This window comes from Cucumis sativus, chromosome 2 (genome assembly GCF_000004075.3).
Source record: "Cucumis sativus cultivar 9930 chromosome 2, Cucumber_9930_V3, whole genome shotgun sequence".
NCBI classification, from domain to species: Eukaryota; Viridiplantae; Streptophyta; class Magnoliopsida; order Cucurbitales; family Cucurbitaceae; genus Cucumis; species Cucumis sativus.
Genome location: NC_026656.2, coordinates 2974617 through 3046705, shown reverse-complemented (window position 1 = coordinate 3046705; position 72089 = coordinate 2974617). Strand labels below are relative to the sequence as shown.

At 30.2% G+C, this 72089-nt stretch overlaps 5 protein-coding genes and 1 long non-coding RNA gene across 6 annotated transcripts in view; 2 read left to right on the top strand and 4 right to left on the bottom strand.

Annotated features, from left to right (window-relative positions):
- Positions 1-8140: 8140 nt before the first annotated feature.
- LOC116401978 lies at positions 8141-14992 on the bottom strand. The gene is made up of 5 exons (XR_004214315.1): positions 14599-14992; positions 14284-14375; positions 10632-13302; positions 8693-10537; positions 8141-8612 (listed from the first exon to the last, which is right to left on the bottom strand). It is a non-coding gene; the product is annotated as an uncharacterized LOC116401978 (long non-coding RNA).
- An 8807-nt stretch (positions 14993-23799) lies between these two features.
- Positions 23800-28299, top strand: LOX2 (linoleate 9S-lipoxygenase 6-like; the record flags this gene model as incomplete). Its single annotated transcript, NM_001305766.1, is given in 9 exon segments — positions 23800-24055; positions 24809-25101; positions 25255-25480; positions 25581-25928; positions 26057-26142; positions 26234-26341; positions 26434-26738; positions 26856-27119; positions 27331-28299. Coding segments are annotated over 9 exon segments (2640 nt in total).
- Positions 28300-33394: 5095 nt separating this feature from the next.
- On the top strand, positions 33395-37875 carry LOC101207163 (linoleate 9S-lipoxygenase 6). The gene is given in 10 exon segments (XM_031881516.1): positions 33395-33704; positions 34182-34474; positions 34687-34912; positions 35015-35362; positions 35517-35602; positions 35692-35799; positions 35887-36091; positions 36094-36190; positions 36298-36561; positions 36831-37875. Coding segments are annotated over 10 exon segments (2637 nt in total). The 5' UTR covers positions 33395-33448; the 3' UTR covers positions 37585-37875.
- A 4925-nt stretch (positions 37876-42800) lies between these two features.
- Positions 42801-47994, bottom strand: LOC101207406 (linoleate 9S-lipoxygenase 6-like). The gene is given in 9 exon segments (NM_001305730.1): positions 42801-43795; positions 44549-44812; positions 45015-45319; positions 45630-45737; positions 45832-45917; positions 46018-46356; positions 46618-46852; positions 47026-47315; positions 47692-47994. Coding segments are annotated over 9 exon segments (2637 nt in total). The 5' UTR covers positions 47948-47994; the 3' UTR covers positions 42801-43041.
- A 6631-nt stretch (positions 47995-54625) lies between these two features.
- Positions 54626-60864, bottom strand: LOC101211823 (probable linoleate 9S-lipoxygenase 5). Its single transcript, XM_004139308.3, has 9 exons — positions 60598-60864; positions 59426-59715; positions 58412-58652; positions 57385-57723; positions 57063-57148; positions 56871-56978; positions 56305-56609; positions 55930-56193; positions 54626-55600 (listed from the first exon to the last, which is right to left on the bottom strand). Exons 1-9 carry the CDS (start codon positions 60791-60793, stop codon positions 54847-54849), a joined length of 2583 nt encoding a protein of 860 aa, XP_004139356.1. The 5' UTR covers positions 60794-60864; the 3' UTR covers positions 54626-54846.
- A 6506-nt stretch (positions 60865-67370) lies between these two features.
- Positions 67371-72089, bottom strand: part of LOC116402244 — a 5529-nt gene continuing 810 nt past the window's right edge. Inside the window, exon 1 of the mRNA XM_031881512.1 lies at positions 67371-72089. This exon is cut by the window's right edge and continues 810 nt beyond it. Within this exon, the coding sequence (XP_031737372.1) occupies positions 67397-72089 (4693 nt within the window). The 3' untranslated portion in view covers positions 67371-67396.

The following is a 72089-nucleotide window of genomic DNA, read 5'->3' as shown; positions in this document are numbered from 1 at the left end:
GTATCCAATAATTGGTGGTTGGATCCATGACTCTTGCTCTCCAACTAGTTTTTTTCTAAAAGAAAAAATTGACTAAAATTAATTGTTTTCTTATGTGTAAGCAAATTCATTCAAGATTCTCGATCTGAAATAATACATATATATAAATATATATATATATGCATGTGATCTTATCATTAATATATAATTGAATGGTTTATTAATTATATACATACTTAGGTGTCCTTTTGAATTCATTTTAGAAAAATATGTCCTTTAGAATTTATGATATTAATGATATAATAAAACAATTTAAAGTTTAGAGCATTGGATAATTGAAGTTGGTGCGATAAAATTGATCGTCATGCTTGCAAATATGTAATCATTTGATATATAAATAATCTATCACTTAATTACCTATTGTTGATGGCTATATAGACCTTTTAATATATGTTAGATCAATGATGATCACCTTTTGTTTTTATTGATATATGAATCCATTTCGATTGTATTAAAAAATATTTTTTTAAAAAAATTATTTTTGTTTAAACTATTTTTCTAAAAATTGTTTAAGATATATTTAAAATTTATTTTGAGTGACTTTCTAACCCTTTAATTTTTTTTTAAATAACTTATTTTCTAAAGTAAACCGTTGAAAATGTAATCCAAAAACACTAATAGACTAATTTATTATGTTATTTGGCCACAATTTTATTGAATGATAGACTATTTTTATTTTCAACTTTATCATTGAAGGGCTATCACTATCATTACGATAGACCTACTAAGCATGTAAACAATCGCCAAAAGATGTAAAAATGGTAAAAATTGAAAAGAAAAGAAAAGAAAATCATTGACCGTGGATAGAAATGATGTGTTGATAGTATTTGTTTAAGTTTGATAGATATTTTATATGGGCGACTATTATATATGGAAGTTAAATTACTTCATTTGTGTGTCATTTGTGCATAGTCTCTTATTCCTTTTTATAGGCTTGCCATCGTTTTCGTGAGAAAAAGATATTATGTACTGATATCGTGAAAAGAATTTGGGTCTCTACGCATAGTGTGTAATTTATTAATCAGTGTTGTTGGGAGATATTCTTTTTTTTAAAAAAAGGATACTAGATAGGCCAGTAGACACACCCAAGCATCCCCACTAGAGAGATATTCTACAAACTGTTTATTGTATTTTGATCTGTGATTCAATCTTGAAAAAGAATTGTCAGACTTAGGGAGAGCTTAAGTTATACTGTTGAAGTAGTTTTGGCTCTAGAGAGAATGATAGAGCTTAAGTGAGAGGAGATCTCTCTGCCTTTTACAATTATGCACTTCAGGACTATGGGCTAGCAAATCTATGCTTTTACAAATAATTACCGTGCCTCCACTATTGCTATTAACCTTTCTGCTTTTTAAAATCTTTTGTATGTGGTTTATCTATAAGCGGAAATGATGAGGGTGTTAAGAAGGTATTCATCGAGTGTACCTGCTGATCTAATATATCTTTTTCAAAAAAACGTGAGAGGATCATATCTCATGACCTAAGGGGAAATGGTATATATCAAGGATAGAATTAATATAAAATGATATACATGGTAACTATAACAAAAGTTAAATGTCATTTCTTTTCCTCTTGGTAAGATGTACTAGTAATAGAAATAGTAAGATGTATAGGGAAAAAAAATTAAAGGTAATTTATATCAGATATATAGTATTTATACTTCATTGATAATATGCAACCACAAGAAACCCTAGAAAAACGAATAGGCAAGAATTCATCTAATTCTAAATGAAATAAAACAATATTCCTTTGTGTATACCATATGTATACTATCCATAAGATATATCAATACTAAATTGAATGACAGACGAGCATGCAAACAACTAATGATAGACTCGAATTGTCATTTATCATAATTAAGCCTGTTAAATAGATTCCATTATGATTGATATGCTTCCGTCGTTTTTGATAGGTCTATCACAATTAGATCTAAGGAAAGGGAAATAAAAATTGTTTCATGTTCTAAAAATATATATTTTTTAGATTTTACTATACTATACTTATTATTATTTTTTTTGTTAGTATTATGAAATTGACAAAATAAAGATGAGTGTACAGTAAATATTCCATCCAAAAGATTTATGTGATTTATTCAAATTGTATTATTTACATCTATAGATAAGAAAACAGTTTATTATTAGAAAGAATAATTCATATTATAAAGATTGGAGATAAGGTCAAAGAATGTATATAGCACACTTTTATTTTTATAAACCTCGAAGATAAAATCATAATTGATTTTAAAATGATAAATATGATCTCATACAACTTAGATTTAGAAAGTGTTTCCCTAACTCTTGACTCTTGGCTGGTTGATAAGACAGTGGGACTTCATACTTTGTGGTTGGGAAGTAAAAAATATTAAATTCAAGAAATTAGATGTTGATTTCCTCAACACTTAACCTTTAACAAAGGGTAGATAAATTTGATAGAAGAAAAAAACGTTTGTTTACCTAATATAGAATATAAAATTATCGATAGACTATAAAATCCAAATTGGTAGATTAGAGAAAAATTTGATATTCCAACTTGCAAGACACCTAAATTTATCACAATATCTTTCGTGCAGTGGGCTTGAATATTAAAATGCACAAATCTAGACGTGGACTATTAATGCAAACTTTAAAAAAGTAGATATTTATTAAACGAATATACATAGAATTATAAGGTACTTAAATCCATTTGCTTTAATTCTTATATGTATTAAACTAAAGTATATGATTGTAAGAAATTAATATGGTGTGGGTATGATCAAAGTTTTACATTGTTTGGGTATAAAGGGAAGATATTGTTTGTATCTTAATTGATAAAAATATTTTTTAATTGATATGAAATATTTCGAGTGAAATCGAAATCAAAAGTTATGAGAAATATCATACTAATGTAGAAAATATGTAAAAATTCATTACCTCTAATTCTCTTACTAGTAGTATTAAAGTCATTTTCGTGATTTTGAATATTGGTAAAATCGTCAAGTACTTAATCTAAGTTGTGAACTTTGAAAACGTGGTGGTCGATGTAATTGCGATGAAGTTCCACGGTGGGACTTTATAGGCTCGGTGGTGTGCCTCTAAAGAAGAAGAGTTGTCTTGAGTAGGAAGCACACCCTCGAGAAGATGAGTTGACCTATGTAAGAGCTAAACAAATAATATGACTATTTGATGGGAGGTCTAATAGTACTTTACGTAAAGGAATGATTGTTTGCGAAAGTATGATAAAAGGTTTTTCACGGGACAGATAAGAAAAAGATTATCAACTTTTAAATTAAGATAATAATTAAAATATATCTCTATCAATACGATGTACGAAAATGATAATAATTAATATTGTTTAACGTATACTCTCCAAAACTAGTAATTAATTAATATCCCACCTCTCATGTGTGAAAGTGTTAGGTTACCAAGAAGATTTAATTTGGTGGAGGATTCAATGTTTTTTTCATCCCAAGTTTATTGTGTTGAAACTACAAAGATCATTAGTCCTAACTTTTCGATTAAGTTTCTCACATGAGATTATTAGATGTAGATTTTGGTGGTAAGAAATAAAAAAATGGTGCTTTAGTTATGCTAACGCCGACAAATACAATGTCCAATAGTTAACTTAATTAACAAGCATATCATTGAATTTCAACTTGAATATGAAAGGACAACAGAAAAAAAATCGTAGAAACTTTTCATTTTACTTCTCAATCTACTAATAGGTGAGACTCTCTCCGATGATATAGAAATGATCTCATATTTATCGAGAGCTTAAATAAGTTTTGTTTAAAGGATCCTTCCAAACAAAGACTCGAAAAAAAGTAATTAAATAGGGATTCTTAAACTACTAATTTCGTCACTCAGGATAACCCCAAGGGGTTGCGGGTTTTTTTCTACCAATTGGGATCCTCCCTTCACCACCCCCATGGGGATGGTATACAGGGTTCATAACTACTCCTCTTACTACAGGACGCTTACCTAGCCAACATTTAGATCCAGCTCTACCCAAACTTTTCTGGTTTACCCTAGAATTCCCCACTTGTCCGACTGTTGCTGAGCAATTTTTGTATGTTGAATGAAGTACACTAATTTGAAAAACCAATTTATATATCTCTTTATATTTTTAAAAATATGTACAAAGGATACACATGGACACACGTGTCCATGTACATCTCTTTCTATTACTTTAATATACATATAAAAGAGAGAGAAGAAAAATTTGATGTCTTTAACAAGTGCAATTAATTATATATTGTAGAGACTTAATTATAATATTAAACTTAAAGAAAATAATATATATAGATATAGCCATAGATATATATGGCTATTGACCACATGGCCAAATATACTCGAATATTTTTGTTATTAATTTATTCATAACGTGCCAATGATGATTTTGATTAAATAATATAGTTTTATTGAGAGGACAATAATTAAATAAATGGGATAAGACAACAAATTATTTTAATAAAATTTTAAAATCATATGCGTTTTAAATTTCTTATATTTAATGTATAGTAATGTACGGACGTGGTCCATTATGTATAGTCTATATATATATATATAATTACTTGTAAGCTGTAATCATGGATAAGATGATCAAGATTTTCTTTCAATCTTCTTTTATGACAAATAATGAAGATACTTAAAACAACGTGACCCACATTAATAATTTTCAATAAATAAAAACAAATTGAGCCCAGTTTGATATGACTTTTTTTTTTTTTTGTATAATCTGAAAAATAGAGAAAATTTTCAATTTAAGAAGTAAAATTGATTTTTTAACTTGATTTATTTTTATTTTTTAATTTTAAAAAATATTGAAAAAGTGTTGAGTATTGAAATATTTTTAAAAATAATAAAATAAATTAAAATATTTACGAACTATAGCAAAATTTTGGATTCTATTCATCTATTAATATGAATTTGATATAGGTTGGAAAAAAAATATTCGGTTAATTTTACTATTTCGTTAAAACTATTTTATTAGATTCAATTTATTTTAATATATAATATTGTACTATAGTAGTTAGTAGCTTTTGTTGTTATTATTATTATTATTATTATTTAACGATTTAACAAATTCAAAATATTGGTTAAATTGATCTGATTTGAATGCCTTGATTATTTTATGAATTTATACGTATATGTACACACTAAATAATAATAATATTATGTCCATATTAGTTTCAGTATTTGATATAATGTATTGCATATGTTGCTGACAAAATTACATTATTTGTATTCTATGTTTTTAAAAAATATAAGAAAATTTTGATTTTTTTTATCAGATCATATATTCAAATATTAATATGTATTTGCTCATATATTCATATACCTTTATGTGTAATCTGTATACAGAAATTGGTAATTCATGTGCTTGGCGTATATACTTTTCCAATCTAAAAAGCTAACATTTGGATGTATTTGTTATTTACTAAACAATGTTATTGAACTGTAATCAAGATTGTTTAATTAACCAAACTTTATAATAACCAGAATTTTTCAAATGCGTGAATGATGTTGTAAACGACAGACTTGAGACGTGCACGGTAAGGTAAAAATTTTGATAATCAAAATATAGTATCATTCACAATTTTATAACATCAATCTGTCTACCAAGCTTATCTTTGTGCAAACATATATATTGTTCCAAAGTTAAACACGTGCAAAAGCTTCAAAGGCGTACGTAGAACCTTAACTTGATCAGCTCTTCCTTCAATTACCTTTTTTTTTCATATCTTTAATTATTCTTTATATTTAATATTTATTAGATTAAATATAATATTATGTTGGTGACTCTAATAAATAGGAAAATCTTATTTTAGTTCGGAAAATTGCAATTGATGACCATTTTAGGAATAATAATGAACGATATTGCAACATTTTAAAAAAATTACAAATATAGCAAAACTATCACTGATAGACTTCATATGGTATATGAGTGATAGATCAATATCTGTAACATGATCTATCAGTAATATAAAATTACTATCATTGATAGAATTTGACAAGTTTTGCTATATTTGTAAATTTTTTAAAATGATGTTATATACTTAATTGTTTTGAATATAATTGCTAAATTTGCAACTATCCCTTTTAGTTTTATAAACTATTGCAAATACTTTCTTTTTTCCATTTCACTTTATTTCTCTATCCAATTGCCCCAATTAGAGCCATTGCTTTAGAATGGAAAATTAATATAACCTTGTAGTTAATCTCGAACTAACTATAAACGAGTACATACGAACGTTGGACGGAACTTGGTGAAACCAACAGAATGTTGGATGGACGAACAAAGAAACGAAGGCAAATTGAAGGTAGAACAAAAGTTGGACGAAGGCGGACCGCAAACTGAACGAAGGAAGAACGTCAACGACTAAACAAAATATGAACGCGGACTGAACAAACTGTCACCAACTGCTATGATCGACCTTTGCTGGGAGGGACGAAGGAAACCAACGCAAACAGCTACTTGAGAGGACCAACAATAATGGAGAGATGTTTTTCTTTTGGTTCAAGTTTGGAAACAAGGGTTAAGAAGAATACCAAAGGTTTCACGCCTATAGATTGTATGTAATTAGATTGATTTTATTTTTCATTGTCTTAGTATTTGGTTTGATTATAGTATATTTGAAAGGTTTTTTAATTCTTGAACAAAATCTCAAACTTATAGAAATACCAAAAAAGAAAAGAAAACCTATATAAACATTAATGGACTTCTATATTAAGTACTTCTATCAATAGTCTATCTAGGCAATAAAAAATGTAGATAATTTTACTAAAACTTATAAGTCCATTTTTATATATTTAAAATCTTTTATACCATTCAAATATTTTCAAATATAGCAAAGTTAATCAAAATATTTACAAAATATAGTAAATTTCTTGATCTATCACTAATAGACATTGACAGACTTTTTCAAGTATTTACTAACATCTATCCTGAATAGATTTTGAAAATTTACCATATCGTCTTATAAATATTTTCAACACGATAACTGTTCGATATTATTTCCTAAAATCACTATAATCAACGGAAAAACAAACAAATAAATTATTGAAGCATATAAAGCTCACGTACGTCACATCACTTTTTATTCGAATATTAAAATATGATGATCAAAGTTGTAAAAATTAGCGAATACAAGACATTAAGTTATAATAAACTATATTTTGTTTCAACATTAAGGTCCAAATTAAACTTTTTAAGTCATCCATACTTTTAATAATAATATTATTCTGGTTTGTATATGGTTTTAAAAGTTTTAGTTTAGGATATTTAAAACTTAGTTGGCTAATTACTTTAATTAATTCTCCTTTCATTTATTTATGTTTGTTGATAAGATTGACTTATAGCAAGATGATTTGGTGATGATTTATTTATGCTTAATCTAAAATTGTAGGTCCTTCATAATATCTAAACACCTAATTAAGAACTTTTTTTTCTCTCTATATATATAAAGAATTTCCCACGTTTTATTTTTTTAGTGATAATCACTCATATAATTAGTTTTAACTTGTAGCTAGTTAATATATATAATAATTTAAAACTAATTTAAATTAACTCAGAACTTTCATGATTATGAATGGATGAATTTACAGTTTGAAAGAAAAAAGAAACACTTCAACAACATCTATAATGCATTCGAAAAAGATCAATTTTTCGTGGAAAATCTAAATTGGTCTGACTCATATCTAGAAATTTGCTGGATTTACCGTTGATTGAAAATGAGGTATTGAATTTCCTTAAATCCTTCGACAACAGCAAAGCCCCCAGCCCAAATGGTTTTACTATGGAATTCTTGAAGGAAAATTGGAAAATTATGAAAAATGAGATTCTGGAAATCTTTTAAAGATTTTCACTATACAATGCCATCATCAACAAAGACCTAATATTGCACTTATAGCTAAGAAAGAAAAATGTGACTGTGCTTCCGACTACGGGCCAATTAGTATTACCACTGTTGTTTACAAGCTAATTGTCAAAGTGTTCGCTCAAAGGCTAAAGACTACACTGCCTAATATTATTTTTAAATTTCAGATGGTTTTTGTAAAAGGAAGATAGATCACTGATAATGCAATTCTTATGGTAAATGAAGCTATGGATTACTGGAGGAATAAAATGGTCAAAGGATTTATTATAAAGCTTAGTAGTGAAAAAGCCTTCGACAAAATCAATTTGAAGTTTATCGACTATATGCTGCTGAATTTTTATTTTCTTTTGGCTAGAGAAAATGGATTCATAGGTGCATATCTAGTGTTCAGTACTCTATATTAATTAATGGAAAATCTCGTGGTAGAATTTATCCGAGCTAGCAGAGGCATTCGACAGGGAGATCCTATATCACCCTTCATTTTTGTACTAGCCATGGACTATCTCCATAGGCTACTTACTGATATGAAGCAAATGGGGAAAATTAGGGGAGTAAACATGGAGCATAATTTTAATTTATCCCACGTCCTTTTTGCGGAATGACATCTTACTTTTCACTGAAGATAATGATGAATCTCTAAACAACCTCAGGTACATTTTCCACCTATTTGAATCTGCCTCGGGTCTAAACATCAATTTAAATAAATCCACCATTTCCCCTGTCAATGTCGATTCAAAAAGGACAGATTATATTGCTGCAAATTGGGGCATTAAAAAACAATACCTGTGGATTACTTACCTTGGGATCCTACTTGGTGGCAAACCAACTTCAATAACATTATGGGATAACGTTACAGAGAAGATACAAAAGAAGCTTTGCAGTTGGAAATACTCCTTCATATCCAAAGGGAGTAAAATTACGCTCATCAATTCTAGTTTGGAAAAAGCCTGCCAACTTATCAGATGTCGATTTTCAAAACCCCGAAGGTGTTTGCAAGAGTACTGAAAAAAGTTTGAGAAACTTTCTTTGGAGAAGCTCTATGGATAGCAATAACACTCATCTCCTTAGATGGTAAAAGATATCTGTACCTAAAGAAAAGGGTGGTCTTGGCATTAACAAAGTCATGAATACAAACTTTGCCATTTTTTGCAAATGGCTTTGGAGGTTCCTCTCTGAAAAATAGTCACTTTGGAAAAGATTGGTTCTTGCAAAGTATAATCAGGCTTTCGATGGAGATGTCTACATCAAAGGCAGATGTAGCAGCTCCAAAGCTCTTTGGAATGCCATCATAAAAGGTATCGACCGGTTCTATACACAATACACCTGAAAAATTAATAGTGGTGATTCAGTTTCTTTCTAGAATAGGGTGTGGAATAATAATTTTTCTTTGGAAGGGTACGATGAACACTTCAAATAGATAATTACCAAATAAAATATTTAAGAGGAAAATCAAACTTTATTGGAAGACTTATTCTACTCACACTTGGATAATTTAGATTACAACATTTCAATTCTATTTATAGGATTGTCATGAGCATAACTCATACCACAAATTAAACACAACAATTTAAAACCTACGGTTAATTAATATGAAAACTCATACTAAATTAACTCTAAACATTTTAACTCATATCCTTTAACTTTTTCTAACTCTCATAAATCAATTCACATATAACTTATTTATTTAAAGCATGTTTAATTTTCAACATCCTCCCTTTAACATGATTTTTGAAAAACTTCAAGTGAACTTCTTAACTTGTTAGACACATTAACTTTGAGTGGCTTCGTGAAAATATTTACAACTTGATCTTCATAATTCACATATTCAACATGAACCTCCTTCCTTGAAATGCAATCTCTGATGAAATGAAATCTAGTATCAATGTGTTTGCTACGATCATGGAACACAGGATTCTTTGCCAGAGCAATTGTTGACTTATTGTCTACATGGATCACAGTTGGATCATCTTGCAAAATTTCAATTGTCTTTAACAAATTTCTTAACTAAACTGCATGACAAACACATGAAGCTGCAACAACATATTCGACCTCACAAGTGGATAATGTTACAATAGGTTGCTTCTTAGAACTCCAAGTAAATGTAGTATATATTACCAACGAAGAAAACAAATCCACTAGTGCTCTTCCAATCATTAGTATCTCCAGCCCAGTCACTATCCCAATAGCCTTCAAGCTTGAATTCTTTAGATGAAGAATAAAATAACCCATAGTCAAGCGTACCTTTGAGGTAACGAAGAATTCTCTATGCCACTTTCAAATGAGTAGTTGTAGGAGATTCCATAAATCGACTCATCAATCCAATGCTGAAAAGAATATTTGGTCGTGTGCAAGTTAAATATCTCAAACTCCCAACCAAACTTTTGAAATATGAAGGATCAACATCTCCTTCTTCATATTTGGACAATTTGGTCCCAGTTTCAATCGGAGTTGTAACAGACTTAGAATTAATCATATTGAACTTCTCTAGAATTTCTCTAGTATACCACTCTTGAGAGATGAAAATACCTTCCTCTGTTTGCTTCACCTCAATGCCAAGATAATATGATATCAACCCTATATCTGTCATTTCAAATTCTTGGGTCATCGCCTTCTTGAGATCTTCAAACATACTTGCACAATTTCCTGTAAAAATTAAGTCATCCACGCGTACAAACAAACCACCAAAATATCTCAATGAACATTAGTTTTAATATAAAGGGAATGTTCATAAAGGCACCTCAAATACTCATTATCAAGGAAATATTTGTTGATTATGCTATTCCACATTTTTTGTGCTTGTTTCAATCCGTGTAATGCCTTCTTCAATTTTAGAACTTTATCCTCTTGACCTTTCACAAAATAACCAAGAGGTTGTTCTAAGTAGACTTCTTCTTCTAGATATCCATTCAAAAATGCTGATTTGACATCCATCTGAGAGATCTTCCAATTATTTTGAGTAGCAAGCGCAATTAACAATCTTATGGTTTTCAAACGAGCAACTGGAGCAAACACTTCATTGTAATCGATGCCTTTTCTTTGAGAATATCCTTTTGGAACTAATCTTGCTTTGTATCTCTCCAGTTCTCATTTTTCATTTCTTTTTATCGACACTCATTTGACACCTACTCCTTTCTTTCCATTTGGAAGAGTAGAAAGTTCCCACCTATCGTTCTTTTTTATGGCTTTTATCTCTTCATCCATAGCAATCTTCCATTTGTCATTTTGCGAAGCTTTCTTCAAAATTCAAAGGTTCACTGCCACCAAATAAACAAAAGAGAGTAAGATTATTAAAACTTTGACTTAACTCTTCAGTTTCATATATATGTCTCGTAAACTTCTCATGCCACAAGGCCCTTCACTTGAACTTCTTGCAAATGATGAAGGTGTGTGCTTTGTTGTGGAGTGATTGGCGATGTTGGTGGTGTTGATGGGGAAGCAATGTCACTAGGCTCATCATGATCATCACGGAAAACAAAAAAATTGTAGTCTTCTGGTTCATCATTCCAATTTCATGATGCTTCTTCATCAAACACAACATCTACACGATAAACACCCTAAATAGATAATTACCAAATAGAATATTTAAGAGAAAAAATAAACTTTATTGGAAGACTCTAACTTTTTTATGTGTATTCTACTCACTTGGATAATTTAGATTACAACATTTCAATCCTATTTATAGAATTGTCATGAGCATAACTCATACCACAAATTAAACACAACAATCTAAAACCCACACTTAGTTAATATAAAAACTCATACTAAATTAACTCTAAATATTTTAACTCACATCCTTTAACTTTTTCTAACTCTCATAAATCAATTCACATATAACTTATTTATTTAAAGCATGTTCAATTTTCAACATCCTCCCTTAAACATGATTTTTGAAAAACTTCAAGTGAACTTCTTAACTTGTTAGACACATTAACTTTGAGTGGCTTCCTGAAAATATTTACAACTTGATCTTCAGAATTCACATATTCAACATGAACCTCCTTCCTTGAAATGCAATCTCTGATGAAATGAAATCTAGTATCAATGTGTTTGCTACGATCATGGAACACAGGATTCTTTGCCAGAGCAATTGTTGACTTATTGTCTACATGGATCACAGTTGGATCATCTTGCAAACTTTCAATTGTCTTTAACAAATTTCTTAACCAAACTGCATGACAAACACATGAAGCTGCAGCAACATATTCGACCTCACAAGTGGATAAAGTTACAATAGGTTGCTTCTTAGAACTCCAAGTAAATGTAGTATTACCAACGAAGAAAACAAATCCACTAGTGCTCTTTCGATCATTAGTATCTCCAGCCCAGTCACTATCCCAATAGCCTTCAAGCTTGAATTCTTTAGATGAAGAATAAAATAACCCATAGTCAAGTGTACCTTTGACGTAACGAAGAATTCTCTTTGCCACTTTCAAATGAGTAGTTGTAGAAGATTCCATAAATCGACTCATCAATCCAACGCTGAAAAGAATATTTGGTCGTGTGCAAGTTAAATATCTCAAACTCCCAACCAAACTTTTGAAATATGAAGGATCAACATCTCCTTCTTCATATTTGGACAATTGGTCCCAGTTTCAATCGGAGTTGTAACAGGCTTAGAATTAATCATATTGAACTTCTCTAGAATTTCTCTAGTATACCGCTCTTGAGAGATGAAAATACCTTCCTCTGTTTGCTTCACCTCAATGCCAAGATAATATGACATCAACCCTATATCTGTCATTTCAAATTCTTGGGTCATCGCCTTATTGAGATCTTCAAACATACTTGCACAATTTCCTGTAAAAATTAAGTCATCCACGTACAAACAAACCACCAAAATATCTCAATGATCATTAGTCTTAATATAAAGGGAATGTTCATAAGGGCACCTCAAATACTCATTATCAAGGAAATATTTGTTGATTATGCTATTCCACATTCTTGGTGCTTGTTCCAATTCGTGTAATGTCTTCTTCAATTTTAGAACTTTATCCTCTTGACCTTTCACAAAATACCAAGAGGTTGTTCTAAGTAGACTTCTTCTTCTAGATATCCATTCAAAAATGCTGATTTGACATCCATATGAGAGATCTTCCAATTATTTTGAGCAGCAAGCGCAATTAACAATCTTATGGTTTTCAAACGAGCAACTGGAGCAAACACTTCATCGTAATCAAAGCCTTTTCTCTGAGAATATCCTTTTGGAACTAATCTTGCTTTGTATCTCTCCACTTCTCCTTTTTCATTTCTTTTTATCTTGAACACCCATTTGACACCTACTGCTTTCTTTCCATTTGGAAGAGTAGAAAGTTCCCACCTATCATTCTTTTTTATGGCTTTTATCTCTTCATCCATAGCAATCTTCCATTTGTCATTTTGCGAAGCTTTCTTCAAAATTCAAAGGTTCACTGTTACCAAATAAACAAAAGAGAGTAAGATTATTAAAACTTTGACTTAACTCTTTAGTTTCATATATATGTCTCGTAAACTTCTCATGTCACGAGGCCCTTCACTTGAACTTGCAGATGATGAAGGTGTGTGCTTTGTTGTGGAATGATTGGCGATGTTGGTGATGTTGATGGAGAAGCAATGTTACTAGGCTCATCATGATCATCAAGAAAAATAAATTTTATTGGAAGACTTAACTTTTTTATGTGTATTATACTCACACTTAGATAATTTAGATTACAACATTTCAATCCTATTTATAGAATTGTCGTGAACATAACTCATACCATAAATTAAACACAACAATCTAAAACCTACACTTAGTTAATATAAAAACTCATACTAAATTAACTCTAAATATTTTAACTCACATCCTTTAACCTTTTCTAAATCTCATAAATCAATTCACAAATAACTTATTTATATTTAAAGCATGTTTAATTTTCAAACATTCTTCTCTTGCAATTTCTGTGCCCACAAGTATCGACTATATGCTCAAAGAACCAATAGGGCAGTGTAAAATACATTTGAAATCCGGCTACTCATGAATGGGATATTCAAGCTCGCTGGCCCCTTAGAAGCCATGAAATTCAAATTTGGGACATTATTAAAGCAACCTTCAATGCTTCAAATCCAAACAAGGGTGTAACGATATTCCTATATGGAAACTTAACGCAAATGGTAGGTTCACCATTTCATCAGATAAAAAGGCTATCCTCTTGAATACCCGATTGAAGCATCAGACGTAAGTCCAACCACTTGTAGAACTCAATGAAAATTCGATATATACCAAAAAAATGTAAGATTTTTATATGAACTTTGATTCTTGAATGTATATATTGACACTGCTGAAAAGCTCCAAAAGAGGCGTCCCGCCTGAAATATAAGTCCAACCGGGTGTGTTATGTACCAAAAAAACAATCGGAAGACTTGGATCACACCTTTTCATTCATTGTTCTTTCTCTAAAATGCTCTGGATAAAGATGTTAAATGTGCTGAAATGGAACCACAACTTCTCCAATATGACTGCTCTCTGCAAAGATATGTGTAGCAATAATATAAATAACAGAAAAAGATCCATCACCTTCAACACCATTTTTACATTAAATATCAATGGAGATATTCTTTTTCAAACATATATATTCATTGTATTCCCTTTATCATGTTTGATTATAGTTTCAATTCAAAAAAAAAAAAAAAAAAAAAAAAACCATTTTATCTTCCTTCAAATAGTCAAATATATCTATCAGTCTTACCCAGACCGACTCTTCTTCTTCACAGAGTGTATCCTGCCAAGTCTAGACAAGGAAACAATCCTTAAAAAATAAACAAACAGTTTTTTAAAGAATGAAAGAATTTTCTGGTAAATTTTGCAATGTATTAAACAATCTGTAAATATCACAAAAGAAAAAAAGATAAACATCTCGAAGGATAAAATGAAGAACACAAATGCCAGCAACCACACGTCAAAAAACGCCAAACTAACAAAGACTACACCATGGACGTCCATATCATATTAGCTACTTTAATGTATATATAGAATTAAAAAAAATTGAAAAACCATAACTCAACAATAATTTAGTATGACCATTGGAGGTGAGAAGTTGGACGAATCATCATTACAATTATTTTGTACTTCAAAAAATTGAGTGAACGGTGAATTAGATAGTGCATTTGGAAATCAATTTTTAAAGTATTAAATTTAAAAATAAGTGATTTTAGAAAAATATATATACTACCAAAAAAAAACGTTTTTCTTCCCTAAGCTAACCGACAAATATTAACTCATTATCCTAAACGTAAATATTTGACTTTTCAATATCATTTTTTTAAAAACTATAAGTATATAAATAATATATATATTACTTTATCAGATTGTTTTTAAAAAAACAAAATAAATTAAAATATCTATCCGTTATAACAAAATTTTGGATTATATTAGTGATAGTTTAAAAAAATTCTTCTACTTTATTACTATTTTCAAACAAATCAAATCAAACTTTCCCAACTAAAAGGAAATTTCAAAATGAGGAATTATTATGGACTTGTAAAAGAACTACAAAAAAAAAAATTATGATAGTAAAGTCCAAGTTACTGCATTTTCTAAATTTTAAAAGTCTTTGATAGCATTTTGATAGTCTTATTCTAGTCGTCTGATATCACTAATTACTTGTCATATTTGTTATATTTGTCATATTCGCAATATGCAAAAAAAGAGGTGTCATAGACAATTTTTTTATAAATATTTTTGTCATCTGATGTAATTTTTCAATTATTTATTTGAATGCTAAATTATGAAAATATTTACAAATATAGTAAAATATCACTGCATATATGTGATAGACCACAATAGATCAAATATAGATTTCTATCCGTATCCATCATGATGCTGGTAAATACATAGTCTATCTTGGCCTTTTATAAATGAATTGTGATATTTTTCTATATTTTAGTTAGTTTTACTATATTTGAAAACATCCGTTTTGAAAAACTTAATTTTACTTTTGAATTTAGTTAAAAAATATAATATTTATAATTAAAAAATATACAAATCATGGTAAAAGAAAATTAAGTGAAAATAAGATAATTTTTTAAAAATAGGTTAACTGTTTTGTTTCTTCGTTTTTTTTTTCAATTATTTAAAAATTGTGTTTGTTCCCACCATCTTATATGTTTATAGTTTTCATACTTCCAGCGTAAACAAGTGAATTGTAAGGCAAATTTTAATAAGTTTCGTTTGACAACCATTTTGTTTTTTAAAATTAAGTCTATCTTTTTTTCTTTTTCAAAATTAAGTCTATCTTCTTTTCATGTTTTATTATCACCTATCTTAGTTAAATTCTAAAAACAAAAACAGTTTTTCAAAAATATTTTTTAGTTTTCAAAATCTGACCTCGATTATGTTTTCAAAATTTGACCTCGATTTTTAAACTATTGGTAGAATATAAATAGGAAAATAAGAAAGTTTAAATTTCAGTCTGAAAGAGTATTCAATTTTTGGAAGTACCATCAATGAATTTAGGGTGATTTCGAAAAAGGAGATGTTTTTTTAAAAATAAATTGAAAAAATGGATGTTTTCGAAACTATTTGGATAAAATGGATGAAACCCATTTCTATAAATTATTCTTTTTAAATATTATTATTATTATTATCATTATTGTTGTTATGGTTGTTGTTACTATTATTATTATTATGGTTGTATTATTATTATTATTATTTAATTAATAAAAAATTAATGAAATAATATATTGGAAGGTGAATGGTAATTTTATTGTTTAATTTATTTTGTTTTTAATAAAATTAGCTATATTTTTTATATTTTGATTTTTTTTTAACTTTATAACTTTTGATATGGTATTGATTCAATTTTAACTTTGTAACTTTTGATATTGTATAGGTTTAATTTTCCTATCTTTCAATTAACTCCAAAAAAAAATTAATAATTTTAAATTCATAAAAATTAGAAATTATTTGTTATTAAAATAAAGATAATTGGAGATAGAAGGATAAATTGACGGGTATAAATCAACAATAATGATGATAATAATTAAATATAATAAATTAAATTAGATGGGCCCACTGACAACTTCTTTTGCTAATTGAAGAGGGAAATTTTTTTTTTAAAAAGAAGAAAATAATTTAGAATGGGTCTTGATGAACAAAAAAATATCTCAAAACACTCTTTTTTTCCAATTTAAAAAAAAACACTAAATTTTCCAAATCACCTCTATATTTGGAAGAATACAAACATCACACATAATAATATATTATATAAATAAAGAACATTTTTAAAAATAGTAAAATAAATTAAAATATTTATAAGCTACACCCAAATAATTATATATGTGTTTATGTCTTATTTTATTACTACTTTTATTATTTTCAAAAGAATCAAATCAAACTTTCACAACAATCAAATCAAACTTTCAACTAAAAAGAAATTTCAAAACTAGGGATTATCATGGACTTGTAAATAAAATTATAATAATAGAGTCTAAATAATTAGATTTTTTAAATTTCAAAAATAGCAAATTTAAAAGTTTTTTATAACCCTCTGATATTCTTCTTCTAGTCGTCTAATATCACTAATTATTTGTCATATTTGTCATATTCGTAGTATAAAAAAAAAAAGTGCAATTGACTGTTTTTTATATTTTTGTCATTTAATGTAATTTTCCAATTATTTATTTGAATGCTAAATTATGAAAATATTTATAAATATATTAAAATATCGCTGCATATATGTGATAAACCACAATAGACCAAATTGTGTTTGTTCCCACCATTTTTTATGTTTATAGTTGTCATACGTCGTAAACAAGTGAATTCTTAAGCAAACTTTAAAATTAAAAATACAACTACTTTGTTTCCTATTATTGTTTTTTAAAATTAAGTCTATCATCTTAGTTAAATCTTAAAATCAAAAACAGTTTTTGAAGGATTTTTTTAGTTTTCAAAATCTGACTTTGATTTTTAAACCATCAGTAAAATATAGATAGGAAAATAAGAAAGTTTAAATTTCACTCTGAAATAGTATTCAATTTTTTGGGAGTACAATCAATGCATTTAGTGTGATTTGGAAACAGTGGATGTTTTCTAAAAAAATTGAAAAAAAAATTGTGTTTTCAAAACTATTTGGATAAAATTGATGATTTTTTTTGTATTTTTTGGAGGTGGGCCAATTCCTATTAATTATTCTTTTTCAATATTATTATTGTTATTGTTATCATTGTTGTTGTTATTATTGTTGTAATTATTATTTACTGCTATTATTACTATTACTACTATTATTGTTGTACTATTACTATTATTAAATTATTATTGTTATTATTATTAATTATTAAAAAAATTAGTAAATTAATATATTTAAGTAGGAAGGTAATTTTGCTTTTAATAAAATTAACAATCTTTTTTATATTTTGATGGGTTTCTTTAACTTAAACAGATTCAATTTTTAAATGTTTCAATTTACTATAAAAAAATATTTAGTCATTTTAAATTCATCAAAATTAGAAATTATTTGTTATTAAAAATAAAGATAATAGGATTAAGGATAGGGTATAAATCAATAATAATAACAACAACAATAATGATAGTAATTAAAAATAATAAATTAAATCGGGTCTACTGACCATTTATTTTCCTTAAATAAATGTAGAATGTGTGGTGATAAACCAAAAACTCCACCTCTTTTACTCAAATAGTTTTGAAAACACTCATTTTTTCTAAAAAACATTCATGTATTTAGAAGAATACAAGCAGCACAGATAATAGTAATAACGAAGTGTTTTATATAAATCTTGGGAGGATCATTTTTATAAACAGAAATGTTGTAAGGACTGCAATTAATATCAAATGTCACATGCTGATATTTCTTTTGGATAGAGAGAGAATCTGGAATGGATTGCAAACAGATAATGACATAAAAACGATTATTTATTTTACTTTTAAATTTAGGTTTGAGGGATTGCACAAGCAATGTAATTTAGATAGTAATGGTGATTTTATCTACTTCTGTATGCTCAAATAGATCAAACATACTGTTGTTTTAACTCCTTTGATTATCAGTACACATGTGTCGTATATATTGTGCAAGTTCTTTCAACTTTTCATATATTGTTATTTTTTAAAGGTTGCTACTTTTCAAAATGGCTGTCCCACTCAACACTACTCTCATCCAAATACATTTAACTGTGTAGAGTATATTATTGCCTGCTATCATTGTAGTCCATTCTCTTTTTAAGAGTGTTATTATCTAAAAGGTTTGCTTGATCTGATATACCCACGTGGTATATGAAATTAAGCAAAAACAACTACAAGCAGCAAATATTTATGAGCTAAATAATTTAACATAATGGTGTGGTCAAATTAAAGAGTAGGTGGAGGGTAGTTGCCATTGGAGTTCGAGCGTGGAAATGATGGTGGGACTTTGGGCAGAGGTTGTGACTTGTGGCCAAGGTTGGCAGGCGGAGGGTACTTTGGTAGCCAGGACAAAAGATATATACAAAACGTTTTTCTTCACTCTATTTTATCCGTTTACATATAGAAAAAGATATGTGTATATATGTATAAAGTTATAGACGTGTAGATAGAGATCATATGTATATGGAGGTGTAGTACTACCAAACGTTTTTCATCCATCAAATCTAACACACTACTCCTTAACAACCCAACCGACAATATTATCAATCATACTTCTATGTATCTAATTATTTATCTTTATATATTAGTATCTATTACGGTATTTTGTTAGGATTTTAAATATTTTTATTACAAATTTTTTTAATTGTTTATGGCAAATATTATTTAAGATTATAATAATTCTATCTTATCACAGGAAGCACAATTTAAAAGTCTCCAAAATACAATATTTTAAAATTTTTAATTTGCTACATTATTTATTATTTACTACAACTTTTACTATTTGACATTCATAATTTTTTATTCTTTGCTATAATATTTATTATTTTTTTATCAAACTAAAATAAACTACATACCAAATACATACTATTATAATTTAAACTAAATAATCTACCTCACAAACACTAATTTTTATTACGGTTAGTAAGTACATCCAAACATCCTACTGGGTGGATACCCCTTAAAAGTATAATAATTCACTCCTTATCACAAACACCCTATTAAAGGTATAAATACTCCTTTCCATAACCCCTAAATTTTTCAGTTTTATTTTTTACATTTTTATTAATATTTTCAAATCAGATAAAAAATTTCAAACAAACAAAACAAATTAAATTTTTTTTTTTTTTTTTTTTGGAATTTGTATAAAAATACATCATTTATAATTCAATTATTTGAACATTGTGTTTCTTCCCATCATACCTTTTTCATAGTTTTTATATTTTGAGTGTAAACGTGAGTTCTAACCCAAATTCCAAAAACAAATCTAAGTTTTTTTAAAAAGTATTTATTTAATATTTCAAATGTGATTAAAGACAAAACATATTGAAATAACACGTATTAGATTTTTGCAAAGACAACTTTCACTCTGTGCAACACTCAAAATAAACAAAAACAGCGTAGTTAGATCATTTGGGATGTCAAAAAATATCAAAACAATTAGATATTGAATATGAATTTTGAAACTTAAACTTGAGGCATACAAAAATGCACCCAAGGATAAAAAATAACATACAAATCTCACTACATAGAAGTTATATATGTAGTGTAGAGTGTTTAATCTTTTCGAATATGAAAAATTAAAGGGTTTACAAACTAAACTATGTTCCGAATTGTGACAATTGCACATGATCATGGTATTTCTTGAGAATATGACATACATACAAATGTCAATAGACATTAGAAGTGATCCAAATTCCCAAGAAATATCTACTTACTTCTTGATCCACTTCTTTATTCCCTCTTTACTTAAATAAAAAAAGAAGCTCCCTCATTCCTAAGCATAGTTTTAGAGGTATTTTCGAGTATTTTTTTATTATAATTTATTAAAAGTAAAGATGAAATTTTATATTTAATTATTCAAAAAAAATATTTTTGATCATTTTTTTTTAATGTCGAGAGTTTAGTATCATCATCACTATCCGATCCAAAAGTGATGCATTAATAAGAAAAAATGTACAAAGGAGCAATCATATAAAAAGTACTCTAAGGATAAGATTAGAGAAAAGCCTTCCAATTTAATGAAATATGAAATATGAAATACAAGAGGCTATCTTAGTTACGAAAAAGAGATACGTTTAGAGTTCCATTGAGCAGAATGCCTTCTTCAGAGGTTCTTTAGAGGATTCTGCCCTCATTTTTAAAACTACTTCCATTGGTAACAAAACTAAACTTTAAAACCTATGTTTAGACTTTTTTAATTTTTTAATACAACATGTAGCTAGGAAATCGAGTCTCCGTGTCAATTGAATTATGTTCATATTGAAGTTATAAAGAATTATGTTCATAGTGAAGTTTAGGGTTGTTTTGGACAATAGCAAATGAAATGATTGCAAACTATAATTTCTTGTAAAAGTACAATTATTTTTTCTCCTAGTGGACACGTTTAAAAAAGGTGAGAAAATGTGATTTTGTTAAGAAAATCCTTGTCCTTTTCGTATGTTACTATATACATTTGTATATATTCTTTTTTAATACAATATATATATATATATATATATATATGTAGGTAAGGACATCTTCCAACCTTTTATAACTCAATAATGTTCATCTAACCAAGAATGGTAGTCATAATTATAAGGGTTGTTTTCAAATACAATCAAATGAATCAAAATATGTATTTATATAAATACAGTAAAGATTAATTTACATAAATGTAACAAAACTTTTAAATATAACAAAATAAGAAAAATCCATGAAATTCAATTAATTTTTCATAAATTCTATATATGTGCTTGTTGATTTTGAATAATGCAGACGAGTTGTGCACTTCTTCACTTTTTATTCTTCTTTATCTTTGCGACTTATTCATCTTGTTTGTTTGTGATTTATTCATTTTCTCTTTTCTTCTAGATCTTCTTTCTTAGGTGTTTGGAGTATAGGATCGATCGTTTTAATCTTCTACTTCATATTCATCATCTTCGATAAGAACTAAATTGTTTAGAAGATCAATAAAAAAAATGTTAACCAAAATCCTGTATTGTTGCATTTCTAAACAGCATTTTTAGCATTTTTGCTGTTTCACATATACCGTGGGCTTGTGGATTTTTTTTCAAAATTATTTTATACTTTGCTATATTTTTTTTTAAGAAAACCCTACACCAAAATAGTTTTCTTGTAGTACAATTTTTTGTTTCTAATGGACACGTTTAAAAGAGGTGAGAAAATGAGTCTTCTATTATCAAATTTCCTTCTTCCTTTTTCCACACACATATATGGACAGATATTAAAGAAATGTCCTTTTTCCACACATATATATATGGATATATATTAAAGAAATGTCCTTTTTCACATGCATATAAAAGTACAATATGTGATCGAACCTTCATGCTAGCTAAATTATATATATGTACATGTTACTGAAATGGTAGTTATAAAGTAAGGTTGTTTTGAATGGTAGCAAAACGAACTAAAATATATTTATAAGTATGAAAGTATAATTTTCTTCTAATCCTTAATTTTAAAGATTATTTACTTTTTGTGTATAAATTTTTAAAATGTTTATTTTTAGTTTCAAACTTTATAAAAATGAACTTTTAAAATATATTGTTTCATTATTTGAATTTTATTAGAAGAATAATTTTTAAAAACCAGATCCTCGCTACAAACTAAGTTTTTTAAATTTAAATATGAAACTTTTTAAAAATAACAAAATAAATTAAAATATTTACAAGTTATATCAAAATTTTAGATTTTATCAATGATAGTCTTCTATCACTATAGCATATCAATAACTATCGATGATAGAATTTGCTATAGGTTGTAAATATTCTTTAAAGTTTGTTATTTTTGAAAATTTTCCTTTAAATATCATATTACTATTTTTAAAAAATTAAATAAAAATAGGAGAATCTTCAAAAATAGCAAATTTTACAAAATATTTACAACCTATAGCAAATTCTATCACTGATAGTCATTGATATACTATAGTAATAGAAGACTATCAGATAGAATTCAAGATTTTTCTATAGCTCGCAAATATTTTACTTTATTTTGCTATTTTAAAAATACCCCTAAAAAAATACTTTCAAAAACCTTTTTAATCTAATTTTAAAAAGGACACTTTTAAAAATAATGAAATAAATTAAAATATTTATAAGTTATAGTAAAATTTGTTATTCTATCAATAATAGAAATTGACAGACTTTTACCACTACCTATCAATGTCATTGATAGAAAAATATTGATGTCTATCGGTAAGTATTTAATCATATTTGCTATTTTCTTTACCATTCTCCTTTTCATAAGAACTCAAAAACTAAGATATATATATTTTAAAATTGAAAGAAAGAGTTAGATTTCTATAAATTTGAGGACTAAAAACCAACATTTTCAAAAACTTACCAAACCCATGTATTCTTCTATACTTGAAAACTAAAAAGAAAAAGAATTTCATTATTTTTTTTTTCTGACACGTTTAAGAGACTGGAGAAGATAAGATTTTCTTTAATTAGAAATTTACTTGTCCTTTTTCCATATATTATAGAAAAGAAAGGTGCCCCACTTTTCCCTCTTCAATTTCATCTCAGTTAAAAATAAAGGCTAGGTGACGTCCTTGTAAACTAATCTTTTAATGCATATTCAGAAATGTGAATCATTGGACATTACGGTGAACCCCACTTTTCATATGTATGTTATATACATATATTTTTTTTCATTATCCTTATCAGTCAAATGAAAGAGAGAGGACCAAAGTTCTTCAATTTTTGCTATAAATACACCACAAAAATTCATTCATCCTCACAACACAGCTCATTGTTAAAGCTATATTAAAACAAAAGAGAAAGAAAGAGTGTTAGAAAAAAAAGAGAGAAAAATGTTTGGAATTGGGAAGAACATCATTGAAGGAGCCTTCAATACAACTGGGGATCTTGCAGGTTCTGTTATCAATGCTGGTGGTAACATTGCAGACCAAATCTCCAATATTGGAGGAAAGAAAATCAAAGGAAAAGTGATTCTTATGAGAAGCAATGTTTTGGATTTCACTGAATTCCATTCTAATCTTCTTGATAACTTCACTGAGCTCTTGGGTGGTGGTGTTTCTATCCAACTCATTAGTGCCACTCAAACTTGTAACTTCTCTTTCACTTTAATCTCTCCCTTTACCTTTGTGTATGGTTAAATTAGGATTTTTAGTCTCTTAACTTTTTTTTTTTTTATAATAATTATAATTATAAAAGTAGCAAATTTTAATATTTATAATTTATAGCAAAATTTAATTTTTTATATCGTGTAAATATTTTAATTTATTTTACTATTTAAAAAAATGTCTTTATTATATCTTTTAACTTATTAATAATAATAATAGTAAGTGAATTGTAGCAAATTTAACAAAATATTTAAAACGTTTAACAAAATTTTTAGATTCTATCAATAATATACTTTAATAGTAATTTCAATGTTAGTTTTATTATTTCATAAGTCAGCCCGAAGTCATTTGTCATGAGGCAATGACATGTGTTTGGGAGCAAGAAGGCCCTACTGCTCATCCATTTTTTTTTTTTTTGTCTTATGTGACATATTTGAAATTTAAAGAATTTAATTGGATATAAAATCAATTAAGTTTTTAAGTTAAATGTTGATTTAAGATAACAGTAGATCGAGCAAGTGTATGTCTGAGCAAGTGTGTGATATTATTTTCTCGTTGAATTTTACTTGATGGATATTTTGAGAAACTATTAAGTATTGATAACTAAAATTTAGAGATTTTTATGACCCAAAAGTGAAAGCGAAGAGATGGTTTGAGAAGGTAAGTTAGATCAAGTTTGATTGAATGATGTGGTTTGATGATTAATTCAAATTGTAAAATAATGAAATTTTGACAGCTGCACTTGAGTCAAGAGGCAAAGTTGGGAAGAAAGCATTTTTGGAGAGATGGCTAACTTCAATTCCACCATTGTTTGCTGGAGAATCAGTGTTTCAAGTGAGCATTACATGGGAAGATGGTTTTGGATTTCCAGGAGCTTTCTTTATTAGAAATGGACATACAAGTGAATTCTTCCTTAAATCTCTTACTCTTGAGGATGTTCCTGGCGTTGGTAGTGTCCATTTTGATTGTAATTCATGGGTTTATCCGTCTGGAAGATACAAGAAAGATCGTATTTTTTTCGCCAATAACGTAAGTAATAAATAACCCATTAATCCCTCAAACAATCATGCTGTGTTCAAAAACAAGAAAATAGAATTAATTATTTTTCCTTTTTGTTTTACCTCACTCTCTTCTCTCTTGCAAGGAATTAATAATAATTTGTTTATTTGACTTTCTGTATAGACATATCTTCCAAGTGATACACCAAATCCTCTTCGTAAGTATAGAGAGGAAGAATTGTTGACCCTTAGAGGAGATGGTACTGGAGAGCGTAAGGAATGGGATAGAATATACGACTACGATATCTACAATGACATTTCAGAACCTGGGGATGGACGTCCCATTCTTGGAGGCAGCCAATTCCCTTACCCTCGTCGTGGAAGAACTGGACGACCACGAGAAAGGAAAGGTAATTAAGATTTATTAATTACAACCTCATTCCCATTTAGTAATTTATGATATTCCTTAGCCAAATTGAAAGCTTAATTTATGATTTTTTTGGTTGTCAGATTCCAACTATGAGAGTAGATTGTCAGTGGTATCAGGATTAAACATTTACGTACCAAGAGATGAAAATTTTGGACACTTGAAGTTATCAGATTTTCTTGGATTTGCATTGAAATCACTTGTATCAACAGTTCAACCAGCACTTTTAAACATAGTAAATATTACACGGCCAGGTGGAGAGTTTGATAAATTTCAAGATGTTCATAATCTTTATGAAGGAGGACTTCCTGTTCCATTGAATGTTTTTAGAAATCTAACCAAGGATTTCACACCTCCAATGTTTCAAGAACTCCTTAGAACCGAAAGTGACCAACGCTTTCTCAAATTTTCACCCCCACAAGTTGTTAAACGTATGTATAATACACATTGACAATTGTTTTTTTTTTTCTTTTGCAATTCAGATTCTGTTTCATAGGTTTCAGATTCACCGACTTTTATTTTGTTAATTAAATTGAATTTGAATTTTTTCCACAAATAGACGACAAGTCTGCTTGGCTAACCGACGAAGAATTTGCAAGAGAAATGCTAGCTGGAGTTAACCCTCTAATCATTCGTGGTCTTGAGGTAAAAAATTTCAGCTTTTTTATTCTCTATTCAGCTTTACATATTAATTTTTTTTTCAAAAAATTATATATTTTCTTTTGTATGTATATAGGAATTTCCTCCTAAGAGCAAACTTGACCCAAAATTGTATGGTGATCAACATAGCAAGATTAGTGAAGAAGACATAAAGTTCGGCTTAGAAGGTCTTACAGTTGCTGAGGTAAATATTGAAAAACACCTAAACTTTCGTTTTTCTTTTCAAATTATATTATATTATTGTAATATAACTTTTTTTCCTATCTATATATGTAGGCATTGAATCAGAAGAAACTATACATATTGGATCACCATGATGCATTAATGCCATATCTTAGAAAAATAAATTCAACAAAAACAAAAGCATATGCCACAAGAACTTTGCTACTTTTGAAAGATGATGGAACTTTGAAGCCATTGGTTATTGAGTTGAGTCTGCCACACCCTCAAGGTGATCAGTTTGGTGCAAATAGCAAACAATATTTTCCAGCTGAAGAAGGAGTTCAAAAGTCGATATGGCAATTGGCTAAGGCTTATGTGGTTGTCAATGATGCTGGTTACCATCAACTTATCAGCCATTGGTATGTTTGCAAATAATTAATTACTCATCAAATTAAAATGTTTTATAATATATATGGTTGTAATTATTTGAATTATATATACGATGTAATCTCAACACTCGGAAATTATTATTGTAGGTTGAATACTCATGCAGTACAAGAGCCATTTGTGATTGCAACACATAGACAATTGAGTGTGCTTCATCCAATTCATAAGTTACTTGTTCCACATTACAAAGATACTATGTTTATCAATGCATTTGCAAGACAAGTTCTTGTTAATGGTGATGGTCTTCTTGAACAAACCCACTTTCAATCAAAGTATGCCATGGAGTTGTCTTCTCACGTATATAAAGAATGGAATTTCCTTGAGCAAGCACTCCCTGCTGATCTCATTAAGAGGTAAATCACCAATCACACCATCAAGCCTCTGTTACAATTACACACCTTTACTTTTAATTTAGTTGATCAGTTACCTCCGGGTGGAGTTTATTAGTCTCCGTAGAGTGATGATCATTATTAGTCCCATAATTCAGAGGTGGTTTGTGGAATTTTCCCTTATAATTAACTATTAAAAAATGAGCATTTTCATATCCTTTGATTATTTATGTAGAGGTGTAGCGGTTGAAGATGCAAGTTCACCACATGGACTTAAGTTACTCATAGAGGATTATCCATTTGCTGTTGATGGGCTTGAGATTTGGTCAACTATCAAAACATGGGTGACAAACTATTGCTCTCTATACTACAAAGATGACAATGCAATTCGAAATGATGTTGAACTTCAATCTTGGTGGAAAGAGGCTAGAGAGAAAGGTCACGCTGATAAGAAAAATGAAACATGGTGGCCAAAGTTGCAAAATTTCAACGAACTGGTGGAAGCATGTACTACCATCATATGGATATCTTCGGCTCTTCATGCTGCGGTTAACTTTGGACAATATCCTTATGGAGGCTTTATTCCGAATCGACCAACTATAAGTCGTAGGCATATGCCTGAAGTAGGAAGTGCTGAGTACAAAGAACTTGAATCAAAGCCTGAGAAGGCTTACTTGAAAACAGTCAATTCAATGTTGCAAACACTTCTTGGAGTTTCACTAATTGAAATATTGTCAAGGCATGCTTCTGATGAAGTTTATCTTGGACAAAGGGATAGCATTAAGTGGACTTCAGACAAAGATGCAATAGAAAGGTTTGAGAAATTTGGAAAAGATATGTATGACGTTGAAAGTAGAATTATTGAAAGGAACAAAGATGGGAATCTCAAGAATAGAAGTGGACCTGTTAATGTTCCATATACTCTGCTTCTTCCATCAAGTACTGAAGGTCTAACAGGTAGAGGAATTCCAAACAGTATCTCTATTTGAAGGGGCACTTTGAGCATGTGGTTGGATTAGTAATATTTCGTTCCTTTATGTTCTATTGTAACTCTCCTATGTTTAATGTTTGAAAAAAAAAAAGCTACTTTCTTTGGCTAGTCATGATATAAAATAAAAGAAAAGAGTGCTTTAGAGTAGCTTTGTACTTGATATATATATTAATGAATAAAAGGTTTGCTTTTAAAGTAATGTGTGTTGTATAATAAGCAAATTTCTTAAACTAGCTACGTGATTATATATTAAGGAGAAAACGATTGAATCGTTTAGATATAAAATAGGGGTAAGTTTGTAACCATGTCTCTCCTGATCTTTAACTGAGGCCATTAATTACTACCACCCACACAATTTAAAATCAAAATTAGCTTATCATAAACTCCCATATAAAGATTTTCTAAGTGAATATATAGAAGTTTGATGAAATAATCGCAATGGGTTAAAACGTAGATAAAAAGGTCTTGAAGTTTGAACTACTCAACTGAATACTCCTTCTCTTTTAAACATTTAAGACTTCTTAAATACATAACACTGAGCGGAAACAAATAATCTTCTCGTTAAGCGCCTTCGTCCTTTCTTACCTTTACCTGAAAAGCATTTTAGGAAAATTATGAATATTTAAACTACTCAGCAAGTGAATCCTTTAGGCTATTTTCTCGTCATGTGCCCTTTTTACAAGAACTTTTGTTCGAACACGTTTTTCATTTCACTCACTTATATTTGCGTATCGGTAACGACTTAGAATTTTTCATAACCAACCTGGGCTCATTATTGATCTAATTATCTTAATTTTCTAAAACCAATAGCGAAAACATAAACCAAGCAGTTCACATATGGTGTCTCCATATGCTCGAGATGCATGAAGCGACTAACACCCTCTAAAAGGCTTAATTTTAAAAGAAAAAAAAATGAGTCACTACCAATCCTTTTTTTACATTGTGATTGGACATTGAAATGAAATTTACAATATTATTTATTTCAATAAAAAAGTTTGGGTAGTTGCAATTATAACAATTAGATTCAAAATAATTAAAATAGCAACAATTTAAAAAATTTACAAATATAACAAAATTTGTCGAAGTCTATCAATAATAAAAGTCTATTAGTATAATAGACCATGTTGCAAATATTGGTCTATCACGAATAAATAATAAAAATCTATAGCGATAGATTTTTCTATATTTATAATTTTTTTCAAAAAATTGCTATATATTTATAGTTTTGTCATTTAAACCATTTTTTCGAATAATATTATGATTAAAATGTAACAAAAGTGAAAATTAAAAATTAAAAATAATATTGATAATAATGCTCTATTTGTAAATGCTTTCATATTTTTTTTCTTTTGCTAAATTTTAAAATTCTCCTTACTTAATATTAAAAGCATTGGTATATATTGAATAATAATAATTATTATTGAGAAGACATCTAGTAGGAATAATAAGATTCAAAATCGTTTTAAACCTTTAAAAAAGTTTCAAATTAGAACACTTTCTTCATAATTCTCATCTTCTTCAACTTTTCTCTCGTCTAATTTTTTTCTTTCTTCTTTTCCAACTTCATCTTTCTCCTCTCTTCTTCAACAAGTTGGCTATATATCTTCTATTGTAGCAAGGGCACACCTAACTATTTCTTCTAACATATGTTGCTTTATTTAATTAACTAATTTATTTACTTACTTACTTTCTTCTCTTTTTTCATACATTTTACTTTTTTTAATTTGTGTGAATAAAGGAATAAAGTAAAGAGAAAAACAACTATGGAAGATGAAATAGAAATAAATATACAAAATAAAGCAAGCAATACTAGGGCATCAAAAAAGAAACAATGTATATATATAGAAATAGATAAAATATCACATAATAATATAACGGTAAAAATAGGAAGTATAACTAAGAAGAATACTCATTGTTGATTGTATTATGAATTATTTGAACTTTTGTTAGGATTTTTTCGTTTTTTTTTTTATATGTGCAAAGCTAATTGGTTTTTCTCTCCATTTCTCTATGGTTTTTATCTTCTATATTGTAATTCTCTATCGGTTCTTTAACTGTAAATCTCTAGGGTTTGTTTTTTCAACTCATCCACCATCTCTTTGTGTCTATGGCTAGAGGAAGAGTAGGCTTTCCTTTTCTGTCTTTTCTGTCTATGGCTAAAGGAAGATTTGCCTTTCACGTCAACAAAACTTCTCTAAATGGCTTTTTCAAATATAATTAAGAGATGCACCGAGATATCTCAACTAAGTTGATATTTCCTTAACACATTTATTCGTCATGCACTGGTTGGATGATGCCCAAATTTGCTGAAGTTTTAAAAGCACCCTCAATTCAAAAACTTACCTCTTTTTGTCATTTTCAACCAACATAGCCAACTTAGTTACTTTAACTAAATTAAATTCTCCTTATAAAGAAAACTAAACTAAATTCAAAAGTTAAAAAGAAGTAAAAACAAACTTTAACAAATGACCCATCAAATGAAATTGGAAAATTTATGATACAATTAGGGGGAATGACAAGAAATGGCAAAGTGGGCAAAATATTTAGGTCTCGTTTGGTTTGCGATCTGAAAATTATTTTAGAAATCAAAGATTTTTGTGAAAAAACAAAAACAAATTCTTATTTTTCATTGCATTCAAAAAAATGTTTTGTAATTCCATTTTAAAATTTTAAAATTTAAATTAAAAAATCAAATTTTCTATTTTGTCGTAGATTTGAAAATGCTTGACAATTTTTTAAAACAAAACCTAAAAGCAAAGAAAATGACTATTTATTGTTTAAAAGAATGTGTTATTTCATCTAATGATGCGGGAATGATGAAGTTGCTAATGAGGTGTTCACCTAATTGAGATATTCGAGTGTACCTCCTGATCCATCGTATCCTTTAAAAAAAAGTGTTATATCAAGAGTTGTTTTTTTTTAAATCATTATTAAAAACAAATATACCAAATACATTTTAATTATTTTTTTGTATTTTTTGTTTTTGAAAATATAAAAAAAAAAAGATTTAAATAGAATGTAATCAAATGAGTATAATAGTACAACAATTGAATAACAAAAAAATAGTTTCATTGATCATATTAATATATAATCATGACAATCAAATTTAATCATACATTTTTAACTATGAAGGAATTTCAGACATTCAACTATATTTGAATTTGGTTGAGCTTGTTAATTTTGTCATTCCTACAAATTTTATATGGTTAGATTGATAGGGTATCAAATATGCTATCCATTTCTGCTTAATTCGAGCTCATTTGATGATTTTACATTTTTGTTTGGATATTTAATAGGTGTTGAGCAATTCATCATGAGTTGATGTCATTTTGGAGTTACTTTGAGCTATTTGGAGTTAAACGACGTCAACAATAACAATGCCAACCTGAGGCAATCAAGAGCAAACGGAGGTGTTTGTATGAGCTAAAGAAGTAAAAAAGGCTTCCACCTTGTATTTGCCCCACGACGACTCGAGCGGTGCTGTAAGGCAGAAGGGTCCTAACTTGCATAATTGGCCAAGCGCTGCGACGTTCTGAACATTTGAGGCAGATGTGATGCGTGTGCATAAGCTTGAGTGTCGTGGCGTCTGGACGCTATTTTAAATATATTTAGCACAAAATATCAATCGTTATTCTACACTTTTTTTTCTCTCTATTTTTTGCTTTCTTTAATGCTATTTTCATTCCCGAACATTTTCTCATCATCCGACATGTGAATGAAAGGCTAAGGTACTCATTTCTAACTTGGGTTTTTTAAATTCTCCCTTTATATCCTTTAGAATTGGTGAGAACTTAAACTAGTTTTATTGCAATCTTTGGCTCAATTCTGAATGTTATTAAATTTTTGTTATATACGTGGACGCATGGAATGTACAACTCTTGCTTGCACTAAATTCTTCGACTCATAACTATTAGATAAGAATTGGTTAATTAGAAGCAATAAGTTAGGTTATCATGTAAATCTATTTTGATGCGCATAGATTCTAACTAACCTAGAATTGAACCTATTGAATGTTAATTAGACGTCGAAAAGTTAAACATTTATGCCTAAGAAAATTTATTGGTAGGTTTCAATTAAATTGGTTATATGAAGATTACATATGACTAAGTAATGATACTTCAATGAATGATCAATCTCTTTAGATAAGAGAGAAATCGCAACAAGATTCTTTTTATATTGAATTATATTCGTTTTACTTTTCATTTTGCAATTTATTCTCTTGCTACAATTTCTACTCAAAACTCCTAATTTCGGTTACCTTGGGTCAAGATTTTTTTTTTTTATATTAGGTGTGTCGACTCAGACTTGCTACTAAGATATTTCTAGTGTGTGATCCAATTTATTATTTGGCATGGATTTGAGGGACAGAATTGGTTCAACCATGGACCCAAGAGCTTAATTTTTATGTTAATGTTTGCCACTGAGTGCAAGTGGGTCCTTATTAGAACATTTTTTTTCAAGTTCCAAATTTAATTCTCCTATCTATGAAAATTTAATAAAATTATGTATGCATTAACTTTTCAAGGCATTTTCCTCTTTTAGTCTTGTTTTGAATGAATACAACATCTCATAATAATAATTTGAAGATTTGTTGATTAAGCAACTGAACTTTTTTAAAAGCATACATAACCAGGGAAGAATCCTAACTTCTAATTAATCTCAAAAGCAATAGTATAAGTTTAATTTCTTTTTAGTTTTTTTTTTTAAAATTAACAAGTAACAAATAGTAGAAGATATCAATAAATACACTAATGTATCTCAATTAGATTAACATACTTAATTTATAGAGTTTTATTGTTGGGTATGCCTAATTTATAGAGTTTTATATTAGTTGGGTCGTACACATGTTGACAAATAATTAATTAATCACGACCAATTTTATATAATAGTTATGACTTGTTATATATTCAAATAACACACATTTCTTTTTCCTATTCCTCTACAAATACATCAATCATAAATTTGAACAAAAAATAAAGCACACTATATAATTTACATGAAGATTAATTAGAAATGAAACTGACATTACTATATAATTTCAAAGTTCCATCTTTAATCATAAGCAAAGAATAGAATAAAAAAACGATTATGATTAAGTAACTCGAAAACAAAAAAGAGAACAAAGGGCTTAAACCAAAGTTTCAAAGATAGGGTTGATAAGCATTTGAAAATGTAAAAATTTCATATACGTGAAATGGAAATAACGAGTAGTCAAACATTGTATGATTGTGTTCGTATCTTATTCAAAGAGAGGAAAAACACTTTTTTGTGCTATAAATACCATCCCCGAACCGTTCTTATTACAAACCATCTTCTAAGTTCCAAACATAGAGAGAAAAAAAGAATTACAAAAAGAGTGAAAATGTTCGGAATTGGGAAGAACATCATTGAGGGAGCCTTGAATACTACTGGAGATCTTGCAGGCTCTGTTCTCAATGCCGGTGGTAACATTGTTGATAAAGTTTCAAGTATTGGAGATAAAAAAATCAAAGGGAAAGTGATTCTTATGAGAAGTAATGTTTTGGATTTCACTCAATTACATTCTTCTGTTCTCGATACCTTCACTGAGATCTTGGGTAGTGGTGTTACCTTTCAACTCATCAGTGCCACTCAAGCTTGTAACATCTCTTCCCCCTAATCTAAATTTACGGTTAAATTATAAGTTTAGTCTCTCTATTCTTGGTATTTTCTTACTATTTTTCTAAAAGATACTTAACTCAGCATGAGTTAGTAGGTGATCCCATATATTTACTAGGCTAACTTATTCTTAACATTCTCACCATATCTCACACTCTCATTTCAATATATATCCAATAGAGAAAGGACCTCAAGGTATATTCTTGTTTTTTTTCAACGTAGGCCCTACTTTAAAAAGTAGAGGCAGTTGGAAATATATAACAATCACGTCAAAAGGTATTAGCAGATATAATATGATAATAAAATAAAAAAGAAATTATAGATATAAAATATTTGCCTACAACTAATGGACAATATATATAATAATAAATTATATATCATTAATAGATTTTGGTATGCATGGCCATTGTCCCGTTGTTAAAACTTTTATATTTTGCTAATACATTTTTTTTTCACAGCATTTGATTCAAGAGGGAAAGTTGGGAAGAAGGCATTTTTGGAGAAATGGATTACCTCTATCCCACCATTATTTGCTGGAGAATCTCTGTTCGAAGTTAACTTTTCATGGGATGATAGTAATTTTGGATATCCAGGAGCTTTCTACGTTCAAAATGGACATACAAGTCATTTCTTTCTCAAATCCCTCACTCTTGAGGATGTTCCTGGATATGGAAGAGTCCATTTTGATTGTAATTCATGGGTTTACCCTTCTGGAAGATACAAAAAAGATCGTATTTTCTTTGCTAATAACGTAAGTATTGAATTACTTTTCCGTGGGTTAAGAAGATGTGTCAACCTTAGTTAAGATATCCTGAGATCGATCCACTCATTGCGACATCTATCTTACTTTGTTCAAAAGAAAGAAAATAAGAATAAATTATTTTTCCCTTCTTTGTTTTACCTCACTCTTTTCTCTCCTGCATAAGGAATTAATAATAATTAGTTTATTTCTTTTGTGTATAGACATATCTTCCAAAGGATACACCGAATCCTCTTCGTAAGTATAGAGAGGAAGAATTGTTGAATCTTAGAGGAGATGGAACTGGAGAACGTAAGGAATGGGATAGAATTTACGACTACGATCTCTACAATGACATTTCCGAGCCCGGTGATGGGCGTCCAATTCTTGGAGGGAGCAAATATCCTTACCCTCGTCGTGGAAGAACTGGACGACAACGACACTGGAAAGGTATGATTTATAATTACGGCCCATTTGTTAACCATTTAGTAATTTATGAAATTCCTTAGCCAAATATTTGAAAGTATAATTTACGAATTTTTTTGTTGTCAGATTCGAACTATGAGAGTAGATTGTCAGTGGTATCAGGATTAAACATTTACGTACCAAGAGATGAAAATTTTGGACACTTGAAGTTATCAGATTTTCTTGGATTTGCACTGAAATCACTTGCATCAACAGTTTTTCCAGCACTTATAAACATAGTAAATATTACACGGCCAGGTGGAGAGTTTGAAAAATTTCAAGATGTTCATGATCTTTATGAAGGAGGACTTCCTGTTCCATTGGATGTCTTTAGAAATCTCACTAAGGATTTCACACCTCCAATGTTCCAAGAACTTCTTAGGACCGATAATGACCAACGCTTTCTCAAATTTTCACCCCCACAAGTTGTTAAAGGTATACTATATATATACATTAATTTTCATCTCATTATTTAATTAACACATACATTCTATGACCTATTTGATAGAAAATTCAAATTCTATTTTAGGTGTTTAAATTTATGAAAATAATACTTTTATTTTTTTTTTTCTCTAATAATTACGAATAGAGGACAAGTTTGCATGGCAAACAGACGAAGAATTTGCAAGAGAAATGCTAGCTGGAGTTAACCCTCTAATCATTCGTCGTCTTGAGGTAAAAAAAATTCAGCTTTTTTATTTTCTCAGTTCAAGCTTTGCACATTAATCTTTTTTTCAAAAAAATATTTGTATATATTTCTATAGGTATTTCCTCCCAAAAGCAAACTTGACCCAAATATTTATGGTGATCAACATAGCAAGATTACTGAAAAAGACATCAAGTCTGGCTTAGAAGGTCTTACAGTCGATGAGGTAAATATTAAAAACACCCGAACTTTTTTTTTTTTTCAAATTATATTATATTATTGTAATCAACATTTTTTTCTCATCTATATATAGGCATTGAATCAGAGGAAACTATTCACATTGGATCACCATGATGCATTAATGCCATATCTTAGAAAAATAAATTCAACAAAAACAAAAGCATATGCCACAAGAACTTTGCTATTTTTGAAAGATGATGAAACTTTGAAGCCATTGGTTATTGAGTTGAGTCTGCCACACCCTCAAGGTGATCAGTTTGGTGCAAATAGCAAACAATTTTTCCAGCTGAAGAAGGAGTTCAAAAGTCAATATGGCAATTGGCTAAGGCTTATGTGGTTGTCAATGATGCTGGTTACCATCAACTTATCAGCCATTGGTATGTTTGCAAATAATTAATTACTCGTCAAATTAAAACGTTTTATAATATGTATGGTTGTAATTATTTGAAATATATGATGTAACGCTTGGAAATTATTATTGTAGGTTACATACTCATGCAGTACAAGAGCCATTTGTGATTGCAACACATAGACAATTGAGTGCGCTTCATCCAATTCATAAGCTACTTGTTCCTCATTACAAAGACACTATGTTTATCAATGCATTTGCAAGACAAGTCCTTGTTAATGGTGATGGTCTTCTTGAACAAACCCATTTTCAATCAAAGTATGCCATGGAGTTATCTTCTCACATATATAAAGAATGGAATTTCCGTGAGCAAGCACTCCCTGCTGATCTCATCAAGAGGTAAATCACCAATTACACAGTTAATTAAGCCTTTTAATTTCATAAATTAGTCTCTTAAACTATAAAGGTTTGTTGCAATTATATACACCGGAACTTTTAATTAGTTGATTAGTCACCTCTGGTGGAGTTTGTTGCAAGCAATTAAGAAGTTCCCTATAGAATAATGATAATCATAACTAGCTCCGTAATTAAGGTGGTTTGTGCAATATTTTCCCTTATTAATATATTACAAAGATGAGCGTTTTATTATGCTTCGATTATTTATGTAGAGGTGTAGCGGTTGAGGATGCAAGATCAACATATGGACTTAAGTTACTCATAGAGGATTATCCATTTGCTGTTGATGGGCTTGAGATTTGGTCAACAATCAAAACATGGGTTACAAACTATTGCTCTCTATACTACAAAAATGATAATACAATTCAAAATGATGTTGAACTTCAATCTTGGTGGAAAGAGGTTAGAGAGAAAGGTCATGCTGATAAGAAAAATGAATCATGGTGGCCTAAGTTGCAAAATTTCGACGAACTAGTCGAAACATGTACTACTATCATATGGGTATCTTCAGCCCTTCATGCTGCAGTTAACTTTGGACAATATCCATATGGAGGCTTTATTCCCAATCGACCAACGATAAGTCGTAGGCATATGCCTGAAGTAGGAAGTGCTGAGTACAAAGAACTTGAATCAAAGCCTGAGAAGGCTTACTTGAAAACAATGAATTCAATGTTGCAAACACTTCTTGGAGTTTCACTAATTGAAATATTGTCAAGGCATGCTTCTGATGAACTTTATCTTGGAGAAAGAGCTAGCACGGAATGGACTTCAGAAAAAGATGCATTGGAACTGTGTGAGTATTTTGGAAAAGCAATGTCTGAAGTTGAAAGTAATATTATTGAAAGGAACAAAGATGTGAATCTCAAGAATAGAACTGGACCTGTTAATGTTCCATATACTTTGCTTCTTCCATCAAGTGCTGAAGGACTCACAGGGAGAGGAATTCCAAATAGTATCTCTATCTGAAGAGATCAACTCTATATTTGAATTAACTATCTATATTATTATATGGTGTGGTTATTCTAAACTTATTTCCTTGTTTGTGTGTGCCGAAAAGCTACTTCAGCTACTCAATAATAAACAAGATCAACAAGAGTGCTTATTAAAGTAGCTTTTTTCTGTGTAATGGTGTGTTGTACTTTTAGCTTTTTTTCTACATGTAATGAAGATGTGTTGTATTTTAAGCTTTTTTTTATATATATATGTAATAAAGGTGTGTTGTACTTTTATAATATTTAGCCATAATCTTTGCCCCTTCTTTATTTTCCAGTGAATGTGAAATAGAAGTGTTTACTATATATTTATTTAAACTATATAGTAAATATAAGTACGAATGATCTTGAAATTCAATGAAATTATAAATCATAGAAGTATAATAAATGTATCGATCAAACTCTTTTAAGTAGCTAATTATTGGTGCAGTACTAAATCAAAGTTATTTAGTAATCATAAAATCTCTCGATTGGAAGGTTTTTTTCTGGCCTATCTGAAAATGTCATAAACAACAATATTGATGGAGAGATGGCAATTAAGAAACAAACAAATACAAATAGAATAAGACTTAGAGTTTCATAACTTAGTTTGGTGCAATATCATCTAAGTCTCGGAAGTTTATGTACACAATCCAAAGAAAAACTATATAAAATGTTTAACTACAATAAAGTAATTATCTAATACATTCTCCTTTTTAGTGATTGACATATAACTTACTCCTGTGTTTCAACTAGGTTTTTGTTAAGTTTGTGCTCCACTCACTTCCAACCAAATCTAGTTGACTTTCAGAACAATCCATTAAAAAGAGAAAATAAAGTTTTAATCCACAATAATGATGGTTGAGTTCTTAGACAATCTCTAAACTCAAAACTTAAATATCAACCACTTCAGTCACAAATGTCTCTAAAGCTCTGCTCTAGCCGAGTCATCATGGTAGTAAGATCAGCATGGGTGTCGGGTGTAACAGGGTTGGCAACAATAACCCTGTTCAGCAGTTTGTTCATCAAGTTGATTAAGTCATGCTCCTCTGCCTCCTTGACCACCCCAGCGAGCACCTCTACGTGGCAACATTTTCCCAAATTCCACCACCAAATCCTTTACATGTTAGCCATAGCATCCCATAACATTATAGTTTAACATAGGTAACGTCATGTACATAACCATAAATATTTATCATGTATACATACATGACGAGTGATCGATGAATGACCGTATTAGCCATTAAGACACATATCAAAGTTACATCATAAGTCAGTCTACAGAACCTAAAAACTTAGGCTCTTATAGGGTGTAAATAGGTTGGGATGGGTTGAATTGGATTGGGTTGAGAGACTTTCTCAACCCAACCCATATTTTTAGGTTGGGTTAGGTATGCATCAGTTTCTTTTTTTATAACTTTTCTAAATGACTCTTTCTCCTCGGTTGAATGTGAGGATATGGTTTTGCAAGGTGATTGGCTATTATTGAAGAACATTGTTGCCTTTCAACTCTCACAGTTGAGATGCTCATACAATATTGTTCTAATTAATTTACTATTATTTTTTTTTTATGTTTTTCAGATGAGTCTTTAGTCAATCTTCACCTCAACAAAGCCAAAACATAAAATAATCTATGACATACAATAATCCACAATATACTGTTTTAAAGAAAATATAACGTAAAGTGTTCATAAAGTTTTATAAAAAAGAAAAAACATCTAGTAGTCGATTCATGGAAATCATGAAAATCGTGGAAGCATGAACATTGTCACACCCACCCCAGCACCTGCTTACTAGGCTTAAGATGTCGTGTGAAGTCAACCGATATAGCCTACTTCAACAACGACATCAGTTGATCCTTAACTTAAACCATTAAACGATAAACAACAGCGAAAGCTAAGGCATAACGTTAAGCACAACAGGGTAGAGCATTTTTCATTAAACAAACTTTATATAAGTTTTAGAGACAAAAGATAACCTTATTTACATAGAAACAAAACTCAACACCAACCTTTTCAAAAACCCTAGTTTGACACCACATAAGACCAACTAACATAAGTACAAAATAACAAAAACACATACGATGAATAAACAAAATCCTTCAACAGATAGATTGTCACACCCCATCCTGAGCACCTGCTTGCTCAACAAAAAATGTGGCATGAAGTCAACCGACATTGCTCTCTTTCTGAACAACACCAGTTGACTCTGACTACTTATCTTTTATCATGCTAAAGAACTTGAAGTAATTCAAGACTTATAGCGGAAACTATGAGAGACATACTTTAAACATACTCTTTTACATTAGATCAAAACATGTTTAGGCTAAACGCCGCTTATTTACAGACATCACATTTAACCAAAAGAAAAATAAGATTTTTAACTGACTTCACTTTACAAAAAACTATGAACAAGATAGGGATTAACGTAAAACTGACACTTCACAACAAAACTATAAACAACTTCATACAGCAGTCTAAAGACAACGGTCAAATTCTCAGATCACGACCTCTACCTATAAATTGGAAAAAAAAACATTTGGAAAGGGAGAACTAAAGAGCCTAGCGAGTGATGGTTTTAACAAAACATATTTCCCAAAACAATCTAGTTTAATTAAACTTCGTCTTTAGCATAATTAAATCATTTTTCTTGTTATACCATATGAATCACAAGGTGAACCCTCTGACGGTCCTTAACTTGTTATATGATATTTACAAGGTAGAATTCAGGCATCAGTAGTGTCTCATCTCGTTATAGCTACAATGAAGTGGGTAACCTACAGATATCATTTTTGTAGAACCCTGATCTTCTCATCAATTTATTCCTAGTGATAGCATACATAGGTATCTACCAAAGGAACCTCTATACGCAGGCCATATCCCCCGAAGAGTTGCTATATATATATACATTGTACACTAGAGTCTAAAATATTTTTTCTTTACTTAAATAACTTATCATAAAATATGCTTAACAATTATTTCAAATCTCATACTTTGGGAACATTTTTCTAAATCAGTAAACTGATCAATGAGTGAATATTTTTCTAAATCTCATGCTTAACGATTGATTTTATTTTCTATTAATGAGTGAATATTCAATCGAAGTACACTTCTACAAGATGGACATGCGGAAAAGAAGATCAAAACCTGTATTTTCCTCATGAGATGAAAACAATGAAAATCTGTTGCGAGTATTGAATAAGCTAGCGTACCCACCCTCATCCAAAAGTGCAAAAACGTGAAATTATTCAACGTCTAAAAAAAAGTTCACAACATCCTCCAGTCATTCACAGGTCCAGACAAGGTGGAAAAACACAAACACAAAGATCAAAAGACTTGTCGTGGGTTCTCGCCGGTTGTCGTCAGTTGAAACTTGACCAACCGATGAGATCGAGAGGGTTGAGGGTTTGGGTTTAGGGATTGGGTGTTGTTTTGTTGCTAAAACTATTTAACTTTTAGTAACATTATTTTCTTTGTTACTATTTTTTTTTTATTATTTGCTACAATGTTTATTATTTTCTTATCAATCTAAAATGGACTACCCACCAAACACAAACTATTATAACTCGAACTAAAATAATCAACCTCAAACACCAACTATTCTAATCAAACTATAATAATCTATCGCGATAATTACTCACTCCTTGTGATCTCAAACACCTTCAAATAGTTTTCCAAATTTCTTTTCTTTTTCCTTTCCCTTTTAAATTCACATGTTTCCTAACCATTTATATAACCAAAATAATAATATTATTACTCTATTATTATTATCATTTTTCTCTCACAATATATATAAATATTTTCTATCTCCTTTCACTTACCTCATTAAATTTCCTTTACCCTGCTCTTCCCACCAATCAAATGCGTCATCTCTTTACTCATTAATTATCTTACTTTCAACGATTATAATTTTATTCTCACACATAATTATCTTTACTTTATACCATTCATTAATTATATATATACAATTAATAATATTTTCACCAAAACCAAATTTCTTAATTAAATATACATATTCATATATATACTTAATTAATTTCGAATTGACCGAAATCAATTAACTTCCAATTTCAAATAAAATAACACCCAACAACAACTCAAACATATAATAAAATTAAGATACTTAAATTAGAAATAATCAAAATCTTGGATGTGATACATAATTCCTAATAGCAACCATGTAAAATCATATTCACTTATGCTCAACTTTGATTACTTCCACACATTTCCACTCTTCCAATGCCTAAAACTAGGATACGTGCGAGAGTGAATTTGATCAATTAATTAGAGGAATAAAATCAATTTAAACATGAACACTCAAGAAGAAGATTAAATAAATTATTGATTTCATAAATGTTTAGGCTAGAACATAAGAACATAAGGATAGTTACCTCAAATAGGCATAAGTCAAACCTTGAATAAATATTAAGGGCTATGGAAATGAAGAAATGTAGAAAGAACAAAACTAAGTTGATCTTACAGAATAACAGAAGTTGGATGCATTAATTTTTTAATGTCAGATTTTTAACGTACTCTTTAAAATAGTATATTCTTTAACTTTACTAATCTTCATCATATCACAATTTTTTTTACTAAACCGAATACACTTTACCTTATTCATTGTCAATTGATTTTGAGATATAACCTCGTATTATCAAATTAAATACAGTATCATACTCGTGCCAGCAAAACTCCAACTTCAATAATGAGTTTGAAAATCTAATTAAAATGCAGATTATACTTCATTCGCCAAAAAGAAAGTACTTTGATTGAAAAAACTTATCGGCCCACCTAATAATAATCCAATCAAACTTCACCACAGTATGACATCTATTTTCTAACTTATCTTTTAGTTTAATTTCTATACGATTTAAAGCTGCATCAAGAAGCATATGCCTAAGTATTACTCATTTGTTTTTCTTATCTTATTTGCTTCTTTAATATCTATGCAAGGGTGGCAAAGAGAGTATGGTGAGAATCTTTGGCAACCTCCCCCAAAAGAACCTTGGAATGCTAAAAGGATAAAAGGTGACAGCACAAAATTCACCAAATATATGAGTATAACCTTTTTTTGTTTATATATAATAATGACAACTATAAATGATATATTACTACTATAAAAATTGGGTACGTGGTATTATTGCAATGCGAGTAATCGAATGGCAAGTATCATGTGATAATTTGATTCTAAAACTGCGTCCAAATTTAAAAATTATTCTTAAGACACACAACTTTTATTCATCAAATAGTAGTACAAAGTACATATATAAGTTGGAGATAGTTCCAAATCCAACAGAGCCTAAAGTTGGCTATAGCTACCTAATTTAAATTAAACTAAAAATATGGTCATTTATTTCCTTCATAATAATAATGTGGGCAACTTAAAATGTAATTTGTGACCTTCAAATTACACACGTCACCCATAAAAAGAACCACTTTTCTTTCTTATCAACTTAGATAGAAATACTATTAGGAATTCCTCTTCCAGTGAGTCCTTCATTACTTGATGGAACAAGTAGAGTATAAGGCAAATTAACAGGTCCAGATCTATTCTTCAAATTCACCTCTTTATTCCTTTCCATGATCCTATTCTCAACTTCAAATAAATTTTTCCCAAATTTCTCAAATGCTTCCAATGCAATTTTATCTGAAGTCCAATCAATTGAAGCTCTTTGTCCAAGATAAACTTCATCAGAAGCATGCTTTGACAAGATTTCAATAATTGAAATACTAACAAGTGCTTGTAATTCTGAACATATTGTTCTCAAGAAAGCTTTTTCGGGATTCGATTCCAGTTCTTTGTACTCAGCCGTGCCAACTTCAGGCATGAACCTACGACTTGTAGTTGGTCGATTGAGAATATAGCCTCCGTAGGGATATTGTCCAAAGTTAACTGCGGCATGAAGAGCTGAAGCAATCCATATAATTGTAGTGCAGGATTCGATTAATTCACTTAAAGTTTGCATTTTTGGCCACCATGGTTCATGTTTCTTGTCAGCGTGGCCTTTCTCTCTTAGCTCATTCCACCAAGATTGGAGTTCAAAGTCATTTTGTACTGCATTGTCATCTTTGTAGTAGAGACAGCAATAATCCTGTACCCATGTTTTAATGGCTGACCAAATGTCAAGACCATCAACAGCAAATGGATAATCATTTATTAGCAATCTAAGTCCATGGGGGGCACTTGAGTCCTCCACAGCTAGTCCTCTGCATAAAATTAAACCATAAAGGGTAAAAGGAACGTCATTATATCAACTAAGAAAAATATGTATATAAGAATAGCATTCATGTGCATGAGGTATTGTTAAATAACTTGTCTCTGTTGTGATCATATCGTCACATTCAAAATATGAAGAAACCAAACACTTTTTATAAGATATATGTTTTATTCTTTTTATTTTTCATTATTAATTTTGATATGAAACATTGTGTTTATAGAGTATGGTATGAGAGCCTAATAATAAACTATTCTATCTATGAAAGCAAAAACAAAAATCTAACCCAAGAATAGAGATCAACACACAAAGAAATGTCATCTTGAAAAAGATGAAGAAGACCCCAAACTTAGTTGCAAGTTACCTTGGTTTTAATTTTTGGATATGATAAATTTAGGGACATTTTCAAATATATAACAAAGTTAACCGAAATAGTTATATAATACATCAAATTTTTAAATTATATAAATGATAGATATTGATAGACACTCATCGATCAAATTGATATAGATCAAACCAATAGAAATTTATAAGTGTTTATCATTGATAGAAATATAAAATTTCTCTACATTTTTTTTGTAAATATTTTAGGATGTTATGTGATCTACCATAATTTTCCTTTAAATTTAATCATGTTAACATTTTTATTAACGATGGAACAAAACAAAAAACATGTTAACTCACCAATGAAGTCGTGATTGAAGTTAATTATTTAGAAAGTAGTTGAACATAAATGATTATTTACCTCTTCATGAGATTATTAGGTAATGCTTGATCAGGGAAGGTCCAATCCTTGTACAAGATAGATGACAACTCCATTGAATATTTTGATGGATAATGGGTTGTTTCGATAAGACCATTGGCATTGATCAAAACTTGTCTTGCAGATGCATTTATAAACATAGTGTCTTTGTAATGAGGAACAAGCAACTTATGGATTGGATGAAGCACGCTCAATTGTCTATGTGTTGCAATCACAAATGGCTCAAGTACAGCATGAGTATGCAACCTGTAGTTTCAAAAGATTATTTAGGTAAATATCATGAGCCCATAAAAGAAAAAATGGATTTTCACTAAAATTAGAATTTACTCCCTATCATTTGATAAAATTCGGATAGAAATTCTCAGGGACTAAGTTGAAACTTTTCTCGAAAGTGTGAGGAACATATTTGTAAAATTCTAAGGTTATTTTTGAGAGAGAGAATATATACCAATGACTAATAAGTTGATGGTAGCCAACATCATTAACAGTTACATAAGCTTTAGCCAATTGCCAAATGGATTTTTGAACTCCATTTTCAGCTGGAAAGTATAGTTTGCTAATGGCACCAAGTTGATCTCCTTGAGGATGTGGCAAGCTTAACTCAATAACCAATGGCTTCAAAGTCCCATCATCTTTCAAAAGAAGCAATGTTCTTGTGGCATATGTTTTTGTTGATGTTGCATTCATCCTTGTAAGATAGGGCATTAATGCATCATGGAAATCCACTATGTAGAGCCTGTTTTGCTTCATTGCCTATTATTCAACCCAATCAACAACTTATCAAATAACAATAATAAAATAAATAAGGTACAATCGTAAATATAACAACCACGTTTAAAATATACCAAATCTATTTTTGATAGACCATTTAATTTGCAAATATTGATCTATTAGGGATAAAAGTCTATCAAAAATAGAAGTTTGGTTAGTAAACTTTGTTATATTTTTCATTCTTTAAAAATGTTGCCTGTGTAATCGATTACTATTCCTAAAATTACTATCTATTATAATTATCTAAAAAAAACTTTCATAATAAAAAAAAATTCAAGTTCTCTTTACTCACCTCATCAACCGTAAGACCATCTAAACCATGCTTTATGTGTTCTTCAGTGATGGTACTGTTTTGATTCCCATAAACATTTGGGTCAAGCTTACTTGTTGGTGGAAAAGCCTATATAATTAATATAAATTGAGATTAATTAGAATCTTTTGGTAAAAAAAATCATTTGAGAAAATTGGGACAAATTATTTGTTAAAATCATTACTTCAAGACGACGAATCAATAGAGGATTGGGTCCTGCTAACATTTCTCTTGCAAATTCTTCATCAGTGCTCCATCCTATTTTATTATCTGTTCAAAATTAATTGTAATTAATTAAGTATGATCAACAAAATTGTATAAACAATTAATGTTAGTATATTCATTCCTCATAATATCTAAATTTTTGTACCTTTGACAACTTCGGGAGTAGGAAATTTGAGGAATTTTTCACCATCATTCCTCACGAGTGCTTTGAACAAAGGTGGAGTGAGGTCCTCAGTGAGGGTCTTAAAAGCATTAAATGGAATGGGAAAACCTCTCTCAAAGAGATTATCAACTTCTTTAAAATTGTCAAATTCATTTGGAGTTACATCAAATATGGATTGAAGTCCTGGTTTGATTGATATCGAAAGTGCTTTTAATGTATAACCAAGGAAATCTGACATCTTCAAATGCCCAAAGTTTTCATCTTTTGGTACATAGATGTCTAAGCTCATTATTGGTGACAATCTGCTCTCATAATTGTGGTCTGCCAAAATGAAACAATATGATAGTGTTAATAATTAGAAAGCAAATATCCTTTTAAAATTGGAGATATGGTTGCATCAGCTATCCCAAAGTATCCTTTTAAAAAAACAATTAGAAAACAAATAATAAACATTGTCCACAAAAATTGACTAAACTTATACGTATAGTTTAAATTTATTAAACGCAAAGGCGACATTTCATAGCCGAAGTTAGCATGAAAATTCAGGAACTTAAACATGTATTTGTCATAAAGAAATCTTACCTCTTCTTGATCGTGGTCGTCCTGTTCTTCCCCTACGAGGGTAAGGATATTCGGTCGTCCCACCGAGAATAGGACGATGATCACCAACATCAGGGTCAGCAATGTCATTATAAACATCATAGTCATAAATTCTATCCCATTCCTTTCTTTCTCCTGTTCCATCTCCTCTCAAATTCCACAATTCTTCCTCTCTATACTTACGAAGAGGGTTTGGTGTTTGACTTGGAAGATAAACCTATATAATAGAATACCAAATAATTAAACTTAAAATGTATTTGAAAACTATATATTTGTAATGACACACGTAATAGTCTATTCGTAGTTTATTGCAAATAGAAGGTGAAATTTTTGTATATTGTGTAAACAGTTTTTTTTGTAGTTTTTTTCGTTTAAAATAATTTTTCTTACATGATTGGCAAAGAAAATGCGATCTTTCTTGTATCTTCCAGAAGGGTAAACCCAAGAATTGCAATCAAAATGGACTCTGCCATAGCCAGGAACATCATCAAGAGTGAGAGATTTGAGAAAGAATTCACTTGTATGTCCATTTTTTATGAAGAAAGCTCCTGGAAATCCAAAATTTTCATCCCATTGAAAGTTGATTTGGAACACTGATTCTCCAGCAAACAGTGGTGGGATTGAAGTTAGCCACCTCTCCAAATATGCCTTGTTCCCAACTTTCCCTCTTGAGTCATTTGCTGTCAATTTCAATCATTCAGTTAAATAATTTAATTCAGAAAAGAAAAGAAAGATTAGAGGATTTATATAATATATACATCGAATTTGTTTGGATTGACTATCGAGATTTATAAATGTGTTTTTAAACGTATGTTTAAAAGTAATTTTAAAATTGTCGTGTTTGAAAGGAAGTGCTTTAATGTTCAAAATTGTCATAAGCTACCGATTTTAGTTATTGATAATAAATTAAGAAAATAATTTTTTTAAAAAAATTCTAATATATGTATCGAAATCACTCCAAAACACAATATAACATTAGATATAAAAGAACAAACGAGAAAGTAGTGTTTTTAAGTATTGGAATTAAAGAAAGCTTAGGAGAGTTTGGAAAATTACAAGTATGAGTGGCACTAATGAGTTGGAAAGAAACACCACCACCCAAGAGCTCAGTGAAGTTATCAAGAAGATTGGAATGAAATTCAGTGAAATCCAAAACATTGCTTCTCATAAGAATCACTTTCCCTTTGATTTTGTTTCCTCCAAGACTGGAAACTCTATCTAAAATGTTACCACCAGCATTGATAACAGAACCTGCAAGATCTCCAGTTGTATTCAAGGCCCCTTCAATGATGTTCTTCCCAATTCCAAACATTTTCACTCTTTTTTACTTTTCTTTTTTGCTCACTGTGTGTTTGGAACTAAGAAGGTTGTTTGAGAAAAAGGGATTCTGGGGATGGTATTTATAGCACAAAAAAGTTTTGTCTTCTCTTGGAATTAGATATGAACACAATCATGCAATGTTGGACTGTACTAATTGCCATCTCACATGATTCACATTTTCAAATGCCCTTATCAAAGGCTATCTTTGAAACTTATTTATTAAATAATATTATCTTTGATTTCTAATTAATTTTTTTTATATCATATACTCAATAAAGGTATAACTTAATGTATCTTTGTACACAAAAAGTAGAGCTATGAAGGTTACGTTATGGGCAGATTTCGACTCGAACCTAATTTCAAAGGTTCTTGCCTTGGTCCTTTAATCCTCTTGTTCTCTCCTTTTCTTAGCTTCTTAGGCACAATTTTATTTTGATATGATTCAAAAATGGAACGTTTGGAATCAAAATTTATTAATTCTAAGTTATTTTAATCTTGCAGCATATATAAGTGTTTAATTTTTTGTTTCTTTTTACGTTGGAAATGACTTAAGAATTATGATTGTCATTAAAGACAATAAACATCTCGTTAGGGTAGATCTTGTTGAGTTTTGATAAAATATTAAAACGATAGTTGTTTCACATCGTACATAGAAATGGTGAGATCAATAATTTGTCCCTTCCAATCGCAAAAGAATGAGAATGTATCAATAATTTATTCAATAAGAACTTGCTTTTTTACGTTCTTACCCAAGGTTAACTTTAAAATTAAAATTATAATCCAAGTTTTTAAAAAATAAAAATTTGTTTGAATTAGAACTTGCTTTTAGATAAACTAGGATAAAACTTAACAATAATCTTTTTGAAAATGTAGGAAGGAAAATGGTTAATAATCAAGCTTAATTTGTTTTCTCTTTAAAACTTATATGTATAGATCATCAAACATCTATATAATATTTGGTTAAAATTTTCATTTAAAAATATAACAAACTAGATATTTCTCTAAAAAAATTAATAATAAACTAGAAATTAAATTAGGGTTAATTGGATAATAAGTGTAGTTTTTGGAAAAACAAATTAGTAAAATTGAGTTTTTTGTTTTTTGTTTTGTTTTTTTTTTTTGGGGGGGTTTATTGGATTAGGTTTCCTACTATTATTTAATATACATATATTAATTCTTTTACTTCTTTCAAGACTTCAAGCTGCACCAAAGAAGGGTTTTGCAAACCTTTTTTCTTTTTTCTTTTCTATCATTATATGCAAATTGCAATGTATTTCTTCTTTTCAACATTTTTATCTTTCTTTCCTTTTTTTCCTTTTTCTTTGTTTTATTTATACGTTTTATTTTCAAACAATCTTGTTCCTATTTTAAAAATAATAAATTTAGAATTAATTATTTACAAAAAATATTTTTTAATGTTTTTAGTGTAATTTTTACTCTTCCTCACTTATTTTTCAACTCGAACCGTGAATTAGGATACTACTTGATTTCACACGTAACAAAATTAAAAACAATGAATCGAAAATTAGAAAAAGATAAAAAAAATAATTGAAGTTAAACAAACAAAGTAGTATCCTAATTCAAAATGGAAAAAAAGCAAAAATTATACACACTAGAAAACATTAAAGAAACGTTTTCTTATAAACATTAATTTTACAAATTTAGTGTTTTTAAAATAGAAATAAAGTTGGTTGAAAATAAAAAGGGAAATTTTCAAAAATAAAAAAGAAATAAAACGAAGAAAATGTTAAAAATAAAAGAAATACATTGGATATAATCATATAAGATAAAAAATGAAAAGAAGAAAAGTTGCAAAATCCCACTTCTTAACGGTGTCCCTTGGAAAAAAAGTAAAAAAAACAAATAAATGAATAGGAAACCCAAGTTGTTCAATAAAAACAAAAAAAGAATATATCTATCTTGATAATCTTTTTTTAAAAACAACCTTTTTGCTATTTTTTTTTTATAAACCAGCAACTTGTTAATGGTATTAATTTAAACCATTCAACTTTTAAAAAATTTCAATAAAACATAATAAAAAATTTAAATTAATACAATCATATAACTTTAGAAGTTAAATTGATACATTCATGAAAATTCAAATTTTAAATTAATATAATTGTTAGTATGGGAGGTAAATTGGTATAATAATACCTATAATCCATAGATTTCTTTTGTGTTGGACTATACATTTTATCCCATAACCCTAATATTGTGCATCATCAAATAGATTTCTACTTTTCACCTTTAATGAAGTTACCACAATTGACTAAAAAAATTTCATAGAAATAAACTAGATATTTCTATATAAAAATACTAACTCTAAAAGGTGTTTATTTTGGTTTTTAAATTTTTCTAAAATTTAATTATTTATTCATATTTGAACTTTTAAAAAAACTCGTTTAAGATTTTATTTATTCTTTTAATCAAATGATGGTGTGACTTTATATTTGAATGATTAGGTTCTACGTTCATTATATTAATTAAATTGATAAATATAACCAAAAAATCATGTTAATTCTATAAATATTGTATGTCAATGTAGAGATATAATTAATTTAATTTAATTTAATAAATTTAAATTTAAAACTATTTTTTTTCTCAAAAACTTTAAATTTCTTTTCAAATTATAATATATCTAAAAGCAAATCAGAAAAAGAGTAAAATAATAAAATAATAATAAAATTGACATATTAATTTTTAACATTGTCACAACATAAAATAAGCTAAAAAATTATAATAAGTACACTTGTTTAAAATAAACTCTAGGAAATTATAAGCAAAATTATTTTTAGAATGAATCATAAAATTAAAAAAAAAAAAAGAAATAGAGAAAAAGAAGAAAAATACCTCAATGATAAAATACCTCAAACCTAAACCACTACAAGATTTATTATATATTGTCTAATTGTAGAATGATAATGTTAGTAACATTTTTATAAAAACATCAATTTACCTTCTAATTTTTAACTAAAAAATTAAAACTCTTATTTAATGATTGTAACAAAATATACTCGAGATAGTTTTAAAAGTTTGAGAATACATCATATAAATTTGAGACAATTAAAATTTAAACTTAATAGCAATTATAAAAGAGATATATAATTTATTCTTCAAAGAAGATAATAATAATAATATATATAGTTTTTCTTTTTTTAAGATGAGCATTGAAACTTGCAATTGTTCTTTTTCCATATCTTATCGAAATCAGTAAGTGTGGAATTCCTTTGTCTTATTATACAAATTTAATAGATTCTTCCATCTACCAATTATTCAAAACCCAATTCACATTTATTAATTATTACTACTATTTCATGATGTTGATACGTTAAATTATTATTTTCGTCTCTATAAAAAATACAGTGGGGATTGAATTTTAGTTTATAATTTATAAAGAGTTGTAAATAAATAAATAAAAATTGAAACTGTTTTTAGTTCCAACAAATAAGACTTAAACTCAAAAATCGGTTTTGGAAAACTTTGGTGTGTGATTACTTTCAATTTTGTTATAATTTAGTTATTGGTGTAAATTTTTTAATTAAAATTTGATGAAATTTCTTGCATTAATAAGCAGAAAATTATGTAAAGTCTTCATCATATAATAACAAAAATTGACATCGAATTTTAATAAATTTGTTTACGTTGGAGATTTTATTGTCAGAAAATTGAGAGTACAAATGCATATGTATTAGAGAAGAAAAGTATAGAAAGAGTTTGTAAAATTTAAATAAATGAGAAGGAGTATAGGTAAGATTCACAAGACATTTTCTTTAATTTAATTTATCAGAAAAATTCATAGCTCATATTCTTTGATATGTGAATTATTAATTACTTAGGGAACTCCACCACTACATGATTATTAATATCGATATATGTCAGATGTAATTTGGAAGCTTTCTATTTTATGCATGTGCGATATCATACAAGTCTGTATATTTGAGTATATCAAGTCAAGGATATTTTCTACTTTTATTTTTATAAATTTACAATTACATGTGTTTTCTAGTTGGTATTTTTGTGTATATTGTAACTACAAATATATTAATTAGATTCAAATATAATGTAACTACAAATATATTTTAGTCCATGTTAGTAAATATTTTAATTAATTTGTGCTATTTTGAAAAATGTCCCAAATTCTAAACTAAAAAGACCCTAACTTATTTAAACCAAAAGCAATAAAATATTTAATTTAAACTTTTGTTCCTCTTAATTTATATATATGTGTGTCATGATGGGATCCCTGCCCCAAAATCATATGGTTCACATTTTAATTGTTTCCTATTTTTTGTTTTTAATTCCATAAATATTGCTTGCAGCCTCATCCATCTTTTTTTAGAAATCTCATACATCTTGAAATGCTAAATAGGATAGGATAATTTTCTTTATTTTTTTTTATTTCTAATAGACTCAAACTATTCATTGCTGTTGACAACTATCAACAATAATATACATACATACATTCATATATATTACCCTTTGAAAAGAAAAAAGATGTATAAATTCAAAATATTCTATCAAATTATCAAATTGAAAAGGTTGAATTTTCACTTGTAAATTAAAAAATTATCAAACATATTTACCTCCATTTTGATTCATGAGTTTTGAATTAAATTAAAAATTATTCAAATTTTGCTACTTTTTCAAAAAAAAAAAAAAAAAGAGGTCATGTTTTCAAAAATTAGGGAGATTAGTAGTTCAAAAATTTAGGTGGAAAAAGAGGTTAATCATACATCTATAAGGGAGAACAATGAACTTTAAATAATGATATGAGGTCTCTTAGCTTTAAGATGATACCAAAAGTAAGAGCGATGAGAGTGTATGGTTCAAAGCAGATAATGTTTATATGTTGATCACTTCCTATATTAATCTTGTTATCTTATTCCGCTTTTCATCTATACCTAAGAATTGATTTGATTATTTTTTTCAAAAATGATACTTTGGGTTAGCAAGTGCATCTGAACATCTAATACACTAGGTGGACACTTCCTTAACACCTTTATCATTCCCGCTTTATTATGATTGAAAAAAACAATATAGAAAGTAAAGAATAGTACAAAAAGAACCAGAGATCAACTCGATAAATCCAACAAGTTATACAAATTGCTTGAATGTTTAAAGCAATAGAACTAGCATTGTAATTAGAAAAAAGTTCGACCACGGCCACTTTTCACATCTTCAAATTCTTTCATGAATTTTTGATTGATTCAATATTTAGTAATTATTATTTTTCTTACACTTTTATCAAATAATTTAAATTAAACAAAATTAATTACAAATAAATAAATAAATAAATAAATATAAATATATATATATATATATATATATATTTTGATATTTTAAAATACAACAAATGAACTAAAATTTTGAATTATATTAATGATAAATATTGGGATAGAATTCTAAAATTCTACTGTATTTGGTAAATATTTTCATCAATTTTATCATTTACAATAATTTTTTTAATTTTTTTCAATGTGATATATATTAAAACAAACTATAACACAAATAATTATTTTTTTGAAAAAGATACGTTAGTCAGTTGGGTGCACCCGAGCATCTCCACAAGGTGGACACCCTCGTAGCACCCTCATCACTCTCGCTTCATTAATATAATAGAATAAGAACTTAGGAAGCTAGGAGAAAAGGACTAGAGATAAGCCCACGTAGAGTTATACAAAGGATTGATATTTAAAGCGATAGAACTAGCATTATAATTTTTCAAGATATCTTAGATTTACTAGTCCAAAAGTCCGTGGTAGCCTGAATGTTGTCCCATAATTAACTCGGTATTACTTTTCTCTCCAGCCAGATAATCCGTAAAGTCACAGCTATTGTGTTGAAGGTAATGGATCCTTTTCTGTTATTTATATTAGTACTACACAAATCTTTGCAGAGATCAACCATATTAGCCATATTGGAGAAATTGTGACTCTATTTCAGCACCATTAAGATCTTTGTCCACAGGCTTTTTGTAATAGAGCAATGAATAAAAAGGTGACCCAAGTCTTTCGATTGGTTTTTGCATATTACACACCAATTTGAACTCATATTCCCGGTGGAAAGCCTTTTTCAGAGCTTATCAGCAGTGTTTATACATTCATGAATCAATGTCCAAATGAAAAACTTACATTTTTTTGGAATATCGGATTTCCAAAGAGTTTTGTAAGTGGTTGGACTAATTTGATCAGATGCTTCAATCAGAGAGTTCGCAAGGAAAGTCTTTTTAAATGAGGAAATGTCAAACCTGCCATTTGTATTAAGCTTCCAAATGGGAATATCATTGCCCCTGTTAGGATTAGGAGCAATGAAGGTTGCTTTTATGTTGTCCCAAAATCAAACCCATCAAATGTGTCTTTCTGAGCAACCATATCGACATAAGATCGTCTTGAGGAATTTGATTCAAAGGATGAGTTGTAGTGTCGTTTGTTTTTGTCTTTGTTTGTGGGAATCCTTAGCTGAGGTCTTTTTCTTTCAGTTTCTTTCTTAGAAGTCGACATTTTTAAGAACTGAATCCAACCAAACTTGTTTGATCCTTCAGGGACCAATATGTAGCATTTTCGACCCCATCAGGGACATTCAATAAAATTGTAACAACACGAATAGTTATTTGAAATACGCCTAATTTTGTTCACATGAATAAAAATCAATACCAATTTAATTAGTATTGTAGTTTACCAAACAATATAACTATATTTCTAACAATCTAAAATTCAAATATCAAACACTATTTTACTTGATTTCACACAACGCCAACCATTGTTTTAAAAGTTTCCACAATTGATCCCAAACTAAGACACAAACAACTAACAACCCAATTTATTTCCAACATGAGATGGTTTAAATCTCTCTTCTCAACAATCAAGTTTTAGGAGGGAAAAAAATGTAGTTTTAAATAGAGATACTATTAGGAATTCCTTTTCCAGTGAGTCCTTCATTACTAGTTGGATAAAGAGAAGTATAAGGCACATTTATTGGCCCAACTCTATTTTTCATCTTGGGATCTCTATTCCTCTTCACAATTTCATACTCAATTTCTTCCAATCTTTTCCCAAACTTTTCAAAAGCTTCCAATGCTGGCTGATCTGAAATCCATTCAAGACTCTCTCTTTTTCCAAGATAAATCTCATCAGAAGAATGCCTTGACAAGATCTCAACCAATGATATTCCAAGAAGTGTTTGCACCTGTGAATTTATTGTTCTAAGAAAACCCTTTTCCGGATCTGACTCGAGCTCTATATATTGAGGAGTTCCTTTCTCAGGCATGAATCTTCTACTGATTGTTGGCCTATTGGGAAGATAGCCTCCATAAGGATATTGTCCAAAGTTAACTGCCGCATGAAGAGCTGAAGAAATCCATATTATTATAGTGCATGTTTCAATTAACACTTCTAGGGTTTCCATTTTTGGCCACCAAGGTTTGTCTTTCAAGTCAACATGGCCTTTCTCTTTTAGTTCTTTCCACCATGATTGGAGTTCGACGTCATCGTGAACCATGATATCATCCTTGTAATAGGATGAGCAATAATCTTTTACCCATGTTTTGATTGCAAACCAAATCTCAAGTCCATCAACAGCAAATGGATAATCCTCTATTAGGAGTTTGAGTCCATATGGAGAATTTGAGTCTTCAACTGCCATTCCTCTGAGAGGGGAAAAAATTGTTTTAGTAATTAATGATATGTTTGGGAGTCAAGCCAAAATTGATAAAATAGTTGAAGATATTTCAAATGTTGTACTTTTAATATTCATGATCAAAATCTCGTTTAAAACTGTAGTATCAAACTTTAAACTAATTTTGGGTGATTAAAGACATTTGTCATACAACTTTCTTGAAACATGCCCTAAATCATGAATTATTTCATGATCAAATAAGCCTAAAACTTTTCATTTTCATAATTAATTAATAAAGGTAATGAATGGTCAAGTATTTATCATGTTCATGTATATGTGTAGTTAGGCCGGGCTACTTGCCTTTTGATGAGATCTCTTGGGAGTGCTTGATCAGTGAAAACCCAGTCTTTATAAATATAAGAAGACAACTCCATGGAGTACTTTGATTGAAAATGAGTTGATTCAAGAATTCCATCTGCATTAACAAGTGTTTGTCTTGCAAATGCATTTATATTCATGGTGTCTCTATAATGAGGAACAAGCAGCTTGTGAATTGGATGAAGCACACTTAATTGTCTATTTGTTGCAATCACAAAAGGTTCCATTACTGCATGGGTATTCAACCTACAACAAGAAAAAGCACATTGATGACAGTCGTATATATTGTCTGAGAATTTCACGTCGAAAAGATAAAACCTCAAAAGTATTTAGCCAGCATCATTGGGGGAGTAATACCAATGGCTAACAACTTGATGGTAGCCAGCATCATTGACAGCCACATAAGCTTTAGCTAGTTGCCAAATTGAGCTTTCAACTCCATCTTCAGCTGGAAAGTACAGTTTGCTAGTGGCACCAAGTTCATCTTTCTGAGATTGTGGCAAGCTTAGCTCAATAACCAATGGCCTCAAAGTTCCATCACCATTTAAAAAAAGCAAGGTTCTTGTGGCATAAGTCTTTGTAGATGTTGAATTGATCCTATTCAGATATGGCATTAGGGCATCATGGTGATCCAATATATAAAGCTTGTTTTGCTCGATTGCCTAAACAAATAGAGTTAGTTCAAAAAGTTACTAATCTTATATATCCAACTATATTGCAAATGAGAAAAGACAATTATGAAATTAATGCCTTGAAAGTTTTTTTCTTTTAAATGAATATTGAACTAGCAAGAAAATGAAGGTCACAAGGGATGAAATAATATCTATGTAGACCTTATATTATAATGCTAAAATTAAAATAAATAGATAATAGAAATTTCCTCAAATCATTTCCTTTGTTAATTATGTTTTAATTTTAATTACCTCCTGTACAGTAAGTCCATCCAAACTATTAATAATGTGTTCTTCACTAATCTTGCTGTTTTGGTCACCATAAACATTAGGATCAAGCTTGCTTGATGGTGGAAACTCCTACAATTAATTAAATTAAAGATAATTAATTTAATTTAAACTAAATTTGTAAAAGAAACATAATTAATTATTATAATTAATTACTTGGAGACGACGAATGATTATAGGATTAACTCCAGCCAACATTTCTCTAGCAAATTCTTCGTCAGTCCTCCATCCAGACTTATTATCTGTTTAATTAAAATCATAATTAACATATAATTGAGTGATTCGTCAACTTTATATACTGCCTCTAATATTAATGTATATTTTTAATTAGTAATCCATTCAGAGGAAAAAGTTAGAAAACTTACATGGGTATATCCAATAAATTCTAACGTCACACTCAAATAATTAATTCCGAAAAACTATTGACAATAAAGTTAAGATGGTAGAGATTAAAATACCCTAATTAATTATTACATACCTTGGATGACTTGAGGGAGTGGGAATTTAAGAAAATTTTCTCCATCAGTTCTAAAAATTTCCTTAAGCAATGGAGCAGGAATGTTTTGCCTAAACTTCTCGAGCAAACTTTTGGGAAGAGAGAAGCCTCCTTCATAGAGATTAAGAACATCTTGAAAAGAGTCAAATTCTCCTGGATTTCTGCTAAACAATTCATCAAGGGCTGGTTTAATCGATTGAGCTACTGATTTTAATGTATATGCAAGAAAATCTGATTCTTTCAAGTGCCCAAATCTTTCATCTCTTGGTACATATGTGTTTAAGCTCAATGAGGATGACAATCTACTCTCATACTTTTTATCTGTTCCCATTCAAAACCACAAAAACATAACATATATTAATATCAATGCATGTTGTTAATTATGAAAATATATATACACTAATTATTTCAGTGACTTTAAAAATTAGTGTTATTATTAATATTTGTATATATGTTATTTGGTTTGCAATTCAAATTTTGTTATATGCTTATATTTTGTTGTTAATTTAACAAATATTTATTTGGCAGATAACTAATGAATCAAATTCTGTTTTCTTAAATTGTTTTTGGGAATTTTGATTCAAGAAGTGCAAATTTTAAAAACAAACATTTTTTATTTTTTTTTTCTTTGAATTCAAATTCTATATATTGTTAACAAAATTAATAATTTTATTTTAAAATCCATAATTATGTCAAATATATAAAGATAATTAAACTCCAACTAATTTTATAATCTGTAAATATAGTATTAGATTTATTTTATATAATTGTTCAAATGGATTTAAAAAAAATGAAAAATCATTTTCCAAACTAATTAACCAAATAATAATAATAATAATAAAAACAAATCTACGTGATGATAATTTTAGTACATTGATATCTCTCCAAAATCACTTATTTTAAAATCATCTATGATGTGTCGACATCAAAAAAATTGATTTAAATATATCTAATTATTTAAAACAATGACCGAAGACATTCAAATTAAAATTAAGGTGAGATGATTGACCTTTTTTTGAAGGCGATCTTCCCGTTCTTCCTCGACGAGGATAAGGGTATTGAGTTGAACCTCCAAGAACAGGCCGAATATATGTGGAACCACTGCTTGGATCTTCAAGATCATTGTAAACATCATAATCATATATTCTATCCCATTCTTGACGTTCTCCTGTTCCATCTCCTCTCAAGTTCTTCAGCTCATCTTGTCTATACTTTCTAAGTGGCTCCGGTGTTTCATTTGGAATATATGCCTATAAAACAATGACAGGACAGAAAAAACAATGTAAAATGTAGACTATTTAATCTTACTATTCTTTCAAATTTTAGATCTATACTTAACCAAACCTATCAAAACTATCTTTATAAGGTGGAATTCAATTTCTATTTAAAACTTATTACGTTGTTTTAACGAAATCTTATCAGGGTAAGGTTGAGACTTTTAAAAAGAATATGAGTATTTTTATGTAGTATAATTTATTTAAAAATTATTTTTAGTCTAAATTAGGTTGGACTAAATAAAATATTTCAAAGATATCTAAATAAATAAATAAACTAATGAAATCAATAATTTAATTTTGATGCAACTTGTGAATAATTAAAAGGTTCCTATAGTTGAATTTTGGCACAATTTTAAATGAATGTGAGTCTCTATCATACTATATAATAAAACTTTTTTTTTTTCTCTTTTGGTTGCAATATATTATTCCCATGACTCTAAATTTAGATTAAATAATCTTAAAAAGCTTTTGTCCTTTTGTAAGAAGAAAATAAATAGTCCTCTGTTTATGGCATAGATTGAGTTTACTAGTAATTAAATAAACCTTAACAAGAAATTTACTTATTACTTTGAATCATAAAAGAAAAAGTTAGTGATAACGAAATAAGTTTAGAGCGGTTAGACCTAGGCCGAATCTAATAAAGAATATATCAGAGACATGTGCTAGCTATAAATAACGATAAACCTCTATCAATGTCTGTGTATATATCTTTTTATCAGTTTTTCGTTAAGAACGATATAATATACCTTATTGATAAAGAAAATGCGATCGTTTTTGTACTTTCCAGAAGGGTAAATCCAAGAGTTGCAATCAAAATGGATTCTTCCAACAAAGGGAACATCTTCAAGAGTGAGAGATTTGAGGAAGAATTTTGTAAAATGATTATTTCTTATTATGAAAGCTCCTGGAATTCCAATATCTTCCTCCCAAACAAAGCTTATTTTGAACATAGTTTCTCCTGGAGATACAGGAACCATTTTTGTCATCCAATTCCCTAAATATGTCTTTTTTCCAACCTTTCCTTGCAATTCCTTTGCTGTATATATAAAATCAACACTTACAAATTAATATATACCAAATAAAAATCATTTCTATTTGGAAAAATAACCCCGTTTCTTCAATATTTGATAAAATATCGCCAAAGCATCTCCAAAAAAAAGTCAACTAACAAACAACTATGAATTTGATCTACATATACAAAATTAACATTCTAGAGTAGACTTTGTTATATTTTTGATAGTCCTCTAAGAATATTATTATACACTTAATTATTAGTCTTTGAACAGTGCTATGTACTTAGAGCAATTATCTAAAAAGTATTTTATACCAAGCAACAGATAATAAGAAAATTGTTGTTTTCAAATATATATCAAAATGAAATAGAAAAATATCGCTAATCATAAACAATGATTCACCTTGATTGATAGACAGTAAGATTATCTTATATTTGTAAATATTATTATTTTTTAGTCGTTTTTGTTATTTTAAATAATTATCCTAAACTATTTAAATACTGATCTCTTAAAATGATATATTTTTCTTAAATTAATTGTTAATTAGTATCAACAGAAAAAACTTTAGTTTTCTTTTTAGAAAATGGATATGGTATGATCTAAAAATTATAGTCTTTTTTTTTTTCTATGAAAAATGGAAGGAAGCTGATACTAAATAATATATAATAGAAATCTTAATTTTGGAAGATAAAATTGAAAATTGATTAGAAGTAAAATCTGATTTTACAAAAATGTAAAAGTTGGTAGGAACTGATTTAAAAAGTTATCGTGGATTGTAAAAGTGATTTACCATAAACATAAAATACGATCAAGATTGTTTTTAAAAATCAATTCTAACTCTTTTTAGACCAAAGTACTATGGACTCCAAAAGTACGTTAAATAGAGAAAAAAAAGGAAAACTTACATCTATCACCATTTTCAGAGCTGATGAGCTGAAAGGAAACTTTTGCTCCCCAAAACTCACTGATATTATCAAGAACAGAAGACTGAATTTCATTATAATCCAAAGAATTACTTCTCAATAAAATCACTTGCCCTTTAATCTTCTGTACCCCTCCTTTGCCTCTACTCTTGATTTTTGATATGGTATGAAGCAACATCTTTCTTCTATATAATGATTTTCTCTCTTACAATATAATAAGGAAAACAGCTATATGAGTGTTTAAAGAAACTAAGAAGCCATTCTCAATTTATAACCTAAACCTAAAAGGTGTGAAAACAATATGAAAGCTAAGAGTGGGGTTAAGCACTTTTTTTAAAAGATTTTTTTTTTCCTATTAACATTTATAATGAAAGAAGTGGGTTGAATTAAAAAATAATTATGATTTTGTTAATATTCTCCATCAACTTTATTTTAGAATAAGATGTAGAGAACATGTGTTTGTGTTAAGTTTTTCTACCAAATATTAGAAATGCAGTTGTCTTATATCGAAAAAATTTAAAAAGGTTATAGACTTCGAACACTACAAAAGAAGTCGGTGTATTTGATTTCAAGTCGTCCTCAATTAAAAAAAACTTATGCTTAAGATGTGGATTATCTCTAGTAGTTAAATTCTCTTTTGTATTCTTTTGTTTGAGAGTAGAAAAAAGGTTTGTATAGTTAAAAAATTTTAGAATGATTTTGTAATTGAAGTAGGGGAGGAATTTCTATTTAATTGTAATAATTTTTGACATAGTGAATTTTTTCTTTTTTTATTTGTGGTTTTTATTATATCAAATTTAGAGTTTTTTCATGTTAATTTTTGTGTTTCCAGTTTTATTGTATTCTTTTAATTTCTCTATGTTTATTCTGCTAGTAGAAGTGGGAGGTTTATTTTTTTTTTTGAAAAGAAAATGTGGCATAATTTCACATACAAATAAAGAAATAATTGTGCTCGCTTGTATACCTTATGTTCTTGCCTAATTAAATGTGGGACTTTGCTAACATTTCATTGATAACATTGAAAATGTGTTATCTAATCCCTCTTATTTCTGATCATTCCTTGATTTTATGTTTCTATTTGATTATTTCATTGGTTTTGAGTAATAATTTGAGGGTAGAATTTGGTCTTAATGTTGCTTAGGAACTAAAATAAGTGAAAACAAAGTCTTGGCCTCTGCCTTACATTAGTGTGGTGCTATTAGGTAGTAGCCTTACTATCAGTGAAACGCTCACACAACATCGTCGACGCTATAATGATGAAGTTGGCATAATTTTTCATCAGTGCCGCAACGTTGTCCCTAGTGTCATAATACCGTTATAGTTTCTTAAATAAGAAACTTGTCGCCTAGGTTTAATCATCTCTGAATTCGAGCATCCATATAGCATCATTTCTCTTTAATTTTCTTCACTTTTCAGTTTTGATTATGCACTCGAACATCTTTCTAGTGCTTGACTTCTTGAGACTAAGATACTCTATCCTATTGGGTTGTTTAGGATTTCACATATTCCAATGTATATGTGATTTTTGAAGTAGCTAGATTTTGTCTTGGTTGCTAATTGGTCAACGAATTTCATCACACAAACCTAGATCAAATAATATTTGAATTCATACACCAAGAACTAGTCCTAGCAATAAGTTCGAGTCGAAATCAAGGAGCACGTGAATTTCTCAAATCGAATTATTTCCAACCCGAGGTAACCGAGGTGGGAGGTTGAGTTGATTTTGATATTGCAGGAAAATAAAAACAAATTGTAAATTTCATCGTAAAAAAGATCTTAGCTTGGGTCGAAACAAATTTTTTTCCATCGAAAGTATTTGTTCATTAATACATCGTAATTACTTAATTTTACCAAACCCTTTCACCTATCCAAATTAATTAGTGAAGACAACTAAATTGTTTCAAAACTCTAACTATTCTAATTCAACGAGATGAACATTATCCATAAATTGAATTTTTATGTATTTCACAATATTTATAAATAAATCTATCACATTATTGAAGCTTACAATTATTCTTTAAACATTAGCTCTATTGTGAGAATTTCCATTCGTCATCAAATTATTAAACAATTGTGTCTATATAAAAACACACTTATCTTTTTCATTAGGTCATCTAAAATAATATATATATCCCTAAACTTCAAATATATATATTGTTCGCACGAGATTTCCGGAGAAATTTAATTCGTGGACTTGAACTTGGGTTGATGTTGTATTTTTGTTGATTTGATGCGATGCGGTTCAATCTCTAGAATTTGATCCTCTGATTCTCTCTCAACTGTATGTCTACGCTTGATTTGGAGGAAGCGGAGCACGTGATGTTCTTGAAGTTTGTTGAACGTCTACGCTTGATTTGGAGAAGCGGAGCACGTGATTTTCTTCAAGTTGGTTGAATGCTTTACGCTTGATTTGAGGAAGCGGAGCACGTGATGTTCTTGAAGTTTGTTGAACGGAGCACGTGATGTTCTTGAAGTTTGTTGAACGTCTACGCTTGATTTGGAGAAGCGGAGCACGTGATTTTCTTCAAGTTGGAGTCTTGGAAGAAAGTTTGTATCTTCAAAACAGCTTCAATCTTCGAGGATGGTCAACTTCAGAAGTTAGGGAGTCTTCTAGCTTTTGGAAGAATTCTCTCTGGATCTTCTAGAGTCAAAATTTTCCAACCTCTACAAATGAGGAGAATTCCTCTATTTATAGAGTTCACTGGTGGGCTTTATGGGTTTGAACCTGGTTGGTCCATGGACCAGACCCATGGGCTCAACCATATGGACTTAGGTTATATTTAGTCTTTGGGCTCAATTAAGCTTATTTTTTTTTGCTTAATTGAACTTAGTCCAAGTAAATAATATTTAATTGAACTAAAATGATTAACTTAATCCAACGATTAATATGAAAACATGTGGCATTCTTAGAATGACCAATTTATTTATTTTAACTCTTTAATTTGGAGCATGTGTCAATTTTAATTAGTCCCAAATTTAATTATTTGTACTTTTCATCATTAACTTAATAAATGATGTGGCAACTTGTGATTGGTCTCAAAATTTCTTATTCAACAAATGCCCCTTTTCGAGATTTATGCACGTATATGGGTGAATGAATCTCGGAAAAGATAAATTTGAAGTCAAAGTACGAGCCCTTTTTTTTTTTTACTCAATTCAACATATCAAATTAATCAAACCATGAATTTAGTACGTGAGTTTGATTTAAATTTAAAATAAGGGTTGGAATATGGCCAAACCTTAAAAAAATTCAAAGTTTTATTTCCCACTTAATTTTATTTGAGGGAAAAAAATTTAATATGATGACTTTTTTTTAAGTAAAATTTGGAATATAACCAAAATTTTAATTTTGAAATAAGGATAAGGTTTCTACCGTACCTTAATTTATCTTGGGGATGCATAAGAATTTGGAATGACAAAAAAAAAATCAGGTCCTCAATCTTAGGTAAAGTTGGATTTATGGCTCCGATTTAAATTCATGATAAAAAGGAGATCATATATGCAAGTTAATTTAACTTGAATTTTGGAATTGAGAATATATATATATATTTAAAAATGTTAAAATTTTTAAATATTTTAAATATCTCAATAAAAGTTAAACTTGAGATTTATCCAAAAAAAGAAATAATTTAAAATAAAATAAGATAATTGGATTATCTTTTCTTTATATATATATATTTTTTAAAAATCATTCCTATTCCTTTTAGGAATTGGATTTGTTTTTTTTTTAAAAAATAATTAAATATCATTCCTAATCCTTCTAGGAATTGGATTTGTTGGGCTTATAAATAGACTCATACCCTACTCACTTATACCTCATACAACGCTTATTCCTCATTCAATCAGCAGAAAGGTATAGAAAACTTTTCTTCTCCCTTTCTCTTTTTTCTATTTTTTTGTGTGTGTTTTTTTTTATTTGTGTGTTTTTTTTTTTTATTCTGTTTTGTTTTGTTTTTTTGTTTTTTTTTTTGTGTTGCTTTGTTTTGTGTTTTTTTTTTTTTGTATTTTTTTGTTTTGTTTTTTTCTTTTTTTTTGCAGGAATGACTTTGTCGGGCTTCTTCTAGGGACGATCGGGCTTTTGCCGTCAGATCTATCGCCCTAGTAGGAGAGATCGACTCTGTCATCGTCGGGCTTCAATCTTCGTTTGCAGAAATGACTTTGTTGAGCTTCTTCTAGGGACGATCGGGCTTTTGCCGTCAGATCTATCGCCCTAGTAGGAGAGATCGACTCTGTCATCGTCGAGCTTCGATCTTCGTTATCACCAATTGAGCTTCTTCGTTTTTTCTTCTTCTTCTTCTTGTTCTTCTTTCTTTTTGTTTTTCTTCTTTTGCTTCTTTCTTTTTTGTTTTCTTCTTCTTCTTCTTTCTTTTTGTTTTTTTTGTTTTTCTTTCTTTTTCTTTTTGTTTTTTTCTTCTTTTTCTTCTTTCTTTTTGCTTTTTTTTTTCTTTCTTCTTCCTTCTTTTTTCTTCATCATTTTCTTCTTTCTTCTTCTTGCTTCTCCTTTTTTTTTTCTTTCTTGGTTGTGGTACAAGGGAGAAGATGAAGATGAATCATCTAGCTTGCGACACCTTAGAGCTGATGAAAATGAATTCCATCGGCCGGGTTGCGACACCTGTTAGATGATAAAGATGAATACTCTCAGCTACGACATATAGGAGAAGATGAAGATGAATCCTCTCGGCTATGACATATGGGAGGAGATGAAGATGAATTCTCTTCAGTTGCAGCACTTGGAAGAAGATGAAGATGAATCCTCTCGGCTATGACATATGGAAGGAGATGAATCCTCTCGACTATGACATATGGGAGGAGATGAAGATGAATCCTATTCAATTGCAGCACCTGGGAGAAGATGAAGATAAATCCTCTCGGCTATGACATATGGGAGAAGATGAAGATGAATCCTCTCGGCTATGACATATGAGAGAAGATGAATCATTTTCGATTGCAACACCTGGGAGAAGATGAAGATGAATCTTCTCAGCTATGACATATAAGAGAAGATGAAGATGAATCCTCTTTTATTGTAGCACCTAGAAGAAGATGAAGGTGAATCCTTTCCGGCTACGACATATGAAAGAAGATGAAGATGAATCCTCTTTGGTTGCAACTCCTAAAAGAAGATGAAGATGAATCTTCTTTGGTTGCGACACCTGAAAGAAGATGAAGGTGAATCTTCTCGGTTGCGACTCTTAGGAGAAGATGAAGATGAATCTTCTCAGTTGCAATTCTTAGAAGAAGATGAAGATGAATCCTCTCGGTTGTAGCACCTAGAAGAAGATGAAGGTGAATCCTTTCGGCTACGTCATATGAAAGAAGATGAAGATGAATCCTCTTTGGTTGCAGCACCTGGAAGAAGATAAAGATGAATCTTCTTTGGTTGCGACACCTGAAAGAAGATGAAGGTGAATCTTCTCGGTTGTGACTCTTAGGAGAAGATGACGATGAATCTTCTCAGTTGCAATTCTTAGGAGAAGATGAAGATGAATCCTCTCGGTTGCAACACATAGGAGAAGACAAAGATGAATCCTCTCACTTGCGACACCTTAGAGTAGATGAAGATGAATCATCTTCGGTTGTTACACCTGAGAGAAGATGAAAATGAATCTTCTCGATTGTGACTCCTAGGTGAAGATGAAGATGAATCATCTCGGTTGTAACACATGGAGGAAGATAAAGATGAATCCTCTCACTTGCGACACCTTAGAGCAGATGAAGATGAATCATCTTCGATTGCAACACTTAGAAGAAGATGAAGATGAATCCTCTTCGGTTGCAACACCTAAGAGAATATGAAGATGAATCCTCTTCGGTTGCAACACCTAAGAGAAGATGAAGATGAATCTTCTCGATTGCGATTCCTAGGAGAAGATGAAGATGAATCCTCTCGATTGCAACACATGGGAGAAGAAAAAGATGAATCCTCTCACTTGCCACACCTTAGAGCAAATGAAGATGAATCCTCTTCGGTTGTAGCACTTGGGAGAAGATGAAGATGAATCCTCTTCAGTTGCTACACCTGAGAGAAGATAAAAATGAATCTTCTCGGTTGCGGTTCTTAGGAGAAGATGAAGATGAATCCTCTCGGTTGCAATAAGTTGAAGATGAAGCAGAGGTTAAAGCTTTAGCATTGTATGCATCTTCTTCAAGAGGCAGAAACGATGTTACACTGTCGTTTTCATCTTGGAGAGGTGAAGGCAGAGCTGCCCGATCGCCGTCCTATCGAAGTTGTACCATCGTTATCCTCTCAAAGAGCTGGAGCTGCAGCATCGATGAAGCCTTCAAACTTGAATATAAGGAATCATCAATGAAACCTTTATGCTTGAATATGAGGGATCATTAATGACGCCTTTGAGCTTGATTTTGAGATTCTTTTTTTTCTTTTTACATGCACTCAACTTGTACATAGTCTTTGCACGGAGTTTGTACATCTTCAATTTATTTCATCTCATTGTTACTAGAGATGAACATCTTGAATTTAGGGATTTGCCCCCAATTTGTTATGATTCCTTAGTAGAGATGAACACTCTTTGAAGAAAAGAATTAACTCACGACGTAGTTCAAGGTTTTTTTTTTTTTTTTATAATGGTGGACTGAACTTAAAGTTTTCTTTAAGCTGCCTACGTACCCTTTATAATGTAGGGATCAAGTCATAACGTAGTTCAACTTTTTTTTTGCTGGACTGGGCTTAAGGTTTTCCTTAAGCTGCCTACGTACCCTTTATAATATAGGGATCAAGTCATAACGTAGTTCAATTTTTTTTTTTTTTTACCTAACAAAATTAAGCATAAAATTTTTTAAGAAATTTACCATTGATTGGGCCAATTCGTAGTCCGTCTTGATCAACGATCTTGTATGCGCCATTTGTATAAACTTCTTTAACAATGTAAGGTCCATCCCATTTAGGTGTGAACTTATTTCCTGTATGCCTTGTTGTGATGATCGGTCTCCTTACGGCAAGTACTAGATCACCGACTTGAAAGGAGCGAGGTTTAACGTGTTTATCAAAAGCTTTGGACATTCTCGCTTGATAACATTCCAATGCTTGCTGAGCCTCTAATCGCTTTTCGTCAAGTGCTTCTAATTCTTGAAGACGTAACTTCACATTATCTTCGGTAGTCAATCCCTCTTGTACTGCCATTCTTAGTGACGGAATTTCCCTTTCGAGAGGAAGGACAGCCTCCACACCGTAAACAAGCGAATATGGTGTAACCCCTGTAGGGGTGCGATGAGTCGTTCGATAAGCCCATAATGCCTCGCCGATCTTTTCTTGCCAATCCCTCTTTGACTTGGAGACAATTTTCTTTAAAAGATTACACAATGTTTTGTTGAATGCTTCTGCTAGTCCATTCGCAGCTGCGTTGTACATGGATGACTTATATTGCTTGAATTTGAATTTTTCACATAACTTGTCCATCATACTATTGGAGAATTGCTTTCCATTATCCGTCACGATTCGATGTGGAATACCGTATCGATAGATGATGTGTGTTCGAATAAAGTCTGCCACGTTCTCCTTCTTGGCTTCTCTCAATGAAATGGCCTCAGCCCACCTTGAAAAATAGTCTGTTGCTGCTAGGATATAAGAATGTCCTGCTGATGATTTTGGTGTAATGGGGCCAACCAGATCGAGTCCCCAAGCCTCAAAAGGCCAAGAAGCCACAGTTGGATGAAGAGGTTCTGGAGGTTGGTGTATGAAGTTTGCATGGTATTGACAAGGCTCACACTTCTTCACATAGTCTATTGAATCTTGGATCATCTTAGGCCAGTAGTAGCCCATTCTTCTTAGCTGGAATTGAAGCTTTGGTCCCGATTGATGTGCTCCACAAACACCTGCATGTACTTCCTTTAGAGCTTTTACCGAATCTTCCTTTCCGAGACATCGAAGGAAGAGCCCTTCAAGAGAACGGCGATATAAAGTTCCCTTGTAATAAATGAAGTGTGCTGCCCTTCTTCGTATCTCAATTTTATGACGAGAATCCTTTGGAAGCTTTCCATGTTCAAGATACTCTATGATGGGTTGACGCCAATCTTCTTCATCAATCAAATAGGATGTTGCCATGTTCACTTCCTGACATTCAGGCCTAACTGGGGGTATAATCCATCGTTGACAAAGTGGTATGTTCAGAGTTACATCATCTGGCATGGTCAAGGCCGTGGCTAAATTTGCCAATGCATCCGCTCTCTTATTTTCTACTCTAGGGACATGTTCTAACATCACATTATCAAACTTTTCCATCAATTGTCGAGCATAAGCAAAATATGGCTTCAAGTCTTCATGTTTCACGTCATATTGAAGCGAGAGTTGATTGATTATCAATTTTGAATCACCATAGACCTCTATGAATGACACTCCGATTTCTAATGCTATTTGAAGGCCAATTATCAAAGCCTGATATTCAGCCACATTGTTTGAACACAATTCGGAAAGTGCAAAGCTATAAGGCAACATATGCTTCTCAGGAGAAATGAGGACAATGCCTGCCCCCGCACCACTTCTTCGAGCTGCACCATCGAAGTACATAGTCCAAGGTTCCATAACTTCTGTGAAGAAAACCTCATCGTCTGGTAGGTCATCACATAACTTCCAATCCGAAGGAATTGGGTGGTCTGCTAAAAAGTCTGCTAGCGCTTGTCCTTTTATCGCCTTTTGGGGAATATAGACAATGTCATATTGTTGGAGTAGAACCGCCCATTTGGCTAAGCGTCCAGCGATGATTGGCCTGGATAGAACATACTTTATAGGGTCTGCTTTTGCCACTAGATGAACCGTGAAGGCCTGCATATAATGCCTCAACTTATCAATGGCAAAGAAAAGTGCAAGACACATCTTTTCGATAGGAGAATAGTTAACTTCAGCCCCAATTAATGTTCTGCTTAGATAGTAGAGAGAACGCTCCTTTCCCTTTACCTCTTCTTGTGCCAGTAATGCTCCTAAGGACCTTTCTTGTGCAGCAATGTACAATATTAGTGGTTTGTCAGGTACTGGAGCTCCCAGCACTGGGGGAGTAAGCAAGTATTTCTTTATGCTATCAAAAGCGTTCTGACAAGCTTCATCCCACACAAAATTTTCTCCTTTTCTCATCAACTTTTGAAAAGGTTGACACCGACCGGCCAAGTTAGAGATGAACCTTCGGATGTAAGCCAGTCGTCCTTGGAGACTTCTTAGGTCATGCAAACTTTTAGGTCTTGACATCTTCTGAATGGCATCAATCTTGGACTGGTCTATTTCGATCCCTCGATGCCTTACAATGAAGCCAAGAAATTTTCCTGAAGTTACACCAAACGCACACTTGAGAGGGTTCATCCTTAGCTGATATTTTCGCAAGCGATCAAACACGACTTTTAGATCCTTCAAATGGTCTTGTCGTCTCTTTGTTTTGACTACAAGATCATCAACATAACATTCAACATACCTGTGCAACATATCATCAAACACTTTCTGCATGGCACGTTGATAAGTAGCGCCGGCATTTTTCAATCCAAAGGGCATCACCTTGTAACAGTATATTCCCTTTGGAGTTCTGAAAGCTGTCATTTCTTCATCTGAGAGGGCCATCCGTATTTGATTATATCCAGACGACCCATCCATAAACGACAACGCCTCGTGTCCAGTAGTTGCATCAACCATGATTTCGGTGATGGGCAAGGGAAAATCATCTTTAGGGCATGCATTATTCAGATCGCGAAAGTCTACACAAACGCGAAGTTGTCCATTTTTTTTTCTAACAGGGACAATGTTTGCTATCCACGTTGGATATTTGACCTCGCGAATGAATCCTGCTTCGATCAACTTGTTGACTTCCACCTCGATTTGAGGGATAAGCTCCGGTCGAAAACGTCGTTGTGCTTGTTTAATCGGTCGATATCCAGGTTTAATTGCAAGATGATGGACTGCTACTTTTGGGTCAAGTCCTGGCATCTCCTTGTACGACCACGCAAAGATGTCCCTGTATTCGGTGAGCAAACTCATATATTTATCCACCTCTTCATTAGAGAGGGACGCACTAATGAAAGTCGGACGTGGTTCCTCTATTGTACCAAGGTTCACCTCTTTTAGCTCGTCTACAGTAGATTGACCACCATCCTCTAAACTTTGTGGGGCATTTTCTGCGTCTTCTTCATGAGTTCCAGTCTCTGATTCCTCAATAATGGTGATGTGATGACATGAAGTTTCACATTCCCCTTGTTCCGACCCTTCTTTTTCAGGATTCGTTAGTATAACATCATGTCTTTTTACCTTTAACGAACCTTGACTTGTATTGAGAGTAACAAAAGTTTTTCTTTTCATGCGAGAAGGAACGTTGCTATGAATTTCTCCATTTTCCTTTGTCTCGCAAGGAAACTTCTTACTACGATAATTATCGACATCTGTATGCTTAATTCGACGCCAAACTTTCACACGAGACATTGGTTCCTTCTTCTTTGTATCTATGTTGGAATCAATGTTGTCGTGTGATCCTTTATCCCCGAGATGATTAAAAATCGGAGCACGGGGTGCTTGTACATTTTTCTTTTTAGACACACCTAGCCTTTCAAAGGCTGATGGTCTTGTAGTTGTCAAGGCATGGCATGTGCTTTCTTCCTTTATGGGAGTCGTAGTTAGCCTTCGAAAGACCGAATGTCTCTCAAGGTTTGGTACTGACTGGAGCCTTTCTCTTTCTGCCTCTGTCATGCTTAGCCTTTCAAATACTACGGGACGTGCAACAGATGGTCTAATTCGATCAAATACTGAGATTCTCTGATTATCACCTTCTTTTACGTCAGTATTGTCATCCTCCTCTATAGTTATATGATTGATGTCAACCACTTTTTCCTTCCCCTTTTTAGTTATACGGATCGGTTCTGGCGACTTGTATCCGAGTCCTTTTCTCGACACGGGTATAGAATGTCCTTCCCGTAGAAGCTTCTTTTGAGTTGAGGAGAGCTCAGGTCGGTCATGAATTTCCAAGCTTTTAAACTCGGTGTGAGCTGTGAAGTCATAACCTGCTTTCGCCATCAATTTGTAAGCCTTGGGGTCGAATCCGTCTTTCGTTCGCCTTTGGGGCAAGTTTGCTTCCACCAGATCTACCTTTACCTCTTGCTTCGCTATCTTAGTTAGTGGTGTAGTGAAGCTTTCTTTTATGATTTCGATGTCACCAACTTTCAAACCTTTTGGAGACTCCATGAATGGTGATTCGCCTTTCTTGCGCCTTGACAGAGGGACATAACGCAAAACTGGTGTGTTTGCAGCATTTTCATCCTTCAAGATCATACCCTTTGTGCTGCTAGTGTATGCTTCACCCTTTCCAGAGTTAAAGGTTCTCGCACTTTCATGTGGTTCTGTGGTTGCGAGTGATTTCAATTGTGAATTATCTTCTCCTTTTGTAAGAGGGGTTTCTGCAGGCAAAACTTCTAAAATATTATTATTCTTTGAATAAAACTTTGCATCTGCGAAGTGAGACTCAGCTTCTGAGAATGGATTAGAGTCGGCT

Coding starts and splice junctions, on each gene's coding strand:
- LOC101211823 (XM_004139308.3), bottom strand. CDS start 60,793: ATGTTGCTTCATACCATATCAAAAATCAAGAGTAGAGGCAAAGGAGGG. Junction 56,979..57,062: donor TAATCATTCGTCGTCTCCAA/GTAATTAATTAT, acceptor AATTAATTGTAG/GAGTTTCCACCATCAAGCAA. Junction 55,601..55,929: donor CCAAGAGATCTCATCAAAAG/GCAAGTAGCCCG, acceptor TTCCCCTCTCAG/AGGAATGGCAGTTGAAGACT.